At 32.9% G+C, this 72,089-nt stretch overlaps 4 protein-coding genes across 15 annotated transcripts in view; 1 reads left to right on the forward strand and 3 right to left on the reverse strand.

Moving 5' to 3' along the window:
* Positions 1-3,970, reverse strand: part of LOC115988651 (NADP-dependent malic enzyme) — a 7,568-nt gene extending 3,598 nt beyond the window's left edge. Inside the window, exons 1-7 of one of the 2 annotated variants that reach the window (XM_031112238.1) lie at positions 3,596-3,970; positions 2,915-3,222; positions 1,492-1,612; positions 1,327-1,401; positions 879-1,030; positions 672-777; positions 461-526 (exon numbers count right to left, since the gene is read on the reverse strand). In XM_031112238.1, the coding sequence (XP_030968098.1) occupies positions 461-526; positions 672-777; positions 879-1,030; positions 1,327-1,401; positions 1,492-1,612; positions 2,915-3,222; positions 3,596-3,625 (858 nt within the window). In that variant the 5' untranslated portion in view covers positions 3,626-3,970. Of the gene's footprint in view, positions 1-460; positions 527-671; positions 778-878; positions 1,031-1,326; positions 1,402-1,491; positions 1,613-2,914; positions 3,223-3,403; positions 3,545-3,595 lie in introns of those variants that run through there. The other variant, XM_031112237.1, reaches the window with a different exon arrangement.
* Positions 3,971-28,326: 24,356 nt separating this feature from the next.
* On the forward strand, positions 28,327-35,995 carry LOC115988652 (pentatricopeptide repeat-containing protein At1g28690, mitochondrial). 3 transcript variants are annotated; one of them, XM_031112241.1, is made up of 4 exons: positions 28,327-28,676; positions 32,222-33,901; positions 34,845-35,007; positions 35,109-35,995. In XM_031112241.1, the coding sequence occupies exons 2-3, from the start codon at positions 32,310-32,312 to the stop codon at positions 34,984-34,986; spliced, it is 1,734 nt and encodes a 577-aa protein (XP_030968101.1). In that variant the 5' UTR covers positions 28,327-28,676; positions 32,222-32,309; the 3' UTR covers positions 34,987-35,007; positions 35,109-35,995. The 3 variants fall into 3 exon arrangements, with proteins under 3 accessions (XP_030968101.1, XP_030968099.1, XP_030968102.1); XM_031112239.1 differs by having other exon boundaries at positions 34,845-35,995; XM_031112242.1 differs by lacking the exons at positions 34,845-35,007; positions 35,109-35,995 and having other exon boundaries at positions 28,329-28,676; positions 32,222-34,051.
* Positions 35,996-36,562: 567 nt separating this feature from the next.
* Positions 36,563-44,485, reverse strand: LOC115988650 (ABC transporter G family member 29-like). Its single transcript, XM_031112236.1, has 21 exons — positions 44,087-44,485; positions 43,751-43,960; positions 43,464-43,548; positions 43,133-43,292; positions 42,974-43,050; positions 42,829-42,882; positions 42,501-42,591; positions 41,870-42,171; positions 40,879-41,474; positions 40,607-40,767; positions 40,269-40,378; positions 39,892-40,045; positions 39,649-39,768; positions 39,420-39,577; positions 38,910-39,242; positions 38,443-38,817; positions 38,230-38,363; positions 37,911-38,138; positions 37,636-37,807; positions 37,276-37,530; positions 36,563-37,196 (listed from the first exon to the last, which is right to left on the reverse strand). Exons 1-21 carry the CDS (start codon positions 44,401-44,403, stop codon positions 36,924-36,926), a joined length of 4,365 nt encoding a protein of 1,454 aa, XP_030968096.1. The 5' UTR covers positions 44,404-44,485; the 3' UTR covers positions 36,563-36,923.
* Positions 44,486-62,843: 18,358 nt separating this feature from the next.
* The window catches only part of LOC115991927 (ABC transporter G family member 29-like), a 15,536-nt gene continuing 6,290 nt past the window's right edge, over positions 62,844-72,089 (reverse strand). For 2 of the 9 annotated variants that reach the window (XM_031115912.1, XM_031115911.1), the window contains exons 9-21: positions 68,122-68,720; positions 66,712-66,872; positions 66,482-66,591; positions 66,208-66,361; positions 66,040-66,111; positions 65,686-65,780; positions 65,206-65,538; positions 64,738-65,109; positions 64,521-64,654; positions 64,213-64,440; positions 63,917-64,088; positions 63,216-63,470; positions 62,844-63,116 (exon numbers count right to left, since the gene is read on the reverse strand). In XM_031115912.1, the coding sequence (XP_030971772.1) occupies positions 62,844-63,116; positions 63,216-63,470; positions 63,917-64,088; positions 64,213-64,440; positions 64,521-64,654; positions 64,738-65,109; positions 65,206-65,538; positions 65,686-65,780; positions 66,040-66,111; positions 66,208-66,361; positions 66,482-66,591; positions 66,712-66,872; positions 68,122-68,720 (2,958 nt within the window). Of the gene's footprint in view, positions 63,117-63,215; positions 63,471-63,916; positions 64,089-64,212; positions 64,441-64,520; positions 64,655-64,737; positions 65,110-65,205; positions 65,539-65,685; positions 65,868-65,946; positions 66,112-66,207; positions 66,362-66,481; positions 66,592-66,711; positions 66,873-68,121; positions 68,721-72,089 lie in introns of all 9 variants that reach the window. The other 7 variants (XM_031115913.1, XM_031115907.1, XM_031115916.1 and 4 more) reach the window with 7 other exon arrangements.

The raw sequence follows: 72,089 nt of genomic DNA on the forward strand, positions 1-72,089 counted from the left end.
AATAAGTTGGAAAATATTTCTATTAATTATATGACAAGAAACAGAAAAGGTGAAATTGTGGCAGACTGCTGAATCAACTTGTTGTCAAGTTTGCAGAGTTCAGATGCTCCATAATAACTTTTCCCACAACTTTCCATCAAATTTATAGCCCCCATGTTGCAAAGATAGAGTAGTATTATCATCAGTTCACTTACAAAGTGAACTAAGTGAACTGTGTGAATTACAGAAACATCACTAGCTACTTCGCTTTCTCTATATGACTGATGGCACAATAACTGAATATCCAAAACTACGAGTTCTACGGCAGAAGCTAATATAGAAAAATGGAATTCAAATATAAAAACTATGCCTTTCCCCCTCCTTTGGAAAAGAATTGCTACCCAGTGGTAACTTGGTCATACACATGCATTTTGAATCAGCAATGACAAGAATGAATAGCATTGGTTATGTGGATACTTACAGCTGAAGGACGAATTCCCCCAAGTGCGGTATATAAGGAAAGTTTTCCCACTGGTATTCCCATCCCCTGTCAACATTTCATAAATTGACATTTGTCATATGAGAGAGAGATGAAGAGGTAAAAGACCAATGACCTAACCAATTTCACACTTCAATAAAACATATTTCAGATGATAAGACATATCCTTAATAACAAAATCTTGAAAGAGTACCTGACAGCCAAGATCTCCTAGCCCCAAAATCCTCTCCCCATCAGTGACAACAATGACTTGAATATTCTTCTCGGGCCAATTCCTCAAAACCTCAAGAATTTTCCCCCTGCCAATAAACAGTTTCAGTTTGAACACAATTTTAAAGAAAAAATTGCATCAGAATTGACCACTAAAGCAGGGATTTAGAAAGTGTGCAACTAAACATACTTTTCTTTCAAACTAATAAAGAGACCCTGAGGACGCATAAAGATGCTCCCATATTTCTGGCAAGCTTCACCAACAGTGGGAGTGTAGACAATTGGGAGTAACTCCTCAACATTGTCGATGAGAAGTTTGTAGAACAGCCTTTGATTTCTTTCCTGAAAAATCAGCATAGCAAAACTTTCATTTTATTAAATTTCAGCAGAAATACAATCACCCATAATTGCATGAGGGAATAGGAAGATCAGCAATGCATATTTTAAGCAAAAACATGTATTCTCATTTTATAAGATTTTGAAACAAAATTGGAGTTATCACTAGTGTATTTACTTAAAACTTATTGTGTGCAAAACAGAAATTCAGTACAATCCAATATTGAACAAAATTTAAGAACTGTGCCGTGACGTCTCCAACTTAAAAACTCAAGCACAGAATTAAAATGAATTGTGTGAACCTGAAGATCCATCATGGCCATGTACTTCTGTAGTGGAACTTGATACTGGCGGATATTGTGCATCATTTTCTTTACCTGGTGAGTAGTTTAGTGATAATGTTAAGTTGATAAAATAAAAAAATTAGAAAACCAAACAGCTATGGATGTATAAAGCTAAGTGATAACCTGAAGATCTTGAGAAGCAACTGTTGGGGGCAGAAGGCCACGTAAAAAGTGGGCATCTCTCTCTCTGATAGTGAAGGCAAGCCCTTTATTGTGGTGTGGATCTCTCAATAAAGAATAACCACTGCAGAGAAAGAGAAAAGCCAATAAATGAGAAAAGTAATATATACACATCATGAAAAATCCTACTCAAGTTTATGGGCACTTCAGGTACTTCGTCCAAGAATTATTAGAAACTTTTTGGAAGATTGACTGCAAATGGTGGTCATTTATTTGCATAAAAATGGCACTGAACAACATTGTTCAAGGAAACTCTGTTTTGAAGTTAACTTGAAAAATCTTCTTGCACATCCTAAGCTATAAAGTCAAAATTTTAGATTTCCATCCAAATGATCGGGATAATGCTAAAAGAAGCAGATTTTTCTTTTTCTTTTTTTTTTTTTTTTTTTTTTTTTGGTAATAAAGAAGCATATTTTTGCAGAAGGGTTCTTGTCGTCCTCATATCCACTACATTCTACAAAGAAAATTTTGAAACTCCTCACATAGATTAACTAGTTCTTAGTTTAATGCTATGAAAATTGGTTCTAGTATAACATAAAAAGCACTGGTTTTTCATTTTTCATTCAAATGCACAAATTTATTTTTTAATTTTTAGTAAGGGTTTGAACCCACTTGGAAGTGCATTTGTTATTTAAGAAACAGTCCTAATATATATATTTTAATCAGTAGAAAGTCCTAATATTATATAACTTCTTTTTTCCAGAAGGGAAATTTGAGAAAGTCTAGTTGCCACCAGATCAAACAAAACAGAGACAAGGAAATGAGCAGAATATTTGTGCATACTTAGCTAGTATGCAATTTATTTATGTCACAACAAAAATCACCACCAGAATGATCAGATTCAGATCAGAATATTATATTAAGATCTTCTTGTCTTAATATTAAGATCTACATAATCATTATTAGACCAAGACCCTCAATCATAAATAAAAACAAATCCACAATGGAGATTAAAATTTTAGTTGAAAAAACAAAAAAAAAAAACATGTTTTGGTCATGAAGCGCGCGCGCGCACACACACAGAATATAAAAACACCAAATTATTGCACTTTCACATAAAATATTTCTACTTATAAAAATGAAATGATTATAAAAGAGAAGTGAAATCAAAACAAAATTATGTCCCACAAGCATGTGTATATAAATACAGAGAACATCAGAAAATAGAAAGAAATCCAACATAATTTTTAGTAAACATTATTTATGTAAATGACAACATATCTAGCCAAAACAAGAACACGGATATCATCGAAAAAAAAAACATTAATTTTATTTTTTAAACAAAAAAAAAATGGAAATTCATAAAAGCAAAAAAAGCAAATTAGCATAAAAATAGATCAATAATCACACAAAGTCTCATTCTCACCTAGCAACAGAAACACTCCAAGGTGTGACAAACTGGTCCTCGGTGGCTGAATCCTCACCGTACACATCTCGGACCCCACCAGCAACGGTGGGTTTGGAGTCCACGTCATCAATCAGGGTTGATGAGGACGAGGGTGACTCTGACTCTTCTCTCATTTCCTTTAACTTGTTCTTCTCTGCCAAAACGGCTGCGTTTCCTTCACCAGCACGACCATTTGAGCCCAAAGCCACCACTCTCACCGAAACTGGACCTTTTCTCTGAACCCGAGAGATAGAGTAGCTACCGGACCCTGATATCCTAGTATTGTTCTGTGCCACCAAAAAACATATATATATCAAATAAATTAAAATAAAAATAAAAAAAGAATTGACCCACCAAGAAAAATTTACAAAATTTGATAACTTTGTGGTTTTTTTCAACGTGAATTAGCTAAATAGAGAAGACCAAGATAAGTAAATCTGGTTCTTTGGCTTTGAATTGTGTTATTACCAAATTATTAACAATTGGAAAGTTGGGAAAGTTTGGGAATTTCGTGGGTTCCAATGTGAAAGAGGATAACATGGAAAACCCAGAAGAAGAAGAAGAAGAAGAAGAGGAAAAACAAAATGATGTAATTGTGTTTTTTGGTGAAATGGGTGTGCATAAAAGTGTGATCTGAGAAATGGGTTTGATTTAGGTTACCAGGAAAGAGCTTCTATTCAGCGAAATCATCTTGGCGAGAAAGTGAGAGAAAAAAAATGTGAAAAGACCGAGTATCTTGCGAGAGAGAGAGAGAATAGGTACAGAAAGAGAGACTTGTTTAGCAAATATTATAGCTCTCTCTCTTTCTTTGGTGCCTTACTGTTTCTTCTCTCCAACTCTCTCTCCCTCTCTTTCTGTTTCTTTCTCTCTCTTTCAGCTTCTGTCTGGTTTCGTTGAGAGAGAGAGAAAGAGAAAGAGAGAAAGGAAAAATGGCAAAGGAGGCTGTTTATATAGAAATGAGAAAACAATGGGTGCAAATTGAATTTGTCTCGATATTACCAAGGAGCCCCTTTACACAATTTTGGTGTTGTTGTTGTGTTTGTGTTTGTGTCACTTTTTCTCTTTTTTTTAAGGGAATGTTATAGGCACGAGGGGATTCATGATTCATGAATCACATTCGTTGGGTGGGACCCACATTAGTGTGGGGTCTGTGTTTTTTGAGTTCTTGTGGTTGTGATCTTTGGTGAATGGGAAGGAAGGTGATGCTGACTCACAAGAATGTGTTGCTATATCCAAGGATCGGATTTAAAGAGTACTATCCCACACAACACATGTATGTGATTTCTGCATCCAGAGGATAGTCTTTCATATCAATGAGTTCATATTTGTGGGTGTGGACTGTGGGTGTTATGTTAGAGCACATTCAAAATTTTTTTTATCTATTTTAATATGAGAATTTGTTTTTTTCTATTTTATATGCTCATTTTTTTAAACAACACACTTGATTATTTATTTTATAATACATTTTATTAAAGTATTGTTTTTTATTTTTTTAAATTATTTCTCTTTCTTTACACATAACAACCATCATTCACTTTCTTCCCCTATTTTAAGGGGATATGTAAAGAAAGAATAAAAAACTAAGCATGCATTTGAATGAGGCGTTTTGCTCAATCCATGTGTCTTGCGTTTTTTTAGTGGGTCTTATGGGTATTGTTCATGGGCCAACAAACTCAGCAAAACACATATTTCTAGGTAAATTTGAGTCTCACAGTACTATTTACACCTCTAAAAATTATTTTATTACAGTGTTTTCTGTTTTCAGCAAATAAGTAGTATCTAAACATACCCTAAATGCAAAATGAATAGTGGTCATGTAAATTTACATAGTTTCTATAGTAAACTTGTAAAATTTATACAATTATACACAGACTAATGTGGGTTATTTTTAGGTAAAATTGTGTAAATTTTACAACTTTTTCTATTATATACGAACTAAAATGAGTGCTGTTATTCTCAACTCTCAAGCAATTGTAAAATTGCATGTTAATATAAATTTTTTATTCATATATCTCATAGAATGAGTGTACTTAATATAAAAATGTTAATATAAATTAATATAATTACAAGAAAAATATAGGGTTTAAAATAAGTAATTATTTAAATATAAGAGTGACATATTTTGATAAAAAGCTGAAAAAAGACCTTTTAGATTTTTTTGGTCATATACATATGAAAACGATTAGTACACTAATGAGAAAAAGTGAGTTCATTCAAGTCAAACAAAAATAGATTTAGAAAAAACCTAAAATAAAATTAATAGAAATGTATAACTTCGAATAAAAAAATATATATGTATATATATATATAAATATAATATGTATATGTATATGTGGTCAATAAGATTCGCTTACCTTCAGTATTTAAAAAAAAATAAAAAATCTTTTTTATTTTAATGAGAGATTTCTTTATCACTCACTAACTAAATAAAATGTGGAAATTAAAACTCACTACCACTTATTATTGTATATTTAAAACAAAAAGACATATATCGAGTTAAAAAAGTACTAGAGATAAGTCAAATACATTGTGAATCTAATATATTAAATATCTATATCCAACAAATTTTGGGGAATAAAGTTGGTTGTTATTATAAATAAGTTTTGTGTTAAAGATTGTTTGCGATAATATAAACAGCTACTCTTTCGACATAAGGGAAAGAGGTTGAGATTGTGATTTGTAGTATGAACTAAACTCATTGCAAGAGACGGGAGCTCTTTATCTTGACCTTAGGATTGGTGTCCATTGAGATTTGCATTGGGTTTTGTCCTCTTCCTAGCTTTTCCTATATATAAGATTCTCAACCAGATTATTATTGACTAGTTCATACTTCATACCCACGATTATTGGAATTCACTCTAATAGATGTTTTTCTTTTTCCCTCCATAAGGACATATTTGGAATTGGGGACTCACTAGTCACTCTCCACTAGAGAGGCAATTGAAAATTTATTGTTACTAGAAAAAGAAGTTAATAAATTGTGGTTTTATTGAAACAATCTATACATATATGGATCCGGATTCCCCAAATTTTTAATTTTTTATCTTTAATTTGTAATTTTTTTGGTGTAAAAGTGGGTTTGGATCTTGAAAATTCATATTTCATTTTTTTCCCTCTCCAAAAAAAGTGAATTCAGATGTTAAATTATTATTATTAATGACATTAAGAGTTAGTGATGATAATTAAATAATAGGGATCATGACGATAACAACAACAACAACATAAGATACAAAATTCATTGGGAACACTTGCATGATTTGATGATTTGCTCACGCAATTTCATACATATTTTTGTATGAAATTTTAAATGTCAAGTACATCTTTTGTTATTTTACAATTTCTTAAATATTTTGTTGTGAAATCATCTATTAACGAAAAGATTTATACATGATTCGCTAGTGCCTATGTCTTAGAGAGCAAGCAACTAATAATCCACTAGAAATAAGGTTATAACATTATTTTTATATAATAATTCTAGCCTTTACATTCTATCAAAAAAGAAATTCTACCCTATACAAATTTCCTAAAATATCCTAACTTAGGGAACTAGAAACAAATATGAGTCAACTCCAACATATTTGTATAATTTTTTAAAGGTTACATAATCTTTGTTTTCAAAATAATGTTAAGAATCAAAATGAAACTAATGTCCTTACTTTAAATATGATTATTGTTTTTTTCTTAAAAGATATGTATAATGTATATACATTTCATATAACCTTTTTCACATTTAAAAATGTCACTTGGTTAGCATATTTTGATATTTCCAAAGCATCTATAGTTCAAATCTCATCTCCCTGTTGTAATTATCAAATTATTCACACAAAAAACAATGTCACTTGCCCCAAGTTATAAAACTTTAGCAACAAAATTTTTTTTTGAGAAAATTTCAACAAAATTTTTATTGTAATTATCAAATTATTCACACAAAAAACAATGTCACTTGCCCCAAGTTATAAAACTTTAGCAACAAATTTTTTTTTTGAGAAAATTTCAACTTATAGTGTCTGCTTCTAATGATAACTCTTTATTATCAAACCAATACATTAATCGGTTTTTGGTGTCAATCATCAAAGATTTTACCAATTGAGTTAACTAGAACCCACGCTTTAGCAACAAACTTGAATCCATGTTGATCCTACTCAACTTTTCTAAAAATTAATATATATATTATATATATATATATATATAAATCAATGCTGATTTACTGTCTTCTTTTTTTGACATGTGAATCCATGCTGAGTCATTAACATCTATTAATCATTTATTAATTTCCATTCTTAGACCTTAACAGGTGATAAACCAATACATGAAGTTAGATTAAGACTAGAACGTAGTTAAAATTGCACACTATTTATTTTTCATATGAGACGATGGCTTTTATTAATATAATAACTGTACATTGGAAGGTTGTGATGGGCAATACAAGGAGGAGGTTTCTCCAACAAGGCAATAGATGTCCCTTGGTTGTTTGCTTCTGTTGCCAAAGTATAGCCGCTTTGTAAGTCCGTTTAGTAACCTTAACAATTCTGCCTATTGTAATGTATAGTTTTTGTCAATAAATTATACTAATACTTTTTTTTTTTTTTATAAATATGGTAGATTTTTTTTTTTTGAAAGGATAAATATGGTAAATTTTCAAATTCCTTGTATCTATTATGATTATTATATGATAATCCATCTTTATTATCAAGTTAAAATATAGAGTGTGGGTTTCAATTAACTCAATTGGTAAAGTCTTTAACTTTTGAATAAGAAATCTGAGATTCAATTTCTGTTTATATCAAAAATTGGTTGATATATTTCTCTGATAATAAAAACGCAATCATTAATAAGTGTATAGATTGAAAATTTATAATTAAAAAAAGAAAGTTAAAATATAGAGTTTTTTATTACAAATTTTATTTATTAATTGAGCTGACTATAACACTCTTAATAAATCTGATCTGGGATGCAAAGGAAAAATGGAAATTATGGCAGACAATCAATCTTTTCCATTGTGATATAATAATTGTGGCAATTGGACATTTGGACTAATAATAAGAGAGGCGATGGAAATGGGGCCTCAAATTCAATGAAATGAACCTTGTAAACTCCACCCAGCGATTTACACACATAACCAGCCAACTGTTTGAAACAGTAACATGACAACCCACAAAGGAACCATGTAAACGTGGTTGTCGTTTTAGGCAGGGCTACTTTGAAATAGTTATTTTATTTAATGATGTGAGAATACCCTAGTTGGTACAATGACTTGACATCTTTTCCTTGGTGTTAACGAGTGGCACTACCCTTGTCTAGTTGTAGAAAAGGATACCATGATAGGGTCATGTGGTCAGGACGCTACTTTATTTTTTTCTTTTTCTTTTTTTTGGTGTGATTTGGAAGCTTCCCCCGACGAGTTTGAGATTAATAATTTCACATTGTATGTATGATATACATTCGTACAATTAAAATTGTGTTTCAAAAATATTATTTTAGATATAGTTGTGAAATCGTAATATCATATTTTGAAAGCTTGATTTTCAAATTAGTGTGTATGGAGTATGCGCAATAATGAGTTTGTGATAATAATTACTCTTTCATAAGTGTAGAAATAAATGCTATGATAAGACCATGTGACGTGCACTCTACTTTTTTTGTATTTTGGAAGCTTTCTGAAAGAGTTTGAGGTTAATAGTTACAAATTTAATATATGAGATGCACATTCATACAATTAATATCGTGTTTTGAAAACATTATTTTATTATAATAGTAAAATCGTAAAATTATGTTTTGAAAACATGATTTTCAAATGAGTGTATATAAAGTGTGTGCAATAATAAGTGTGTGATAATCATTATTCTTTCATAAATTCACCACAATTTTTATTTGAGTAAAAGTCAAGAGTACAAAGTTTTTACCCTTTTTTTATAGGCTCATTATTAACCTAACTTTTATTAATAGTAATTACAATATACCCTCTCATTCATCAGGAAAAAGTTATGACATTTTTTGCATACTTAGATGTGTTGTTTTTGCATTAATGCCTAAAAATAAATTGTGGAATTTTTAAGTAGAAACATCATTCAGAGCTTTTGATTGAATGAGATATGGTACCAAACATTGGACCTTCATTCTTATATAGTTATATGGTGTTTGATGATCAATCTATCATTTTTATGATTTTTTTTTTTTTTTTGTAATCCAATATTTTATAACTTTTATAGCAGCAAATGACGTATTTTCAAAAAAAAAAAAAAAAAAATTGGTTAATGCAACTTTTTTTTTGAGACAATGGTTAATGCAACTTATGAGATTCTATCAATATACTTTAGAGCATTCCTATCAAGAATTCTAAAATTTTTAGCATTTAACACTTCAAAAATCTACTTTATTTATTATACCATCTTATTTTAAGATATATCAAACATCAAAACTTCAATATTTTTTACCATTTTATTTAAATAATATAAACTACTCATTAAAATAATAATAAAACAATTACACACAAACCACCAGCCAACCCCCTCAGCCAACGTGAGAAAAAAAAACTTTTTTTTTTTTACAATTCCGGCTACAGTGAGCTTGTATTAATACAAGCTCACTGTAGCAGTATGCCAAAACTTTTACAATTTGAAAGCTTTGATGGAGTTGCTTTTTTGGTGTTTTGATGCTAAAATTTAGCAAATATCTATTTTAGCATTTTTAATAGGAATGCTCTTACCTATTAAGACAAACAAAAATGCTAAGCATAAATTCAAACCAAAAAGTGTGGGACACAACAAAAATTCATAAAATATTTCACAACATTCCCAAACAATCACATTATGAAGTTACAGAGAATTAATTTAGAAATTTTAAAATTATGGGAATTTTGGAATAAATATCCACACTCCATCAATGAATCTCTAAATTTAAATTTTCAAATAATTTGCTTTGAGGTGAAGATTGCTCATTAATCATTATTTGAATTTGATTCCTTCTAAGGACACAACAAAAATTCATAACAATTTCACAATATTATCATATTAGCCTACTACTTCACAATCACATATGAATAAATTTCACAATATTTTAATATTAGCCTACCACTTCACATGAGTCGTTACAAAAATCAAATTATAAATTGTAGTGGGTTCATATGTGAGGTGATAGACTAATTTGAAAATATTGTGAATTCTTTTTTTCTTTTTCTTTTTTTATCACTAACTTTACTGTACCAAAAAAAAAAAAACCCAAGATCCTTTTTTCTAAATATGAAAGATGCACCTTTTTTATTTTTTCATAAGAAAAAAACAAGTGTCCTTGGATTTTCATGGTCAGAAGCCTCCAATAAAAACGAAAGCGCTTGAGAACATTGTCAAAGGTATCTCACAATATCCATTTCCCATGGGGTTTTTTTTTTTTTTTTTTTTTTTTTTGGTGCAGGCGCAAGTCGTTTTCCATGAGGATTATTTAAGACCATGAAATATAGACATGTTTGATAATATAACAAAGAACTTGCCCGATTGGATTGGGTAGGTGGGAAGCCATATAGATAGTTGGCTTGTGGCTAATAACCCTGGTAGTTGAGAGTTGGTCACGTTGTTGAAGCTTACACATAGGCTCCATTTTTCAAGCTATCTACCATAAATAATTAAATTCTTATATAGTATATGGAAAATTCTTAGATATCCCTAGAGTATGGTGAAATGATGTTTCTTTCTCTCATTTTATGGTATAGCACATCATAAATTTAATAAATGCACCTCACCATAAATGTGAAAAGAGAAAACATCGTTCATCGTTCTTCAAGAGTACCTAAGAATTACTTATAATCATAGAATATACTTTATCTTTTGTCCATGAAAGGTAAGAAATTCATGTTCAATAAAGCCAATTTTTGAACCCAAAAATAACCCGGCCCATGGAACTTGGTTCTCAATGATCTTTTACCTCCCTTTTCTCCTTTCTTTTTTTTTTTTTTTTTTTTTTTTTTTGAGCATAATGATCTTTCACTTAAAGCTTGTAAAACATTGGTGCAAATACAATAATAATGAAAATAATACAAAAGGTAATTAAATAAAGAGATTAAATTCAATAAGGACGGGGTGTAAACCCCTTTGTTTACACCAGCCAATAAAGACATGCCACATCAGACTTTTACTTAAACTTATTGTAAAATCAATACATCCTAATACACCTAGTAACATCTCAACAAACAAATAAACAAAACCTATTTCACGTTTCCCTAAAATCTCAATCCCTCTTCACCTCCTACATCTCCAACCAATCCTCACCGGACCAACGTTTGCCGCCACACTACCTCACCGGACTTCCGTCTGCCACCGCACTACCTCGCCGGACCTAGGTGATTTGTTCTTGTTCTCAAAATTTTTTGGGTTTTGCTAAAAAAATCTCAATCCCTTTTTAAGGACGATTTTTTTTTTTTTTTTTTTGGGTTTTACAGAAGCCCATAACCACTAATATGAACAATTACGAGCTCTAAACATAAGTTGGAGTGGCCGCATATAATAGCAACTAACTCAAAAAGTGCAACAAGTTGAGAACTAAATATCACTTGTTATTAAAAGGGAAAAAAAAATGCTCTCTATAATGCTGGAAAGTGCAACAAAGTTGCCTCGGCAATTTCAATCACTATATATATGGTATCCCATTAGCATATCTAGAACTCCATGTAACTAGCATCATCATACAATTTCTTTTTTAAAAATAAATCTAGAGAAACCACCAGAAGCAGAAGCATTGGCTCAGATTCTTCCTTTGAAACAATTGGGATTGATTTTGGGTTCTAAATTTAAATATAAAAATATTTGGAATCTCATACTTGAGAAGATGGTCTTTTTAGTTTAGAGACGTAACAAGTGTAAAAGCCAAAAAAAAAAAAAAAAAAAAAAAATCGTCCCTAAAGAGGGATTGAGATTTTAGCAAAACCCAAAAAATTTTGAGACCAAGAACAAATCACCTAGGTCCGGCGAGGTAGTGCAGCGGCAGAGAGAGGTCCGGTGAGGTAGCTAGTGTGGCGGCAAACGTTGGTCCGGTGAGGATTGGCTGAAGATGCAGGAGGTGAAGAGGGATTGAGATTTTAGGGAAACGTGAAATATGTTTTGTTTATTTGTTTGTTGAGATGTTATTAGGTGTATTAGGATGTATTGATTTTACAATGAGTTTAAGTAAAAGTCTGATGTGGCATGTCTTTATTGGCTGGTGTAAACTAGAGGGTTTACACCTCGCCCTTATTGAATTTAATCTCTTAAATAAAATGTTGAATAATATTATTTCTTGAGAAGAAATATATAACACTATTTGAATTGAAATGCAACACTCGCTCTCTTCAAGGAGATAGATCTTAATTCACGTATCATTTGCTCTATGATTTATAAGCCACGTGAACTTTATACGAAACATTTTAAATTAAAAAATAAAACAAATTTTGACAATATAGTGGGACAAAATTGTGATTAAATCAATTATAAATCACAGACGTGTGATCAAAAAAATTGAAAACTAAAAGATATAATAAGAAAGTAATCATGGTTGGAGAGAATATTTTTCTTAACGGTCAATTGTAAATATAATTATTCTATATGGGTAAATAAAATATTTTCAAAATGTCTAGCGAGCCTTAGTGGCTTGGCTCCCTTGGTCTACACGTGGCTTCTCCATTATCACTCTCTCTAGTCTCTAGTTTTTTCTCTCTACATCATATTATTTTTATGGTGTCTATTTTAACAAAAAACAAAAAAAAAACAAAAACAACACCTACATAAATAAAGCCTCTCAATGAAAGTATGGAATGCCAATGTGTCTTACATATAAATTAAGGAAAATGTTAACTAATACCCTAAAGGCATTGGTTTAGAAACTATTTTTAAAAATATTTTATTGAGAGAATTATAAAACAATAAATATTGTTAATAACTTTTTATATTTCTCATCAAAGTAGTGTCAAAACTTTCCTATTATGGTATATTAATAATTACCCGAAGGGCATCAATTAACATGACCCATAAAAAAATTTATAGAATATAGGCTGTAACAACTGCTCTCATATAAAGGCACTTCAGCAATTACAAGAAACGTGGGCGAAGTTAAACCAACAATATTGGCAGAAGGTTGAGTGCAATCTTTATTTCTTATTTTTGTATTATCCAATTTTTTTATATGGAAGACTTGGATTCAAATTTTCCCTAACTCATTTATTATAAGAAAAAAAGAAACCATGCACACAATATGTTGGGGTGAGAATTTTATTTTATTTTTTTAAATTTTGGAGATGGCAAGTAATATCCATGCTTTTAAAAATAAATATTTTTATTTTAAATTTTGATTTTGATGAATAACTGAAATCTTTCTTCATTTCCTAAATTAATTTAAAGATCAATAGTTTTACATATTTTATTAGTCTTAAAAACTACTTGAAGCACACAAAATGCTAATTGAGTTCATAAACGGCCATTTTCGGTGGTGTTTTCAAGAGAGTTGATGTTCTCTCAATTGATGTTACCTGACGGCTGACGGAGGTCACGTTGGCAAGAATCATATTCAGACATTTCACAAAAACCCTTTTTTGTCCTATTTTAGGCATACTATTCTTCATTTATCTCTTTTTTATTTGGTTTCCTTTTGAAAATACAATAAATCTAGATATATAATCAATTTTATTCTTTTAAAAAAATTTATTGAAATAATATATTATGATTAATGTTAATAAAAATTATATTACTGTAAGATTAATGTAAAAATGGTATTGTTTCAATCATAATTTTTTTTTAATCAGCAATTATAAAAAACTAGGGCTGTACAAACCAATTGGCAACGTGACGAAACTGTCCAACCCAATGCCATTCAAATCAAAATCGACTTAATCCTAGTAGATAGGTAGTCTGCAACAGATCTCTGGCATCAACAACCGAGGAGTGCGAGTTGCGTGGCAATTTTGGGCTTTGAAACTTGACGAAAACAAATCGATCGAATCCAAGCTCACTGGAAATTTCCATCCCCCTCAACCCTCATCCTCCCTCATTCTCTCAGTCTCAAATCCGTTGAGATCCGACGAGATCTCAACCAAATCTAGCGACATTCTCATGACACCTCATTTTGTACTCATTAATAACCCTTGGTCTCGGTCTTAATGATAAGCTTGACATATGTCAAATTAAAAAGTTCACAATGGTTTGGAAATAAACACAATTCAAAAGTGCTCAAATCGCTTTGAAAACGATGCTGAAAAATGAAATTGGCTCACTCTTTTGACCATAACTTTTGATTCACAATTGAATACGGTGAGATGCCAAATAATTTTTTATTTTTTAATTTAAAAAGAAGTTATTAATCTTTATGCAAAACAGTGAATAGCCGCATCCCACATGCCAAAAATGTACGTTGTCACAACCATGTAAATTGTAAAATCTCAAGGCTTTTGTAATGAATTACCGCAAACCTTTGCTTAACCTACAGCTACAAGATAAGTAAAATGCCTTAACAAGGCTCCAATGTTCCACCTAATCCAGCTCAAGCCAAAAAATTGAAAAAGACGCATCTTTCAAACTACACACCTCTTGTGAGTTTAATTCAAAGTAAGGGTAAATTTTCAATGGTACTAGGGAATTAAGTAGCATTGCTTAGATAGAAGAATTATAAGGATTAATGCTCATTTTGAATAATTTATTTTCATCGGTTTATTAGGTTTAAAAAATAAGTTGGGTAGAGTACAACTGTACTTATGAAAAAGTGAATTTTTAATTGAGGTTTAAAAAATAAGTTGGATAAAGTACAACTGTATTTAAGAAAATGTGAATATTTAAAAAGTTGTACATAAACCAAATATAAGTTTGATAAAATAAAAATAAGCTCTCCCATGAATAATTTACAAACGTTTTGCATACTCGAGCCTTCTATTCTGCTGGTCAGGAAAAATCAAACAGGCAAACACTGCTAGCATTTTTTAAGTTAACCCCTTAACTCACAGGTTAATTAATTTGCATGTTGTCTATCCTTTGGTTTTGCTACTAAAACATAAAAGATATACTGAACATCAAGTTAGAGGACTCAAAACTCAAAGGCTATCACTAGAAGGCAAAAAGGATATAAGGGAAGCAAGATATAAAGATTAAAGAAAGTCATACAAACTTATATAGGGTAAATCACCATATTCTTTATTTGAAGGTACCACATCATTTATTGGTCTATCCAACCAATTAATTGTAATTAATATCAAAGGTTTTCTTACAATTTTTTTTTGTTATTTATTTATTTATTTTTTGCTCAAAGCTTGTTAGATTTCATTTTGGATATAAGATCAGCTTATTTAATAACCCACAATCCGACTTGTAGGGCTATGTTTTGTAATAGAGATGGTCTATTGCCCATCTCTTCTTTTCCTTATTTTGGATTCTCTGCACCCAAAGGAAGTGGCTGGAATTAAAGTAGTACACCCTTCTCTTTTCAATAAAATTATATTCTTATCATTGTAACTTAATTGACATCTATTCTTATCTTTTAGTCTGTTCGATGTATTTCTCATTTTCTCCTCTCCCATCTCAAAAATAAAAAGAAGAAATTACATATACCATAGGTAGTCTTTAAAACATGGAGAAATTACTGAAAGGGTTTAACATAGTAAGACGTTAACAGTATAAACTAAAACAATGCTATATGTTTAGTGAAACACAAATTATATAAAGTTAGAAAAAGGTTGAAAAACCTCACAGGCCATTCTCCTTTCTCTGATAAATTGTAAAAAGGAGAGATAATGACAACAACATAAGTGTGCTACTCTCTTTTCTTAAAGTTTAAATTGATTGACTAACATGACTATTCAATAAGAGTGATTTTTTTTTAATTTATGAATTTTTTGAGGCGAAAGAATTACGTAGGCTTCAAAGTAAAGTAGAGGTAGAATGTTTTTTTCCCCTCAATTTTTTTCCTAGTAGTTGAAGTTGGCATTTTTACCACATTATGAAATTCGAAAATTCTATTAAAATTAACAGAAACATCTAACGGAATAAACATAGACGGAGCTATATATTGACTAGGGGGCAATTGGCTCTCTAAACGTTTTTTTAAAAAATAAGTATATTAATAGATACTAATTTCAGCAATTTTGTTCAATAAAATTTTACATTGTCCCCCCATAAAAATGCCATCAATTTTTTTTAAGTGTAATGTTATAATCACAAACTTTTTTACAAACTATTGAGATAGTAAATTCTTATTGGTTTGCATACCTGCATCATTTTTTACTTATTAATAACCACTTGCCACATTAATTAGCAATTTGTAAAAATTTTGTAGTTTTAGCATTTTCCACCTTTTAAAGGCTATAAAATTAATAGATTAAATCTAAAACAAAATATACTAGCCCAAAAAATTAGCCCAACAACAAAAATTACCAATAATAAAACTAAAAAAAATTAAGCTTAGGGTCTGTTTGGATAGAACTTATTTTACTGAAACTGAAAATTGAAAATTGAAAACACTATAGCAAAATAATTTTTAAATGTGTAAATAGTATTGTGGGACTGATTTTTAATGAAACAGTGACTAAAAAGTGGAATTTGTGGGTCCATAAACAGTGCATCCGTGCACTGTTCACAGTTGACTTAGTCAAATAGTGCAGTTGGAACCAAAAAAAAGAAAAAAAAAGTCAGAAAACGCAAACGCAGCCACTTATAATTCAATTTCAAACTCCCTCTTAATCAACTTTTTTTACCAAAAACAAATAACTTGGTCCTTTAAAAAGTTTTAAACAAAAATTCTCAAGGGGAAAATCACAAGGGGGTGTCACCGTCACACCTTACCACATGGCTTTTCCTTATTCTGTCCATGTGTCCTATGATCAAATTAATTATTTGGCCCCCAACGTACAGAGATGAGTGCGTCACAAAACTAATACCAGGGAGCTTCATGATTTAGTAAGGGACAAGAGTGCATAGTAACAGTAATTTGCCCCCCAAATTTTTTTTTTTTTTTTTTAATTTCTTTTCATAGTGTTTCAACTTGGAATCCGCTCTTAATAATTAGGGATGACAATTTTACTCAGTCCAGCTTGACTTGTTCCTTCTCGCTTCACTCTGCGCGGATTTTCCCCGCCCCAGTGGGGTGGGGTGGGAATAGGACAAGATTTTATCCAGTACCACGGGACAGGGCGGGGATGGGTTTAGACATTTTAGACCCATCCCACCCCCCTGCGTTGATAAGAGTTAAATTATAAAATTTTCACACCTTAAAACCCTACTATTTAAACAAACTTATTATCAATATATTATATTCTATCTAACGTAGTTTTCTGCCTCTTTTTTCTCTCTAGTAAGGTTGGAAATAAAATACCAATTTTAACGTTTTCTTTTATCTTTATTAGAAACAAATTTATATACTATTAAATCATTGATTTTGTACTAAGATATATATATATTTTTTTTATTGTGATATTGTCTTGTAAAACACTTGGATAATATTATCTAGTTTTTGCTAAAAATTAGTTTGATTTAATAGGATAATTTATTTGTAATTTCAAGTATATTTTTATTAATGAAACATGTTTTATTAAAAAAAATTGTAATAGTTGTGGGCAAATCAACCAGAAGTAGGTTTTTATGGGGTGGGCCGGAGTTTTGTAGGGCCCCAAAGGGCGGTGATGGAGTAAGAAAATTTTTCCAGTCATGCGAGGCGGGGTGGAGATGGGGCAAAAAAAAAAAAATCATGCGGGGCGGGAGTGAAGACTCTATCCTTCGGGCCTGCCTCACCTCATTGCCATTTTTACTAATAATAACTTTTTATTATCAGACTAAAACGTCAATCAATTTTATAATTATTTAACAAAAAAAGAAAAGAAAAAAAAGAAGAAGATAACGCAAGCAACATTGGAAATATCACAATGTACCGCTGTTGTGCTGAAACCTTAAACAATGTAATGCAAATTTATATTTGGTGGAGGCTTATCTGCTTTTGCTTAACGTTTGAGAAATTCCAACCTCACTAAAATTAAATAATCATATTCTTCTTTGAAACTTCAACCCAAGTCCAAGTCCAAAGACAATTCCAATTTGGGTTATCAATTTCGGCTACCTGCACATGACTATGTATCTACTTTACGATTTGGGAAAACAAATCAATGAAGATATTGCCGTTAGGTATGATTACTTGTTTATAGCAAAAAAAGAATCACATTTTAATCCATGCACTCAACTAAATATTTAGCATTCTACGTGAATCTCAAAGTTAAAAAAATAATAATAAAAAAAAGAAAAAGAAAAAATAAAATTCGACCTTTAACCACCGACTCTTTTTTCCATCAAATTTGCAAGTTCTTTGACTTTTTGTATGATATAATCATTTTTTTTTTAATTATTACGTCCCTATTTTGATATGCCTCTTTTATTTTTAAACTCTGTGGTTAAGTGTAATTTGAAAAAAAGCTATTAATACTTAATAGAATTGAATCATTTCTTGCACCCTAACTTTTCTTGTTCCAAAAGTTAAAAATAAATAAATAAAAGGAAATAGAAAATTTTGGTTGACTTGGTTTGTAACGAAAATGTCTCAACAAATACAACGAATTGAAGAAAAGAAAAATAGAAATTTACAACAAAAAAAAAGGAGAGAATTCTTATGTTTGAGAAAGTCAATAGAGTATAGATTATAGAAAGAAATAATTTGACCAAGAATTTCACATATACTGATGTAACGTATTATTAGTTATAATTAAAAATTTTAATATTATTGGTTAACCGTTTGCATATTACTTTTTTCTTTTTTAATAAATTTTAGCATAAGCTTTCTTATGTTGCCTTTGGGCATGAGTTGGTTGGACTGAAATTTGGTTCGTTATGATGTTATATTACATTATAATATTACATTATTGTAATTTTACGTAAATATAATCTCAATATAAGAATACAATATTACATTGTTTAAGAAGGTAATGAAATTAAAATAATATGATATATTCTGTAATTTTAGATTATGATAATATTAAAAAAAATAAAATAAATCAAAAATTTTAATGTCACAATATCACATCATCCTAATATATATTACATTAAAGATATATTACAGCAAACCAAACACCCCCTTTAAAAGTTTTGAATTAAATTACACCTGTGTATTTAGAAGTCGTTTGGTTCAAATCGTAACGCTTCAAAAATAATACTGTGTCACAACGTGAATAACCCGGACGTAACTAGTCTCCGTCGGTTGGATCAATAATCACACGCAAAGACCATTTTTTTCATTAAAAATAAAGTCATTATTTTATTATTATTTTTTTATGTTTGTTTTGGAGTTTAATGAGATTAGACACTTCAACGGTGGGAGAAAAGCCGCGTCAACTCGGTGCCTCCAAATTCCAATGTAAAAAAAAAAAAAGGTATTAATTAGGACCAGTGGACGCCACACGCTTTTTTGTTTTTCAACGCAACACTTTCTCATTACTGTGCCATAGCCATGCCCATAGCACTATAAAAAAAACAGGTCACAATTAGGTTGTTTGGCGTTAAGGGTTATAGACGTTTCTTTCATCTGACAATTCGGTCTTTATAGCTCCTCTCTATTTCTCTGCTTGGGCGGTGGTCACAGCATGAGAATTTGGAGTCCTACAACTACCACCAGTCCCCACCAGCTTCTCCTGGATCCTTTCTCTCTTAAAACAATTTTGGAGGAAAAGGGATAAATGCCATTTATTTTTAAAGTAAGTAGGAAAACTCTCATCTTTCTGAAGTATTTAGCAACTTGATTTTAACAAAATTGAGTTCAGTATAAATCTTAATATTATCGAGATCAAGTTCTATGGGTATTTATAAGTAGGATTCGACATTAGCGAGTTTCACTTAAATTTTTTTAAAAATTTAAGTGACAAAATATGCATAAAACTTAACATCATTAATGTCGAGTTCCACCTTGAACTTGATTTTGTTAAAATCGAGTTCCAAAAACAGTGGTACTTTACTAGATATTTCGAGAATAGGGATTTTTTGCTACATACTTTAAAAATAAATGATATTTAGCCATTTTGCCCACAATTTTGTTACCGATAAAATTTACTACTTTTTTTTCCCATAATTTTTTGGTTTTATTTCACATTTAATTTAATATTAAAACTTAAACTTGGGTCCATTTGGTTAGATGTTTTGGGAGATTAAAAGAGTATTTTTAAAACTTAAAACTCTGTTTTACAAATACAACTCCTTGTAATTTTTTTTTACATTCATTTTAAACTCAAAACACAGTTTTCCAATAGTTTATACAAACGCACCCCTTATTTTTTTAAAAGATCCATATTCTTTCATTTTAATCCCTTATTATTAGTATTTTTTTTTTTTGTTAATAGATTTGTAGTTTAATTGATGTCTCTTGGTGTTTCTAACGATGATCTCTTCTACTCTAGAACTATCAAATTATTAGAAGAAAAAAAAATATTATTATTATTATTATTATTATTATTATTATTAATATTCTTGTTAAATAAGTGAAAATTTTATTGAAGAAAGGAGAATCTAGCGCCTGGCCATTCCCATCTCCGTCACTAAAAGGTTGACAGGGAGATTAAGGATGACAAAGGCCCAAGACTGTTATAGAAAGAAACTTAGGCAGAAAGACCATGGAAAGTACAAAAGAGAGTTCATATTGAAGCCCACAAGGGGGTTCTCTTGCCCTCCTTCCTCCATATTGAAAAGCAATTTGGGCCTTTTTTATCGATTGATCACAATTTATGACCCATATTTATATAGTCGGCCTTCTTAAAACAATTACACAAAATTCGGTCATCAAGAACATTTATAGCGGTCTCTCCATATTTTTATACTGTTTAGAGAATAAAATATACTGTAACATTTACTTCTTAACTACTTATTTTTTCAAATACACTTTTCAATAGACTCTCTATATTTTCTCTATTCTATTTAAATATTATTTCTTCATTCTTTCTTTAATATTTAAATTTTTTGGTGATATTTTTTTAATAAACCTTGTGGAGCACTTGTGACAACAATATAGTGAGTAGTAGGATCATCTAATTTTAATGAGAATTATTATATATATAATATTTTCACAATAACTTTACAACAAATTCTATGTGGTAAATTGTTATTGATTCTAATTTGAAAATAATGTGAAAATATTGTGGTAGCATTACTCAAGTTTATTTTTATTTTTATTTTTTCCTTCTCTCTTCAATTTTTACCATTCATACATTTCCTCTTTTTCTTTCTTTTTTCTCTTGTTTTTTCTCCTCCACACACGTATCCTAACTTCTCTTTATCTTCATTTTTGCTTTTCATTTTCTACCTATTGGTCTACCTTTATCTTTAGATATCTCTCTCTTTCACTTGGACTAAAAACACTAAAACATGCCATTCATCTTCTCATCGCATAGAGGGGAAATCACCACTGTGCTCCACCAAGGGAGAGAGAAATAGCCTTCGTCCTCTGTCCTTTATCTCCAGATATTGTGGGTCAATTTTTTTTCTTTATATATATATATATATATATATTGATTTCATTAGTTTTATGAGAAAGCCTATGTTTTGTGTTTAGATTGTGTTTTGTATTTTGTTCTGGTTTGTAGCCGTTGAGGTTAAGATAAATGCTGAAATTTTAATTTACTGTGCTAAAAATTTTATTCAGATTTATTCAAGTGTGGATTATTTTAAGTGAGAAAAATGGTTTGGAGTTGCTATAGTGCTCTCTTCGAGAGAGAGCTAATATAGCAACTCTAAATTTTTTTTGGAAAAGTTTACCTAGAGAGGCTGTTGGAGCTAATTATTTGGGCTTGCTCTCCAAAAAATGACTTTGACTAATCTATTGGATGCTCTTAGATTCCCTATTTTAAGAGTGCATTAATACTTAACCACATAAAGTCATTGAAGAATACAAAGACAATAATAGACGTCATTGACCATACAAACTGTATGGAACTTTACAAAGACAATAATAGGTCCCTTGTATGGAACTTTACACCATTGGCTATACAAACTGTGTACTCCTTCACATGCAGCTTAGAACCATTTGCTAATAACCATAACTGTTTAGTTGCTTCTGGTCACTCGTTAACTTTCAATCTATTTATCTATAATGACATACAACAAGTGATATTAATTAGTAATAAGCAATGACGAAATTATTTAAATATTTAATTTTTAGGCGAAAAACACATTTTGGTCCCTATATTTTCGCACGATTCCTACTTTGGTCCCTAAATTTTATTTTTACCGTTTTTAGTCTCTGTTTAGAAAAACGCCTTCTGTTTTAGTCCTTTCCATCAGTGCCGTTAGGGCACTGACCTACGTGGCAAACGGAATTATTAAAATAATAATAAAAAATTTTATTTTGTCATTAAAAAATGCCAAGTCAGCATTTAAATTTAAAAAAATAATTTATTAAATTTAACTAAATAAAAAACAGAAATAAAAATAAAAAATCACATTTATCAAGATTGAAGTGTGTCTTTGAGCAAGAACAACAAGAACACTAACCCAGATTTAAGTACACAAACCCAAAAATTAAAATTCAAAAATTAAAATTTTCAAAATTATCATTTTCTCAACCCAGCAAAATCATCAAATCCTAAAACTCCAAACTACCAAATCAATCCAAAAATACCTCACAACCAATCCAAACAAAAAAATCTCAAACTCAGAAAAACCCATCAACCACCACGTCTGAAGCAAGCCACGAACCCAGGGACAATCACAGTGACCAAACCCAGATCGGAACCACCAACCACCACCACGCTGACCCAAATTGGAACCACAACCCAACAAAAATTAACCCATGAAACCCTTGAATTTAGAACATACACCGTGGCCCACTCACAACAAACACAATCAACAAACACCCCCCCCCCCAAAATCCAAGACCAGCGACAAAAGCCAAATGCGAAAGAGGGAGAGAAAGAGAACTACCGCCGCCTTGGACCTGATCTGGTCGGACTGATGCGTTCACGATGGGCCGATGGTTTTCAGGTGGATGGGGACCATTGAGGTCCGATCGGGCGCTGGTTCCAAGAGTGTGAGATTTAGAGTGAGAAATAGATCGACGAGGCGCGCCACCGTGCTACGAAGAGCGTCTCGACGAGGCGCGCCACCACGGCGTCGCGCGTGCGCTGCGTCGGCGGCCATATGCTGAACACGAAGGTGTTGGTATTTGAGAGAGAAAGAGAGAGTCATGGATCTGAAAAGAAAGATCTGGAAATGTTGTGTTGTGTTGGAAGAAAAACAAAGACAAATAATGGATCTGGACACCGTGGAAGTGTTGTGTTGTGCTGGTTTTATTTTAATTTTTTGGGTATGTGTTTTGTGTTTGTTTTTATGTTTAATTTCTTGTTCAAGTTTAATTTGATGTTCTTATTTTTTGGGTTTGTGATTTTTGAATTTTAATTTTGTGTTCTTGTGTTCTGGGTTTGTGTACTTAAATCTGGGTTAGTGTTCTTGTTGTTCTTGCTCAAGATACACTTCAATCTTGATAAATGTGATTTTTTATTTTTATTTCTGTTTTTTATTTTTTTTATTTAGTTAAATTTAATAAATTATTTTTTAAAATTTAAATACTGACTTGGCATTTTTTAATGACAAAATAAAATATTTTATTATTATTTTAATAATTCCGTTTGCCACGTAGGTCAGTGCCCTAACGGCACTGACGGAAAGGGCTAAAACAGAAGACGTTTTTCTAAACAGGGACTAAAAGCGGTAAAAATAAAATTTAGGGACCAAAGTAGGAATCGTGCGAAAATATAGGGACCAAAATGTGTTTTTCGCCTGATTTTTATTAGTGTGTGATTAAATTTCAAATGTCTTACACGTTCTCTAAACCACTTAGTAAACTCTTGTCGTTGGATTTGAGTTATGGTTTCTCCAGTAGAATTATGCAATATGCTTTTGTGTTCACTGTTAAAAATAAGGTGATTTATTTTCAGCTAAGCATTGCAGATAATATTCAAAACTTGATCAAACAATACACGTATATGAAATCACATACTTTAAATAAGGCTCTAGTTCAGGACTATTATACAACAAGTACCAATGAGTAGTATCAAGCAATACACGAGACAAGTTGCCATCATTCTGCCTACCACCTGTAAGTCGGGCAGTCTGTGAAAAAACTATCAATCCTTCGTTAGATTCACCAAAATCTTTATTTCTTTCTCTTCAATTATGCACAGTTTCGATCCCATCAATATAAAAAGACCAGTTGTTAATACATTCTTTAAGAATGTAAGCCTCTGCAATTAAACCTTTTGGTCGAGCTTAGTTGGAAAGGTATCTTTTCAATTTTCCAAGGTACCTACGAGGGAAAAAAATTTTGAGTATGTGATTTTATACCACATGGGAAAGATGCAATTGATAGATGCATCAAATGATTTAATTACCTTTCAATTGGGTACATCCACTGATATTGTACTGGGCGTCCTAGAATTGCTTCTCAAGGCAAGTGAACAGTAAGGTGGACCATAACATCAAAGAATGCTAGAGGAAAGAGCCTCTCAAGCTTGCATAGTACAAGAACTATACTTTCTTCTAATTTCTTCAATTCACTCTGCTTTAGGGAACTTGAGCATAAGTCTTGGAAGAAACTGCCCAACTCAAACAATACAACACTAATGTCTCTATGTGTAAACCCACGCAACCCAATTGGAAGAATTTGTTGTAGTAGCACATGACAGTCGTGACTTTTCAAATAAGATAATCTACCATTTTTTGCATTCACTGACCTTGATATGTTGGTTGCATAACCATCTGGATACTTGACTTATTTCAAAAAGTTATAGAAACCATTCCTTTCATTTGGGCTTAATGAAAAAAAATCCCGAGGCATGTCATATGATCCATCAGGACATTATTTCAAATGCAACGTGTGCCTAAAGTTCATATTTTGCAAGTCTATTTGTGCCTTATCAGTGTCCTTGTTTTTCCCTTCAATGCCCAACATAGTACAGTAAGTACTCTCACTAATGCTCTTCTTCACATGCATGACATCAATATTGTGCTTAAATTTCTTATTTTTCTAGTATGGAAGTTTGTACAAAATACTTATGTTTGACCAATTTGGCTCCCCAATGAGTTGTCTCTTCTTGTTACTTAAATGCTTTCTTAAAATTATATTTGGCATTCTATGTAGTTGCTCTTGTATCGTTCCCACCGGTAACTCTAAAGATCTTTTTCGTTTCTCTGATAAACTATTATGCAACTGACTATGTCTCCAACGATGTTCCATAAGCAAATAAGTTTGATGGTTAATGAATTCAATTTTACTTTCCAAAGCTTCTGAATATGGTTCATTGTTGCAAGTGTAACAACAACGATAACCCTTTGTCTTCCACCCAAACACGTTACCAAATCCAGGATAATCATGTATTGTCCACAACAAAATTGCACGCATCTGAAAATGTTTTTTACTATAAGCATCATAAGTTTTTACACCTTCTTCCTACAACTTTTTCAACTCGTCAACCAATGGTTTCAAATAAATATCAATCTCATTTCCCGGTTGATGGGAACCAGGAATAAGCAAGGACAACATAAAATATGACTCCTTCATAACCAACCAAGGTGATAGGTTATAAGGGATAAGTATGACAGGCCACATACTATAGTTATTGTTCATATTCCTAAAAGGGTTAAATCCATTTGTAGCCAACCCCAACCTTATATTGTGAAGTTCGAGGGCAAAATCAGGATATTGCAAATCAAACTCCTTCCACTCCTCACTATCAGTCGGATGCCTCATCATCCCATTGTCCACATGTTTGTTTATATACCATCTCATGTCCTTAGCCCTTTGGCCTGACATGTACAATCTCCTCAGTCTCGGTGTCAACGAGAAGTAACGCAATACCTTATGAGGAATCTTCTTACCTTGGGAACGTGTATCCTTGTACCTAGGTGCCTCACACCCTGGACATTTATCAAGGTTTTCATTTTCCTTTTAAAATAGTGCACAATCATTTTTGTATGCATCTATATGCTCTTATGACATGCCCAAGTCACGTAATATCTTATTTGCTTCATAAGTTGACCTTGGAACTAAGTTACCATTCGGTAAAACCTCTGTCAGCAATTCTAGCATCATATCAAATCCTTTATTACTCAAGTTAGTCATTACTTTTACATTCAACATCTCAATAACAAACTTCAAGATACTATAATCAGTGCAACCCAGATACAACTCACGCTTTGCATCTTCCTCAAGTTTGTCAAAATTACGCACTTCCTTATCTTCAGTTGTATTTCTTGGTTCCTCTCTAATTCGGTCACCTACCAAGGCATCGATACCATCCATATGATCACCATCCGACATTTCATTATCATGAATGTTCTCGTTCAATACATGAGATTCTCCATGATTATATCAATTGATGTAAGATTGCATAATCCCACGATGAAGCAAATTGATACTCATAGTATGAAGTGATTGTCGATAGTAATTCATACAGTGAATACACGGGCATAGAATATTACCACTCAAGTCCATAACCGCTCTTGCAAAATTAATAAATGTATTGACCCCTTCAATATATGGATGACTTAATCTGCCATCAATTGTCTTACCTACTATCATCCAACTTTTATCTATATTTAACTACAATTGCAAGGTGAATGCTACTTTAGTAAAATAAGGACAATTCATGCATAATGTATTTTAACATCTAAATCTATAAGCTACTTAGATAAAGTTTTATCACATTCATGAATGTACAAATCTATATTAATACTTAAACAAATATATATTGCACACTCAAACACTCCCAATATGAATTTAAACCACCTTATAACACCATGCAAGCCACCTGCTTGCTCCAACATAACAACCCACCACAAAATCAATTATAAACATCATAAGTATAGAGTGTTTACAAGTATTGAAATCAATTAAAATATTATTCATCACATTTAATTAACCAGATCTATTAACATTTGTAAGAAATTAAAAATACTCCCAATATGAATTTAAACTACTTTATAACATCATGTAAGCCACCCACTTGCTCCAACATTACAACTCACCACAAAACAAATCACAAACATCACAAGTAGAATGCTTACAAATATTGAAATCAAATAAGGTAATATTTATCACATCTAATCAACAAGATCCATTCATATTTGTAAGAAATTAAAAACACTTCCAATATGAATTTAAACCACCTTATAACACCATGCAAGCCACCTGCTTGTTCCAACATAATAACCCACCACAAAATCAATCACAAACATCACAAGTATAGAGTGTTTACAAGTATTGAAATTAATTAAAATACTGTTTATCACATCTAATCAACAAGATCCATTCACATTTGCAAGAAATTAAAAACACTCCCAATATGAATTTAAACCACCTTGTAACATCTTGTAAGCCACTTGCTTGCTCCAACGCAACAACCCATTACAAAACCAGTCACAAACATCACAAGTACATTGCTTAGAAGTATTGAAATCGAATAAAGTAATATCCATCACATTTAATTAACAAGTTTCATTCACATTTGCAAGAAACTAAAGACTCTCCCAATATAAATTTAAACCACTTTATAACACCATGCAAGCCACCTGCTTGCTCCAACACAACAACCCACCACAAAACAAATCATAAACATCTCAAGTTCAATGCTTACAAGTATTGAAATCGAATAAAGTAATATTTATCACATCTAATCAACAAGATCCATTCACACTTGTAATAAATTAAACACACTCCCAATATGAATTTAAATCACCTTATAACACCATGCAAGCTACCCACTTGCTTCAACACAACAACCCACCACAAAACTAATCATAAATATCACAAGTACAATGCTTAGAAGTATTGAAATTGAATAAAGTAGTATTCATCATATCTAATCAATAAGGTCCATTCACATTTGTAAGAAATTAAACAGACTCTCAATCACAAGTACAATGCTTAGAAGTATTGAAATTGAATAAAGTAGTATTCATCACATCTAATTAACAAGGTTCATTCACATTTGCAAGAAATTAAACAGACTCCCAATATGAATTTAAACCACCTTATAACACCATGTAAGCCATCTGCTTGTTCCAACACAACAACTCACTACAAAACCAATTACAAACATCACAAAAGTACAATGCTTACAAGTATTGAAATCGAATAAAGTAATATTCATTACATCTAATCAATAAGATCTATTCACATTTGCAAGAAATTAAACACACTCCTAATATGAATTTAAATTACTTTATAACACCATGCAAGCCATTAGATTTCAATCGTTGGAGCTGCCATTGCTAGCCTCAAAGAATGGTAGGGTGGGACTAGAGAGAAAGAATGACAAAAACATTGATATGTGGTGGGCGCTTTTTTTTTTTTTTTTTTTTTAACCCTTTTAGATTTTTCATTTGCCTAGTATTTTCACATCTAATAAAAATGAGAGAGTAAGAGTATTTTAAATGGGAGTGGAGGGAGGCCATTTCACTCTCAAGTTTCATACAAGGGATTTGGGTTATTCAATCAATAATTAGGCCCAATTTCGAAAAGATCCAAATTCCTCTTAAACTGGGACCCAAGCCTCTCCACTCCTCTTTGAAACCCAGCCTAAATTCAATTCAATTTTGAATTCTTTAGCCCAAGCCTCTTCAGAATTTCTGGTCTTGGACAAACATAAATAAAATTGTTTGTAATAGAAAAAGCTAGCACACTACAAGTACCAGCAGCAGAGGAGAATCACTGAGCCCGTAAATACATACCGACTAGGATAAAATGGCATGTGATTCTGCGTTTTGGTTTCGATTTATTTGAGGTATGTGACTGAGCGTTTGTTTTTTGAGTTTAGATTCGAATTGGGTTTTTGTTTTCTTGGTTGAAAATTTAATCATTTGGCTGAAGTTGTTAAAGTTTCGGTTGTTAATGTTCTGTTTGTTACAATTATTAAAACTGAATGTAACATAATTGATATTATACAGCTTTGGAAAAAGGATAAAAAAAAGTATCAATTGTTTGTGCCTTTCAATAACGATGATAAATGTATAGGAGAGGAGTTCTGCTAACAATGATTTCTGTATCTTGATCGAGCTTTGGCACATAGCAAAACTTAAGTTAAAAAAAAAAAAGGCATGAGTGAAAGTCATGAACTCATGATTCAAAGTTTTATTGGTGGAATTGGATTTTCAACCAGCTAGGTTACTTACCTTATGTCATATTAAGCAAAAGTCCAGAAAAAAAGAGGAAAATGGGATTTGTTAAAAGCCCATTCTGCCGAAGACAGCAAGACAATGTATATTGTGTTGAGAGATTCCAGTTCCACGTGGAGATGTGAGACGGCCATTTTGGGGGATATGACAAGAGGACTATAGTATGGTAGGCAGGCAAGTAGAAAGAGAGCTAAAATGCCGATTGTCCCAACAACTTTTTTTTTGACTGAATTGTCCCAATAACTTAAACTGTTAAGAAATGATGAATTTAATCGTATAACAATAATTCTAACACTCCTCGTGAACTTAGGACCTCCCGCTCTAATACTATTTAGGAATTTATGGATTTAATCATTTAACTATAGTTCTAATAGGAATGTATATAATTGCAGCATTTACATACTTAATTCAGACATTTTTTTTATAGTGAAGTTTTTGGAATTATTGTGCCTTCTAATACGAAGTCTCAACCACTGTTTGTAATGAAGGGATTAAAGAATTAAAGAATTCTAAACGCTTTTGAAATTCAGAGTTTCTGTGGTGGACAGGAAGTTGATAGGGGTATTCATTTCTAAGATTGTTCGGCAATGGTTGTGTTATTTGGTTGTAACTTGTAAGTAGAAAATTCCTGAGAGTCTAATACCATTGTAAAATACAAGCATAAAAGCACAATTGGTGGCTCTAGCAAAGAATGAGTCTTTATAACTAGAACGCATCTGTTTAACTCTAGAAGTATGATGGCACTTTATTATAAGCATTTTGTGGTATGTATTGTAATACCACTGTGTTGTAAACGTTTGATTCTTCTAGGTAAGGTTGGAAAAGTGGTTCTCCCGATGATCGTAGTATTAGGATAGCTAATATCATTTGTTACCAGCTAAGTAATGTGTACATTGTCTTCCACATTTATAATTTTCTCCAATGTCTTAAATGGGCTTATCTTCACAAATACTAATTTAGCAACTGCTCCTTATTTTTGTTTTATCGATTCCCCTGTACTGCAGGCAGTATATTTTGAACATATAAGAAAAAGTATCTGATGTATTATTAATTCTAATAATTTTATGAAAAGGGAAGTAGATTTTGAACTTTTTGGACCACCAATTATATTTGAAAAGGGAAAATGAATTCTACTTTCCTAGAAAGGTTAACATAGAGACCTTCTGTAAGAGTTAACTGTGTCAGTTGGCCGCTTGGGCTTGATATACAGCATCCTTAATGTTTATACATAACTTAATGGAATGCTTAAAATATCTCTCTCATTCCTCTTGCCCCGATAAAAGTATCTTGTTAGAATTAGTAGGCCATGAATCTAGAGCTGCTTGGCGTTCAGTGGCGATGGGAACCCATCAAAATAGATCCTTTCTGGTTTATTATTCTTCCAATGGATGAACTGCTGTAGTCCCATCCCATGTTGAGTTCATGTCTGAAAGCAGAATAGGTGTGTAATATGATGTAGAATTAATAAAGAAAGGACTGCTCTCTTGATTCTCTTGGAGGATAGTGTAATTTTTGTGTCTAGATTTCTAATGTCTGATCAACCAAGTAATAAATGTTTCTCAATGGAATAATAGTCTTTGCTTTTGTTTTTTATTATTAAGATTATCTTTCATGTTTTCTTTTTTATTTTTTTATTTTGCTCATGGGCAAAACTAAAGATTGGTAGTAGATTTGTTTTTGTTCTGAGCTGAGAATTTAAGTTGAGGTAAGTATTGTGTTTTTATGTTATTTTGCTGTTTACTGTTCAAGAGTTCAGAGTACTAGGGGATCAGGAAAGAGACCCAAGCACGTATTAAAAGGAAAGGAGGTAATAGCAGTTGGGAGTAGCTGACAACTTACCTCTGATGTTGGGATTATCCCATTTCCTGCTAAAATTTTGGCATAAAATGGTAACTAGCAGGAGTAATAGTGTAATACACATTCTATTATATCAGCAAAAATAAGTACATTCCTCCTTCACTGTCCTCTTATCACAGTCTTAGCTCAACAATGAATTGTTTAATATCACTGTGCCAACCTTTAGCTGAAGGATCCTGGTGAAAATAAAACTGCCTGTATATATCTCCTTTCTAAATAAGCCCATTAAATTGTGAGTTTTTTAATTACTTGTATATTTTTGAAGGATATTAGAATGACACTATGATGGTTAGGGAAAATCATATGAAATTAATTGCTGTGTATAATACTACCAATAAGCATAGTATAAGAGAAAAAAGAGATTGTTATAAATTGTTCTTCTTGTTTGTGGTTCAGGAAATATGATAATTGGTCATATAGTGACCCTATTTATTTCCATCTCTTTATAGTTAAATAAGAATTTTTCTTTCAATGTTCTTTAAGATAAGTAGCTATATTATGTTTGCAATTGTTTGTGCTCTCATCCTTTGGACTTTAAATCAAGGGCTCATGTTTAATTCATGGGTTTTGTTCCTAATTGTGTCCAAGTTGTTTCTAGATGATGTAATTTGGGCTGCATTTCATGCATATTGACATTCTTTAATACCCATTTTTATGATGTAATATGGGGTGCTGTTCAGTGTTCACTGCCATCCTTTGGTTTTGTTTCAACTCTATGTTTGTATGTTTTACACTAAACGTGACTGAATTAAAGTGATATATAAGATTTAGTTTTAAAATAATGCAAAAATGAAAGTTGTGGCTTAGTGGAGAAAGCTTTTTATTTTTAAGTTGCTGTTGTAGGTTCGAATTTTGAAATCCATCTAAAGTCTAAACTCCTTCATTTTTTAACTTTTCTTTGCCAAGAACCATAGTCAACTTGCACTTCCTGGTGTTTCTGATGGATTTGTCTAGGATTTGACTTCCCTCCCCCAACTATGGAATTATTGTTTATTTCTATTTTTACTATGCTGTTTTGTTTCTCTAGATTTATATTTTTATTTAAATAAATTTTCTTACTTGGGTCCTTATTATGTCTCTAAAAACACCAATTGCCTCTTCTTCAGCTGCTGCCCAACGCCCCTACATAGTTCTTCTTTTGTCTTTCTCATTTTTGTTTTCGTATTTTTCGCTATTGTTTTCTTCAAAATATGTTGATCTGTATTAGGTTCTTTATTATTAATATTATTATTGTTTTTCCTTTCAACAACTGTGATTTTGATTTGAACCTAGCTAAATTTGTTTTTTAATTTTTCAGTTTGTTAGAAATGCCCCATGGTGTGAGGTTTGGGGACTATGCTTTCTCAAGTGATTCATAAGCAGTTCGTATCAGATCAAATGGGAAGATGAAAAATGCTAGAATACCCATAATTAGACCCTCCTGTTTCTCATCATCACAGAAACACAACCTCCCGGTCCCACCAAACCAAACTTTCCTGCCAACACAAGACTCTTTCTCTCATCCAACTGTTACCTCTTTATCCTCTGCTCTACAGCAATACATCAACTCAGATAACCCTTCCTATGGCCAAAAGATACATTCCCATATTCTCAAAACTGGGTTCAGACCCAACACCAATATCTCCATCAAACTCCTCATATTGCATTTGAAATGTGGCTATATTAAATATGCACGCAAAGTGTTTGATGAATTACCTCAGACAACTCTTTCTGCTTATAATTATATGATTGGTGGGTATCTTAAACATGGGTTAGTCGAAGAATCACTTAGTTTCGTTCGTAGGTTGGTTTATTCTGGTGAAAAGCCTGATGGGTTTACATTTTCTATGATTTTAAAGGCATCTACTTGTGCTTGTGAAGTGCCTTTGCTGTGTAGTTTGGGAAGGCTGGTGCATGCACAGATACTGAAATTTGAGGTTGAACCTGATGATGTTCTTTATACAGCACTTGTTGACTCGTATGTTAAGCATGGGAAGGTTGGTTATGCGAGGACTGTGTTTGATATGATGTTGGAAAAGAATGTGATATGTTCAACATCTATGATTTCTGGTTACATGAATCAAGGCTCTGTGAAAGACGCTGAAGATATATTCAGGAAGACAATGGAAAAAGATCTAGTTGTATATAATGCAATGATTGAAGGTTACAGTAAATCAATTGAATATGCTAGGAGATCAGTTGAGGTTTATGTTGACATGCAACGGTTGAACTTTCGGCCTAATATATCTACATTTGCTAGTGTTATTGGGGCCTGCTCTGTGTTGGCAGCATTTGAAATTGGTCAACAAGTCCAAAGTCAACTTATGAAGACTGAACTTTTTACTGACATTAAATTGGGAAGTGCTCTAGTAGACATGTACTCTAAATGTGGACGAATTGATGATGCACGGAGAGTTTTTGACCACATGCCTGATAAGAATGTGTTTTCATGGACTTCCATGATTGATGGATATGGGAAGAATGGATTTCCAGATGAAGCACTTGAGCTTTTTAGCAAGATGCAAAACAACAGCCACCTTGAACCCAATAATGTTACATTCCTAAGTGCTCTATCAGCATGTGGACATGCTGGGCTAGTTGATAAAGGGAAGAAAATTTTTGAGAGCATGGAGAGAGATTACTTGATGAAACCAAAGATGGAGCATTATGCTTGCATGGTTGATCTCTTAGGACGAGCAGGAAGTTTAAAGCAAGCGTGGGATTTTGTAAGAGGGATGCATGAAAAGCCTAATTCTGATGTTTGGGCGGCTCTGCTTAGTTCATCTAGGCTGCATGGTGATGTTGAGATGGCAAGCATAGCTGCAAATGAACTTTTTAAGTTGAATGCTGATGGTCGGCCTGGGGCATATGTTGCACTATCCAATACTTTGGCAGCTGCTGGGAAATGGGACAATGTAAGTGAGCTTAGGGATGTAATGAAGGTAAAAGGAATATCCAAAGATACTGGATACAGTTGGGTTGGAACCGACATTGCTTTGTAAGTTTTTATATTTGAGTAAAAGGTATAAACTGAAACTGACATTTTTAATTAGGGAGACAGTCTCTTTTAATTAGTTTGTGCAATATTTCAAACGTGGATGCTAAGTATCCAAGGATTCTAATGGTAAAAAGTATTTTGACAGAGCCTTGCTTGGTGTCTTTCTGTGTTAAATTTCTTAGCATCCTTTTCATTCAGATCAACTTAATTGGAAAATCTTTCAATGTAATCTTTTAAGAAGCGATCTCTCTCTCTCTCTCTCTCTCCCCCCCTCCCCGCCCCCCCCCTCTTTTTCTTCCCCCATATTTAGCTGTGTTGTCTTTGCCTTAGCTTTTGTGCATGCTTGGAAATTTGCCGTAAACTTGTATAATTTGGATAGGGTAGTAAAAAAGCAATTTTTTTGTAGTGGCTTTTTGCTTTGATTATTGTCATTTCTTTGTAAATTAATTATTTGTAGTGACTTTTGTTTGTTAATGCTATGTTTTGTTTTTAGAGCTATTAATTTTTGTTCTCTTAATTTTCTTTATGCACCTTTTCCTGGTAGTTCTTAAACCATTTGTCTTGGTAAAATGAGGTTTCTCACCTCAGTTTATTGTAATAACCTTTATTAAAAAAAAAAAAAAAAAAAAAACAGCTTCATGAGTCTTTTCCTTTACAGTTATGCAAGATGTTTCCCATAATAGAGGGAAAAGTTTGCTAATTAATATATATTTTTGATAAGTGCTAAGTAATATATTTTAAAAATTAACGAGTTAAATGGACACAATTTTGAAAATATTTGGAGGGTATAGCCTTTTTATTGTTAAAATTTTGTTATTAAAACACGAATTAACTTAAGATTTAGAAATAAAAATCCATAAGATTGCTCACTTTACCAATTATCCACCCCCCTCCCTCACCCTCTCAAGTCTCACCCTCAGTTGCAACCCATTCCTACTTTCAGCACTGGTTGCACCCTCTGCCTGCCACCCATTGTGTCCCTTTACTCCACTTTCAACTTCTTGATCTGCTTCTTCGCGTACAGCAATGCCACTGCACTGAACTGCTTCCTTCAATCCTCTCTCTCTCTCTCTCTCTCTCTCTAACTTTGTGAAGACAGTTTGAAGGTGAGATTTGCTAACTTTGCCAAAGGTTTTTATTTTTAAAATTTTTTATGGATTTAATCTTCTAATCCATTATGGTTTGGTTATTTTGATGATGATCTCAGCCACTTCTTGTCCAAACGTTCTTGTAAGTGTGTTAGTCTACAACTCTCGAATCCAGGTAAGGTAATAGATTTTCATAGTACTCTTTGTGTGCTCCGATATTTTGATTGTTTCTTCTTTTTTTTTTTTTTTAAATTGTTTTTTATTTATGTATTTTTAAATTTGGAGGTTTTGATTCTTGCGAATATTTATGGATGGACTAGTTTGGATTATATTAATCTTTATGTTGTGAATTTGACTGTAATTGTTGGCATTTATGTCTGGGTAACACCAACCTACTGTGAATTTGTTTTGACATATTGTACACAAGGTGTTTGATGAAGTGATTTAGAGGGTCTAGGTTGTGAATTTGACTGTAATTGTAGGCTTTTATGTCTGGGTAACACCAACCTACTGTGAATTTGTTTTGACGTATTGTACACAAGGTGTTTGATGAAGTGATTTAGAGGGTCTAGGTTGTGACTTGCATGGCCTTGCCCTTTATATTTTTGTGAGACGTGAAGCATTTGAAGAGCTTTTGTCATATCCTTTGAAGATGAATATCTGCTTTGGGTTCTTGGGTTAGACTGCAAGCACAAATTCCAATCTTGTTGTAAAGCCTTTAACTGCTGATGCAGTTTGTTTTGTTTTTCTTTCTCTTCCACATGACAGCCCCTATGTTATGGTCCGTTATATGACAGCCCATTTCTTGAACCTCATATGTCAAGTATGTTCTTAATTACAAAGGCTGGACCTAGCTAAGATAATAGTTAATTATTACTGCCTTTTCTTAATTCACATTTATAGTGTGAATTAAGATTGGCTTCGTTTAGTAATGATGTGCGAGAATTAATTTAAGTGGTCTAAGTTTTGATGAGAAGCAGAAATGACATTCTCCCCTCCTCTTTCCAAGTTGACATTCTGATGTAGGACAACCTAGGCTTCCCACCTAGATTAGTCCCACCGTAGACCTTAGGCTTCCCACCTAAGGTGCTTGGATTCACCATCAAACAAACACAATGCAATCTCTGCAAATAATCTCAATAATAATAATCATAGTTTGTCAATAGAAAGGAAATCATCCGGAGCTTTATATGCAGCTTTCAGGAATCACAAAGATAAGGATAAACTCTCCTAAACAAATCCTAAAAAATTTCAAATACTAATTTGATAATCCTAAATAATTTCAAATACTAATCCGATAATCCTAAACAAAGGGTAATGATGAACAACTAATCCTAACCAACTCAGATACCAATCCAAACTAAACAAATAACTACGTTACAATCTGAAATTATCCACTGAAAATCTAAAGTGAAATATTGAAATAAGATTTGGTTAAGCTCCTGCATTACATTCTTTGCCACAATGGCTACTTGTTGCTGTTGAGATGGTGAAATTGTTTCTAATTTTTTTCAATTCTTTCTCTTTTCTCTAAGTACCTACAGTCACTAAGTCAATCTATTATTATAAGGACTAAAAAAGTTATAAAACTGATATATATTTTTGTAGTTTTCAAAAAAAGAAAAGAAATCATCTCTTAAAACTATGAAGTGGGTGGCTGTGTTGCAGTGATATATAGGCGGTGTGGACCTGCACAGCATAAATGTAGTATAGAGTAAGCCTGTATGGAACAAGGGATTCAAGCATTACTTTGTTTATCTTAAAAGAAAAACAAAGCTAAGATGCAATCAGTTTGTTAGAATTTTTAAATGATTCGTTATTGGCTTGTTCTTTCCCCTGCATCTGGTCTCATAGATTCTTTACAAATTTGCAAGAAATATAGTGGCAAAAAATAGCTACTAATTGGTCACATTCTAATTCATACACTTCTTCTGCTATCTGTTTTGGAAGTTCAATGTCTTGATGCAGACTGCAAACATGAGGGCAAAAAAGGCAGCAAATGTGACTAAAATTGCAGCAGTTGGCCCCATGAAGTTCAGGTTGTACCCAAAATGATTTTCCACATACCATTTGATGGTTGGATCTGGCACAATTCCTGGCACTTTGATCGTTGCATTAATGTCACCATACTGTGTCACAATTAGTCCATAAACTGTCCATGCCACTGGGCAGATATAGTAATACCATGTCCACCACTTGGGGATTCTCTGAAAGTTCAAATTGTAATTGTATGTGAGGAGAAGTGCTGATTTTAAAGGTTATACAAAGCAGTGGAAATGAAATTACCGGTTTGGGGATGAAAAAGCCAGAGAAGAGAGTGAAGAGTGCGTAGAATGCTGATGCAAAGATAGCAGCTGTTTGATGATTTGGTGTGATTGAAACCGTCATCATTCCATAGTATGTAAAGTAGAGGAAGGAGAAGAAGGTGATGAAGAAGAACCAGAAGAACTTTGCTACTGTCCATTGAAAACTCACCATCGCATATACTATAAGAGAATAATATGTAGTCTGAACAAATATGTATGGTATTTCAACAATCACCTGCATAACAATCTTAGAGTTTAATAGACTTGGACAAGTTCATAATATTTAATTTGTAACACTTCAATTGATCTTTATTTCTTAGTGAAGTCACTTTTTTCTCACCTGTGCTATGGCATATGGTAAAGCCGAGTACATTCCGGCAGCTCTTTCTCGATAAAACACTGTTCTTTCAACAGCTACAACTGGCTGCACGGTTGAACAGTTGTTAATTCCAACAAATAGGACAGCAACATACATGGCTCCAATGATCATGGTGAGATCAGTTGTGTTCTCCCTAAACAAAAAACACAAGAAATAAGATAGTGAGCTAGAATATGATACTACTGGGCTTTATTCCGCAGAATCTCCACTGAATCCGAGTGGGCGTATAAGCTAACCTTTTGGTGCCAGCCTGCCAGAAAATTGTCCCAAGAAAAAGGGCAGCTACTAATGTGAAGAAGTATCGAACAAGGTTATAATGAGGACTTCTCCAATAAGTCCACCAGTGCTTCCAAAGGCAGGATTTGAATTGGCCCCATGTGGACTGAGAGTACTGCGTAGGAAAATGGAGATCTGATGACCCCTCCAATGGAGTACTTAATTCTTTTACTATAGCCTTTGTTTGTCTGTTCATGCCATATAATGTTAGATCCAAAACCCACAAAACTTACCAAATCCAGAAATTGTTACTGTTTTTGTGACATGTAAAATACTTACTGAGACAAGGATGATGATTTGTGATGCTCAGCAAAATCAATTCCAAGTCGGACTTCGGATGCAACTGAGCTCACTTCTAGCATCCATGTTGCTGGGTTTTGTTTATCTCTAATTTTAGTGACTCCAGGAATTGCCTGCAATTACAAATCAATGGTGAAATTAGAATGTATTTTAATTTGTGTTTCTATTAAGAAGAAGAAGTTTATAAAATACCTCAAAGTATTCAACAACTTTGCAAGAATTCTGACCCAACTGTCCAAAGTAGATGACTTGTCCTCCTCTCTTCATCAATAGCAGCTCATCAAAGGATTCAAAGATATCAATGCTAGGCTGATGAATTGTGCAGACTACTGTTCTTCCGGTGTCCACTGTATTCCTTACTGTCCTCATAACAATGGCTGCTGCCCTTGCATCAAGCCCTGAAGTTGGTTCATCCATAAATATGATTGAAGGATTAGCAACAAGCTCCACTGCTATTGTCAACCTCTTCCTTTGTTCTGTGGATAAACCAGTGATTTCCGGAAGCCCTACAATAGTATTTTTAAGACCATCGAGTTCTACTAGTTCTATCACTTCATCCACAAAAGCCTGGAAAGAACCCGCAAATGAAAATTTTTAGCTACAGTAGTTAAATTCAAACTATACATTTGACATGCTATTGACATAATCTTGATTCTTACCATTTTTTCTTTATCGTTGACTTCTTTAGGGAGTCGGAGGAAAGCTGAGTAGATCAAGGACTCTTTCACTGTGACTTGAGGGGAGTGAATGTCTGTCTGCTCACAGTAACCAGAAATTCTTGCAAATGTTTCCTGCTTCTTGGGAAACCCAGAAATTCTTATATCGCCTTCAATGTAGCCCCCTGTTTTTCGCCCTGCAAGAACATCCATCAATGTTGTCTTTCCAGCCCCACTGACTCCCATCAAAGCAGTCAGGACTCCAGGTCTAAATGCTCCAGTCACTTCCTGAAGCAACTGTAGCCTGTCCCCTTTCACACCTTGATCCTTCATTTCCTGTACATTAAGAGTCATTCAGGTAGTTGAATTAGATACTGGAAGTGATGTAGTTGAATTAGATACTGGAAGCGATGTCCTAATACATACTAGAATTAAAATAATACCTTATAGAGAATTTACAAGTTAAACTTGAGAATACTAATGAGATATAGAACAAGAAGAATATATTCTTACTGAGGGCATGTCCACATAGTAGTTTACACTGTCAAAGGACATGGTTAGAGGTGTAAAAGGAAGAATCATTCCTCTCTTTGAAGCAACCTCATCTGCAGCCATACTGCTAGGTTCCTTGGTATTGGACTCACCACTTGTTCCAAGGCATTGCAATTCTCCTGAAGATTTTAATTATATGTCAGAAACTCATGGCGTTGATTGAAATTGGGGGCAAGGTTAAAGTTCTTACTCATCTGGTTTTCATTGATGGACCTATTAGATTGCAGTTTTGGTTTTCCCTTAGTTTCTCCCATGCTGGATTGCTCACTTCCTAGTTCTTCAGAAATAATTGGTTGTGGCTTTCCGAGAGCTATCACAAAGAAACATGAAATTTGAACATGTTAAGTTAAACTATGAGCAAAGAGGCATACATATTCTACCTTGAATGAAATTAAGAGGGTAAAGCTAGTCTTAAAAAGGTTCTTAAACTTACGATTCAGGTACATGAGTGAGAAGGTAAATAAGACGTTGAAAAGGATGGTGAAAGCCAAGAGAGCTGTTACCCCAATCCAATACCAGTAATTGTGGTGGGGAACATCAAAGTTGTTCAACACTGCCACACCCAACTTTGTAATATTGTTTGAATCCTGCAATGAAATGGCAACAATTTAATCAGCAAGTTTTCTTTCAGTTTTGTTATTTAAAAGCGATGTGCTGAAGTTGTATTTTGTCTTCTGAATCTTGAAATAAAATCCATATGGTCATATACTATTTTTCCTTTGTTATTTTCACAATTGCACTTTTAGTGCCCTTTTACCATGCAACATATTTAACAAGGAATATTTTGTGATAATTGTTTGAATGACATACCAGTTTGTCCATCCACCTAGGAGAAAGCATCTCATTGACAGTTAAGGCATTGAAACCATATGATAGAGGTGAAACCCAGTGGCCCCATGACCACCATACAGGAATACGCCCTGTTGCAATCATTGCAGCATTATGTTAGTTCATTAAACCAGCATGTACACTTGTTTCAACTAAGCTAGTAGATTTGCTTTTCCACTCAACAATTTGTATTTTAAACCAGACTGTAAAAATGCAACCTTTAGTAAAGCATAATTACATTAAAAAAATGAATGCTCCAATCTATGTCAAAAGGCTCAACCTACAGTTTATCATCATGAAATAGCTGAGAAAATACAAACCTTTTGGAAGGATGAAACCTCCAAGCAGGAACAAGAGTAGCAGAGAAAGTGCTCCCCCTGTATGAGCAATGATCATAGTCCTACACAACCCAGCCATGAGCCTAAATAGCCCAGCAGCCATTTGTTGGATCAGAAAAACTACCAGTAGTTGCTTGAAGAACCTGGAGAAAAAGAAAAGGTACATATCAAACAATTTTCCCACTGACATATTTGTCCTTTATGCTAAAGTATTATAAGCACATATCATGATATTCTGGTGTAGTTCAGCTTACCTGCTAGCTTCTGGTGCGTATCCAATTGTATAATATGTCACGACTGTCCAAGCTATAGACTCTAAAACTGACATGGGAACATGAATCAAGAAATTTGGGATGGTGAAAGCCCATGCAGGGTAAAATAAGAGATCCCTTTGCTTGTAAAACACTGGAAGCCTCATAATAGCTAAAGAGAGCTCAGCAAAACCATTGAACATGTTGACAATCATGGCAAATATAATTGCAGCAACATATAGGGACCCATCATCATATGTGTTATCCAGTGTAGTCCTCAAGAACACAGTTGATGCAATGACTGCGACAACTATAATTTGAACAGTCTTGAAGACATAAACAGGTGCAGTCCTCTTGATCAAGAGCCACTCCCTATCAATAGAGGCTTTAAGGAGCTGCATTTTTGGGATCGAGTATTTTGAGAAAGCAAGAGCTGCTCCATGGCTTTCTAACTTGTCATACGAGATCAAGAGCGTATTCTGAAGCTGAGCACCAACATGGAAAGCCTTAAACTGGCTAGCAAATTCAGTAACAGATATGTAATGGTATGGCCTGTTCCTATCTGCCCAGTATTGCTCTTGATCCTTCTTTGATGTAACCTGCAACAAAAATGCACAGCATATTAAAGCATTAGATTGAAAGGATTTTAGCTTTTTGACACAAATATGTGGCATATTCATTATATATTAGCAATTATCGTAGGGACACTGATTTCAAGTCGATGCCAAGAGAACCATTTAGCTTAGACAATTATATACTTTACCTTCCTAATTACTCTATAGCTACTGACATGGTGCAGCAATGTAGCCAAGTTGCAAACAGTAAATGATTATGGTAGGTTTTGGTTGAAATGATTCAAAATAAGCCTATTGACCAACCAGTGACTCCACTTCATAGTAGAGAGATATTTGGTTATAATTATCACTTCTAGTTAAATGTTTAAGGCAGCCAAGTGAATTTTTCATGTTGCCATATATTGCATCTTTGTAGTTACCTCTTGCAAAAAATCAGCAGTGCCCTTTCTTTCAGGGCACTCGAACCCACAGCTCTCAAAGAATTCCAGTACATGCTCTCTCGGTCCCTGATAGATGATCTGACCCTCTGATAGGAGAATAACGTCGTCAAAAAGATCGAATGTCTCAGGATCAGGTTGCAGGAGGGACATCAAGATGGTGGTCTCAGTAAGGTGTGCAATCTGCTGCATGCATTTCACAATTTGAAATGTAGTGGAGCTGTCTAGGCCAGTTGATATCTCATCCATGAAAAGTGTTCTTGTTGGTCCAACAACTATCTCCCCTGGGCATTAACCAACATCAAGGCAATTAAGAACTCCAATTTCAATTTTTGGACTCATTAACCTTTTAATCATGAAAGTAACAGGTTTCACAACAGCATATATATTATTTTGAAGATCTTGCTTTTGTTTAACAACAATATATGCTGTTCAGTGCTAAATAAATAAAATATCATATAGAATTTGTTATGGGTTTTGTAAATCACATGATTTAGAATCAACTTTGATTATGCATGGTTCAATTTTGTTCAGATCAACATTTTCTTGAAATATTAAAAAAAATGAAAGTGGAAAATAACTTCATGTATAATGTTAGATTAAGAAAATTAACCTGTTGTTACTCGCTTCCTTTGTCCACCAGAAATTCCCCTTTTCATCTCATCTCCAACTAGTGTGTCCTTACATATTTCAAGCCCCAAGAGCTGTTCCATACAACAATTTACATTGCTTTAGTTAAGATATGCAACAACTCAAAAGATGATCAACTATAAATACCCATAGACGTGCTCATTTAAGAAGGTAGTTGACAGTGTCAAAGTGAATACAAATGCATATATAATTATTTAGAATTTTCAAAGTTCACTGTTTTGGTGAAACCAAAACTTGACAATTATAATAGAAGGAAGTCTACAATCTCAAATCTTAACCCTCATACTTACCTTGAGAGTGTAATCAGTAATTAGACTGCTTTCAGCTCCCCCCATTGCAACTGCCTGGACACCAACAAAAAAAATAAACCCAGAAAATAAAGAAAATTATACATTTAACATTTTGGTTAATTGGTTTTGAACAATTTTCTACTACCTTCACGAAAAGATCAACTTCGGCTTCAGGGAAAATTCCCTTATGCTTCTGCCTCCATGAAAGCTCAGTTAGTAGATCTAAATTAGTATAACAAGGATTAGTTTTGAAATATAATTTTTTTTTATAAAAGGTAATTAAAATATAAGTCAATTTGATTACTGTATCTGTTCCCAACTCCTTGGAACCTTGCTGAATAATCTAAGGTTTCTTTAACTGTAAGATCACCCAAGTGAACATCATTTTGGCTAATGTAGGCAGATGTCTTCCCTGGCACAAACTCATCAAGCCTATGACCATTGTAAGTGACTTGTCCTTGCACCTAATCCACAAAAATACGATCAAATTGATTGATCACTTTTTTACATTCATCACTATTGTTACTAGCTAGGTTTAATTGATTGATCAAAACAGTAGCATAAATTTAAGGGCTTGACCAACTGGATAATAAAATTGAAGTGATCTAAAACAAATTAAGGTTCTGATAACTTACTTTCAAGTTTGAGTCTAACTTTCCTGCTAGTGCCAACAAAAGGGTAGTCTTTCCAGATGAAGGAGGGCCTAACAAGAGGGTCATCCTGCAACAAAAAAATAAATCAAGAAATTTTAGAAAAAAATTTAATGCTTTAAAACAGCCTGAAAATGTTCATTGGAATTGTGTCAGAAGCTTGATACATCATACATATATATATTTTTTCACAACTATATACACCATGCCACTATAAAGAATCAATCTTGAAACCATTCTTGATGTAGCTTTTGTTAGATGATATTACGTACCTTGATGGTTTTATGATCCCATACACATCTTTAAGTATTGTGAGCTTTCTTTTCTCAGCCAATCTGATTCCACACAAACCAAGAGCCGATTCTGCAATGTTTCTTGCCGTGTTCAAGAGAGTTGGAAGAGCCCTGGTGCCGATATAGCAATCGGCTTCTATATGTAGATGGTCGAATCTAACTTCTACTGTTGGTAGTCGGATCCCAACTCTGCATCAGAAGATTTGATAATGAATTCATGGACAACAAATTTCACAATCAGCAAGAACAAAACAGCAACAAGAACATGCAGATACAAGGAAAAAAAAAGCAAAAATATTGTTGACTCAAACTTACTCATCAATACGAGCTCTTAGTTTCTTTAAGAATTTCTCATTATCTTCCTCGGGAACCTTGAAGTTCCTATGAATGAACTCTTCTCTGTCATTGGCATCAAGATTTCGAACATCCACCACTTTGTTCACTATCTTGGCCTCATCGTTCTGATCACCCTCCACAGCATATTGCAATATACTAGTTCTCAAGCGATCGTAGGTGGGAAGGTTTTGTATGATGGTAGCCCATGCTAAAGCCGCCTCCTCATCTTCTCTTCTTGATGATCTTGAAGGACTTGCAAAAGGGTTCTGCACATCCGCGTTCACTATCTCGCTCATTTTGTTCTATATCTCTTCAATGCCCTCACTAGTGAGAGAGAGAGAGAGAGAGAGGAAATTCTACTTTTGATGTGAATATTGTGCCATGCAAACGAATATATATATATATATATATATATGTGTGTGTGTGTGTGTGTGTGTATTGAAGTGGAAGTGAGACTCATTTGAAGTAGGAGTTCCGAGAGCATTATGAGCGTGTAAGAGTGAGGCCGCGGGACATGCAAAGATAGTGATATGCACAAAAACATATATTATTACGTATATTATAAATTTATTATTATATACTATATAATAAAAGTTAGGTTTAAAAGTCATGGTTACGCCAAGTGACTTCACCAAATTATAGAAATCATATACTATATAATAAAAGTTGGGCTTAGACGTTGTGGTTGCGCCAAATGCCTTCACCAAATTGCAGAAATTTTATTAAAATTTTAAATTTTTAAAGAACTAAAAAAGAATAGTATACTACCAGGACTCTAATTCATTCTTATCATTAAATAAAATTAGATTAACATTATTTTTTTATTTGTTAGGATATATTTCTTAAATTAAGGGATAATATTTAACATACAAAAATTAAATTTAGATATTATTTTTTTATTTGTTAGGATATATTTCTTAAATTAGGGGATAATATTTAACATACAAAAATTTAATTTAGATAATATTTATCATCCAAATTTTCAAAATTTTAATATTATTAAATTAATATTATTTTATCATAATATCAAGATACAAAACTTGATTATTAAGGGATAAGCATAATCCAAATTCTTTAAGAGATGATTAATATAAATCTACTCCAAGAAACAGTATATATCTCTAATAATTTGATAATCTCTATCTATTCCAAAAAGCAATATATATCTCCATTAATTTGATAATTTCTACATTGATGACATAAAAAATATATATATATATATATATATCAAAATTCCTTAGAATGAATAGATTAATTTTAAAAATTTTCTTATTTGATTTTTATGTTACATCAAATTATTAATATGTTCTACACGTGTATTCTTGAATTATCAACTTTAATTTTAATTTATAATATTATCAAGATTATATTAATTTTATATTTACCAATTGTTTAGTACGTTTTTTTAAAATAATTATCAATTTAAAATTCAATTTGGAATTATCAATTTAATTTAGTTTTATGAAGAAATCTTACCCTTTATTTTAGTGAGATAATTATTTAAACTTGATAATTTTTTCTTTTATCTTTACTGAATCTATTAAATATATAATTATTTATACATTATTTTATAAGCTTTTTCATAAAACTGTGCAACGCATGAGACATAATATATATACATATTTTTTGGATAAATATGACAAATTAAGTAATGAAAGAAAGTAGTATTTGATTTACAATTATAATAGTTGTGATTATCTAAAATGTTATCAATAAAGCCTAAAATCAATAAAATAGAATTATCTAATGATAGAATTTAAATAAAAAAGAGAGATAAAAAAACATAAAAGAAAAAAAAGATCGAATTTGCATTTTTTTTCCTATGTTTCTTTAAAAAATATAAAAGGAAAAAAAGACAGAACTTGCATTTTTTTTCCTACATTTTGATTTTTTTATTTATTTATTTTTTATTTTTATGGATAAATTTGCATCTTATGTCATCTTTTTCCTAATAATAAAGTAAAAAAAAAAAAAGTATTTGAGTTCCACCTAAAATACTTCTTTTTGTTCATATTATCTTCTTCACAACCTAAAATTCCTACTATTTATACACACAGTTTTTTGGTGTTTCATTATTTCTACTATATACTTACAATTATTTGCTATATTCTTCCTTTCCATTCTATGTAAGTCTATCTTTACTTAACTCCGTTTTTTTTTTTTTTTTTTTTTTTTTTTTTTTTTTAAGTTCAAAAATTTGGATATTTTTTCATTAATGAATTGAGGTTTTGGCTTAATTTTGTTTTCAACTGTTTCAATTATTGAATTCATTATTTTTTCATATGTAATATTAATATTTTTGTTTTTTTATTATTATAAAAAAATAATATATGTGTTCTTAAAGGTTAAAACAAAATACGATTACAAACATTACTTTAAGTTAGGGTGCTATATTTATTTATTAGTAAGTTAGAATGTTACATTAAGTTAGAGTATTATATTTTTATTTATTAATTTAGAATGTTACATATTGATACATATGCTGATTTAGGGTTGATATAACTTATAACCATTTGAATGAAATCAACACTAAAACAAATGATTTAAATATCAAAATAAGAAATACAAATCAAATTTCTTTTAAGTGTATAAGTACAATTTATTTTTTAATCTTAAATTTTGAATTAATTCTTTTTTCATTTTATTTGTTATTAAATTTAATATTATTATCAAAATATTTTTTATTAAACCGTGTATTGCATGGGTATAATACTAGTTTTATTAAATTTTTAGATTTTAAAAAAACTAAAAAGGAATAGTATAATATTAGAGTTGGGCTTAGAAGCCATGGTTGCGCCAAGTGACTTCACCAAATTATAGAAATTTTATTAAATTTTTAGATTTAAAAAAAAAGCTAAAAAAGAATAGTATATTATTAGGACTCTAATTCGTGTCTAAAAAAAATTGTAGAAAATGAGGACTCTAATTTATTTTTATCTCACGGAAGAATTTTTTTTTTGATATTAATTATAACGTAAACAAAAAAAAAAAATATCAATCTAGCTAATAAATATAATTTTTTGTTGTTGTTATCTTCTTCTCCTATAATTTCTAAGTTGATTAAAAACTTTAATTTGATTACAATCCAAACTCTTCATCCAATCTCTTCCTTCACTTTTTTATTCTTTGGATAAACACTAAAATTTAATATAAAATTATGATTAACATTTGTGTAGAGTTCTAACTAGACACTTTTTTATCTAAAAAATTTCAGATTAGGTGCCTGAAATATTTTTTTTAAAAATTGTAAATAAATCATCTTTAGATAACTTTAAAAAATAAGTTACATTGAGTTTTACTTCTTCTTCTTCTTTAGATAAATTTAAAATTCTAAACTGATTATAACTTTTTTTTTATAAAAAATCTATCCTATTTCCTTATTAGCATCATTCACGTTTACTTACTTCTTCTTTCTTCTTCTTTTTTTTTTTATTTTTTATTTTAAAATAATTATTACTAATATATATATATATGTGTGTGTGTGTGTGTGTATTGAAGCGGAAGTGAGACTCATTTGAAGCAGGAGTTCCGAGAGCATTATGAGCGTGTAAAAGTGACTAAGTGAGGCAGCGGGACTGGACATGCAAAGATAGTGATACGCACAAAAACATATATTATGTATATTATAAAATTATAATGCAATTTTGCTTCTAGAATAATACTTCATTAAGATGTATTCGGATCTACTAATCAAATAATTCCTTTTAAAAAAAAAAAATTTCTACTAATTAATCTAATCACATTCATTTGTCACGGTAATTTATAAAGATTATGTAGTAAAATTATAATATCTCTAGCATTATCATTAAAATTCTACCCATTAGATAATTTTATTACTGGTGAATTTTTTTTAGAAGTATTACGTGTGGTGAAATTTGATTGGCCTTTTTATTATTATTTTGGGTGGTTATGGGCACATTTTAGGCTGTCCATAGGGTTTTTATTTCTTCATGACTGGTCTAATGTCGAATAATCTATTTTATGCACAATCTTTGCAATTCTATTTTTTTCTAGCTTTCAAAATTTTAATTGAATGGGCTACGGGCTAGTATGATATGAATTCGTTGGTTTTAAAAAAAAAAAAAAAAAAAAATGCTTTCATGACTGTGCCATGCCATCCCTCATCTATTTGATGCATAATCTCTATAATTCTATCTTTTTTTTCCCTTTCAATTTTTTAATTGGATGGGTTACAGGTTAGTATGATGTAGGACTTTGATGCATATATAAGATGTATGATGATGAGATTAACAAAAAAAGAAAAAAAAAAAGAAAAAGATGTATGATGATGACATAACATGGTAATGTGGTACGAGGGGATGACATGGCCCAAGTGCCATGTGGCATGCATGGAGTACTTGTCCTAACTGGCTATATGTTACAAGAGGCCACCCAAATCTAATGATTGAATTTCACATCATATGATTATTATTGTAACTAAATCCACATGTATCAAGTTTGTTATAATATTTGACAATGAGAAGGAAAATTTGTTCACAACACATCCACCGATCACATGCTAAATTTTAGAAAGATTGGTGTTTATACATACACTCTTGTACACAATTGTATGCATAAGTAAAATGTGCATTAATGAAATTTTGATTTTAAGTCACCATTTCCAAGTTGAAAATTGTGACTTTAAGTCACAATTCTAAAGCATATTTTGTATGTGTATGGTTGTGTATAACAACTAACAACTATCTTTTATAAAGAAGTTAGTAGGAACCCATGCATGGCCTTCCATGTCAACTATCTCATAGTTAGTAGTAGAAGGTTAAGTGTAAAACTTAACATTCTTAGCAAAATGGTAAGCCCTTTATCAAATGACTATATTTCCTTAAGCTAGTGAAAATTGACTTTTTAGGATTAAATTATTTCAAAATTAAATAAAAATTGTTATGGGTATAGCATGGTTAATTGTTTATGCCTTGTTATTTCAGTTATTATATATATGCGTATAGAAGGGGGAATTTTGCAACCAATCACAAAGCGCCACATGCTGTTTAGTGGGTCCTATTGAAATTATTTAGAGACCAATAGAAATATTCAAAGTGTTTCTAAATAAAAATTGTAAAGAATACTTGAGGGTTAATCACACGTCGACACATGTTGATATTTAATTTAAAATGACATGAGCAGTCAAATTAAATACTGCCATGTGTTATTTTAAATTAGAATACTATGGCTAATCATATAATGCCTTGTGTCCTTTGGAGAACAAGATATAAAGTCCTTTCATTCAAATCATGACACCTGTCACTAGTGTGAGCCAATCATGTGCCTCCAAATCTCTTCAAGACTCTTATAAATACAGACCCTTCTCAGTCTTGTAGAGGGGGATTCAGAAACATTCAGAGGTCTTGAAATTCTGCCGGAATCAAGCTCCAAAACCTTCAAGAACTTCATGTTCGAAGACGAATAAAATTCAAAGAAAATTCATTCAAATTATCCTTCTAGATCTAAAAGTTCATTGAAATCAAGCTTAAAAACCTCCATAAAAGCCAAGAAACTACAAATTAGTGAAGCTCTACAGATCCAAGCCTCTAAACCCCAAGCAACTTCCACTACAAATCTTTGAAGACAAAGAACATTCGAAGAACATTCATACAAATCATTCTTCCAAGTTTCAAAGTTCTACTGGAATCAAGCTTCAATGCCTCCAGAAACTTCAAAGACTTTGATCCATCGAAACTTTAACGAATTCGAGCTTTGAAGCCCCGAAGAACTTCCACCACAAATCTTCGAAGATCAAGAACATTTGAAGAACACACAATGAATAAGAAATATCTAACAAACGTACAGCAAGAGATTCATTGCAATTTCTTTCCGAAGACCTTTCAATCCACTTCCCAATCTGAGTGGAGGACATATTGTGTTCAAGTCAAGACTACATCGACACAAAACTTGAATTGAAGACTAAGGAGATCGAACTAGAAGATTATTCCATTGTATTAGAATTTAAATATAGAGAATTGTACCTACAAATTCATCAATACAAATTTACACTTGTAAAACATATTCAATTGTTTGATTTTCAAACTTGAGAGTTTGTGTTTATTACCATATGTATCCATTACTAACAAAGAAATGGATGTGACAAATTATCTATAAAAAAAAAAAAAAAAAAACTCTAAATTTTAAATGGACAAAGTCCATTACAAATTTTATCTACAAATATTAATGGTGTGACAGTTGATGGTGAATGAAATATTACACCTTTCTTTTCATTTATTGTAAAGTATGCAACATAATCTCACCAAAATCCTTTCTCAGTAATCATGACAAATATGATGAATTTTTGATAGCAACAATTTGCTATTAAATGGTATAATTTAGATTACATGGTGTTGTAATTATTCATGGTCATAAGCTATCGCTTGTATGATATAGCTTTGGCATCACCCTCCAATCCATTGTATGATACCTTTGGCATTTTTTTTTTTTAGAAGCCAGCTTTGGCCTCTTTATACTATCACATTTTGAAATGTGTAATAATTATTATACACTCTTTATTACACACATTGTACACATATTATCACATGAACAGATGAACTGGAATCTTATTTTCAAAACATGATTTCAAAAAGGAATGCATACATAATTCCATTGTATAATAGCTTTAGCTTCTCTATACTACCACATTTTGAAATGTGTAATGATTATTACACACTCATTATATACATACTATATTGCATGAATTGAAATTGTATTTTCAAAACATGATTTCAAAAAGAAATGCATACAAAATATGCAATAATGAGTGTGTAATAACCTCTATTGACTTTGCACATGTAAAGACTAAAGACTACTCATACCACATTGATCTTATATGTGTCTTGAAGGGGTGGCTAGCTTCCATACGGCTTTGTTCTTTCGTGCTACCAGTACGGATGTCATTCGATAGAGGCTTAAAGGCATTAAGCATCTAACAAAATAGAGAGAAAATTGGGATTGAAGCTCTCTAATTTATTGAATTAATTAATATTAATATAATGAGAACATAGGCTTATGCAGTTCTACCGTTATACGATTTGGCGGGAAATCAAAACAGAAAAACTAACTAACGGTTCTAGAATTAGTTACAAATCACAGTAAGATAGGTGTATTAGTTAATCACGTTCACAACATGTGATATAGCTAATGTTAATGATAGAAATATAAGAATGACAGGTAGCTTAAGTCCTAGTGTGGGTAAACGACTGTAGCTTAGCTTCCGACTTTTTGCTTTATAAACTTGCATTATTCCATGCATGCACTACTCATGCATTTTATATCATGCACATAAATAATCATTTCTATTAGTTCGCATTGGTTTTGCTCTTGTATATATACTAGTACTCTATATATGCTTCATTTCAATTCTATTTCCCTTGCCAACCGTATATATGTTAGACTAATCATATATGGTTTAATTGTTATTTGCTTCGTACTTGTCGTGGCCTTCACATATGGACCCCTAAAGCTATAAAGCAAGTTTTTCATTGTTGGGATAGTATATATCTCTGCACACCTTTCATGTACAATAAAATTTGGAATTTCTTGGGATGTTCAAGTTGCCATAGCTAGCCTTCTCTATATTGGTGCGAGGTGACAATCGATCTCCATTGGTCTTTGCTTAGGAATTGTTGAGTTATATTATATAAGATAAGGGGCTATATATGTCCTAACTTCACTTACAATAGAGTTCACAATTTGGGAAATAATTAGCTTTATAAACTTTAGAGACAATGGACAAGGTATTATAATTAAGATAGGCACCACATACACTTAAACGTGTGGTGAATTATGTTCTCGGTCTAGGGTTAGGGTTCTCGCCGCTCCCCAAACTTAGGCTGTAGTATTGCCATTACCTTTCTCTTCGAGAAAGACATGGTTGTTCCCTATAGTAATCTGCTACTAGTAGGGCTAGGGTTTGCTTCTCTTCTACTTGGGGTGGGAATACTCTGTGGTGGCCGCGGATGGAAGACCTTACTCGCAAGTGTGATAACTTGTCTCTCATGGAGTGGGAGGCAAGAAAGTCTTGCTGTCAAAGAAAAACCAGACACCAAAGTGTGTGTTAGCAATAAAATTATTTACAAAGAGGGCACTGAACATTGAGGCAGTGGTGCGTAGGTTTCGCCTTCTTTGGCGCACAAAGACGAGCTTCCATATTACTAACGTGGGAGACAATATACTCCTGTTTACTTTTGACCAGGAGGTAGATGCTGTAAAAGTTTTACTTGGGGAACCTTGATCTTATGATCGACACTTAGTAGTGATACAACGGTTTGAAGGAAATAGACCTATAAAGGAGGTTGAGTTTAACAGAGTTAAATTTTGGATTTAGATACATGATCTGCCATACAAGTTTATGAGCCTGGAGACTGCCATTGAAATCAGTGAATCTATTGGTGATAGTTGTTATTCCTCAGGATGATTCAGAGATGAGGGGAGGTACTTTTATGTGGGTTGGAGTCTTGGTAGATATCTCTCACCTCTTGTGTTGAGGAAGAAAAGTAAACTTTGAGGATGACTTAGAGGGGTGGGTATCCTTTCAGTACGAGAGATTACCGAATATCTGTTTTTGGTGTGGGATGTTATCGCATGATGATAAGGATTGCGAAATCTAGCTGAAAGCAATGGAATTTTGCCGTTGGAACGTCAACAATATGGGCACTGGATTAAGGCTCCATTATTTAGTCTGGCCAAGAGGCAAGTTCTTGAGGTGAAGGGTTATGAATTAGTAACGGTTAGAGCCCCCATTGATCAGTCTGCTAGGGGTGGAGCACCCGTGTCAATTGGGCTTAATCAACATCCTTCAATCCCGCTGATTCAGGGAGTAGAGGGGGGTAGCTTAGGGCCGAGAAAGTCTACAACGGTGGTGGAGCTATTTGGGGGTGGCAGTGGCGGTGGTGGTGGGATGGGTGAGATGAGTTGTGCGCCTTTCACGATATCTGGTAATTCAAAAAATCCCTAGAATTTAGCAGATTTTGAAGCGATAATTGAGGACTTAGAGAAGGAGCTTGCTGATAATATTCCAACTTCAAACGCATTAGTTACTGAGGTTATCCATGAAATTAAGGGAAAGGAGGTGGATGAGGTGAGTCTGGAATTGGTGCATGGTTTTGTGGAGATGTTAGGGGAGTCAAAGGTAGTGTGGTTTGAAAATGTCTTTACTAGCATGCAAGCTGAGTTGGGAAGTGTGGGGTTTCTGGTGGGCTGGGCTGAAGTTTTAGAGAAGAGGAAAAATGTGAAAACAGGGCATATTAAATATGCATCTAAGGGGGCAAATGCAGCAGGTAAGAATGATGGAGCTGACCTCACTAAAGAGCATAAAAAAGGTACGTGGACTAGGCTTCCTTGTAGGCCCAATAATGAGCAGATGCTGATGGATAAAGTGGAGAACTTAGGCCCAAAAAGAAATGCTGAGGGTGGAGGTAGTGTAGAGGGGGGTGTTTCTAAAAATGAAAAGAAGTAGAAAGTTGATGATGAGACTAAAAGACTTAGTAATTTATTTGCCACACATTTGGGATTGGCAAAGGTTGCTGGGCAAACCTACCGGGTCTAAGAGTGGGAACCCTCAGACAATTAATACCTTGAAAAAGGTTATTAGGTTAGAAGAACCCAACTTGGTTTTCTTAATGGAAACAAAGTCAAATGAAGAGTGGGTAAAAATTGTACGTAATCAGTGTGGTTTTAAGGACAGTTTTGTTGTACCAAGTGATGGTTTCAAGGGAGGGTTGGCTTTATTTTGGAAGTTTGATATTAAAATGGATATTCTAAATTCTTCGCTCTCTTTTATTGATGCATTGATTGAGGGGGGGGGGGTGCTAGGATTGGGTGTTGGCATTTGACAGGCTTTTACGGTCATCCTAAGACTTCACAAAGGGTGGAATCATGGAGATTCCTTAATTCTTTAAGGGATGTTTCACAGTTGCCATGGTTAGTGATTGGGGACTTCAATGAAATTCGGTGTCAGGCTGAGAAGGAGGGAGGTGAATCTAGGCCTGTTCAGCAAATGACCTGATTTAATGCTTCTATTAATTATTGTGGGTTGAAGTTGGTTGGGTTTGAGGGTCCAAAATTCACATGGCTTTATCAGAAACAGGATGGCACTCAAATTAGGGAGCACCTGGATAGAGCTCTAGCTTCTACAGATTGGCATTCTTCATTTCCTTATGCAAAGCTTCATCATAAATCCTCTTCTGTTTCTGACCATAATCCTTTTTTGCTGCATTTGTTCTCAAAGAAAAAACATCAGAAATATAAGAAAATCTTCAGGTTTGAGTCTCTGTGGCTGAAGGATGAGGGATGTGAGAAAGTTGTGACAGAGGCATGGGGGGAAGGGTTGTGTATGGCTTCGGATTTTCCTATTTTATCTTGCATGGAGTCTTGCCAAAACAAATTGGAGGTATGGAATATGACTGAGTATGGGCATTTGGGGAAGAAGATTGCATTCTTACAAAAGCGTTTGGAAGGGTTGGAGATGCAAGCTTCATCATCAGCTGTTATCAAAGACTTAAGAGAAACTAGAGTGGAATTGAATTGTTGGTTTGATAAAGAAGATGCCATGTGGAAACAGAGGGCATGGCTGAATTGGTTTCAGGAAGTAGACCGAAACACCCATTTCTTTCATGTAAGGGCTTCATCAAGGTTTCAAAAGAACTTAATTAAGGGGATTTTTGATGCTGAAGATGTGTGGCAGGTTGATCATGGGGAGATTGAGAAGGTTTTTATTGAGTACTACTCTGATTTGTTTACTTCCTCAAAACCTTCGGACTTCACATAAATTATGGAGGTCGTGCAACCTAAGGTGACACAATCCATGAACTCTATGCTGGTGAGGGAATTCCAAGCAGGTGAAGTGCACAAAGCTTTGAAACAGATGTATTCTTTAAAGGCTCTAGGCCCGGATGGTATGCCCCCTTTTTTCTTCCAAAAATTTTGGTCTACGGTAGGTGGTGTAGTGACTAAGACAGTTTTGGATTTCCTAAATTTGGGCATTACCCCGCCAAAATTTAATGAAACCCATATTGTCTTGGTCCCTAAAACTAACTCACCTAAAAGAGTGATTGAATTTAGACCAATAAGCTTATGCAATGTTATTTATAAACTGGCATCTAAAACTTTAGCCAATAAACTTAAAAAAATCCTCCCATCTGTTATTAGTAATACTCAGAGTGCTTTTGTGAATGGTAGGTTAATTATTGATAATGTTTTAGTGGCTTTTGAGATGATGCACCAGATTAATTTGAAGAAAACAGGGGCTAAAGGAGAGATGACTCTTAAGCTTGATATGAGCAAGGTTTATGACAGGGTGGAGTGGACATGCTTAGATAAAATAATGGAGAAACTAGGGTTTCACTCAAGATGGAGAAACTTAATGATGCAATGCATTTCTTCAGTCACTTATGCTGTCCGTATTGATGGTAAACCTAGTGGCCATATTATTCTCACCAAAGGGCTACGTCAAGGTGATCCGCTTTCTTCATATTTATTTTTGCTTTGTGTTGAAGGTCTTTCTACGCTAATTAAAAAAGCCACAGTTGATGGTTTGTTGGAAGGTATATCTGTGTGTAGGGGAGGTCCTTGCTTATCTATTTTTTGCAGATGACAGTTTAATTTTCTACAAAGCCACTGTTGAGGAGTGTGAAGCCTTATAGAAGGTACTGTGCACGTATGAGCAAGCTTTTGGCCAACAGCTGAACCATGCAAAAACTTCCCTGTTTTTTAGCCATAACACAGCTAAGGAGATCTAGGATGAGATAAAAGTTAGGTTTGGTGCTCAAGTGATTTGACAGCATGAGAAGTACTTGGGTCTTCCATCGTTGGTGGGAAGAAATAAGAAGAATACTTTCAAGGAAGTCAAGGCAAAATTGACTAAGAAGTTGGCAGGTTGGAAGGAAAAACTTTTGTCCAAAGTTGGAAAGGAAGTCCTGATTAAAGCTGTGGCCTAAGCTATTCCAACATATACTATGAGTTGCTTTAAAATTCCTGATTCTCTTTGTGATGAAATGACAAGTATTATTAGGAATTTTTGGTGGGGGCAATGTAAGGAGGTACGGAAAATGGTATAGATCAGTTGGGAGAAACTTTGTGCTCCAAAGGCTTATGGGGGTATGGCTTTAAGCACCTAAAACAATTTAACTTGGCCATGTTGGCAAAACAAGGTTGAAGGCTCCAGACTGGGAATGGTTCTTTATTCTATAAGGTTTTTAAGGCCAAATATTTTCCAAGATGTGAGTTTGTTGATGCAAGTCTAGGACAAAATCCCTCCTTTGCTTGGAGGAGTATATTGGTGGCTTAGGCACTAGTTAAAAAAGGCAGAAGGTGGCAAGTAGGTAATGGCCATAGCATCATGATTTGGTAGGATAAATGGGTGCCCTCTTCCTCTACTTATGAAGTTGTATCTCCTGTTTCACGTTTGCCTTAAGACTCTCGGGTTGCAACACTTATAGATGAAGTGAATGGTGCCTGGAAAAATGATTTGGTGAGACAAGTTTTCTTACCTCATGAAGCTGATTTAATCTGTGGTATTGCCTTAAGTGCTAAACTATCAACGGACAAGCAAGTTTGGGATTTGACACCCAATGATCTTTTTAGTGTCCGAAGTGCATATAAGCTTGCCATGGAGATGAGATCAGTTGCACCGGTGGGAGATGTGTCTGATGGTAGTCACTTAAGGAAGTTCTGGAAGTACCTCTGGAGCTGTAATATTCCACATAAGATTCACCACTTTGCTTGGAGGGCCTGCAGAGATGTGTTGCCCACAAAGGAGAACCTAGTCAGGCACAAAGTGCTTTTGGATAGCTATTGTGATGAGTGTAATATGGAGGAAGAAACTTCGGCCCATTTGTTTTGGTGCTGTCAGCGAGTTTGTGATATCTGGCATATGTCTAATTTGTTTTGGGACTCATTGGTTCATCACTTTGGGTCATTCATGGATATGCTATGGTATGTGGTAATGGTAGCTCAGTGGGATCATAGCGGGGTGGAAAAGCTAATTGTGGTGGCTTGGGTGATTTGGTCGAACAGGAATGAGTGCAGAAATGGGGGTGCGAAGAAATCCTATTAGGCCTTACTACAAGGGGCGTTGGAGTATTTAGGTGAGTATCAAGCATGTTTGGAGGTTCCTAGGAGTCCGAAGCAGCTAGTTGAAGCAATGCATTGGACACCTCCCTCTCCGAATCGCTACAAAATCAACATGGATGGTGTTGTGTTCAAGGAGCAAAAAATGGCAGGTGTTGTGATTTTGATAAGGGATGAAGAGGGTCGATTGATTGGTGCCTGTAGTAAGAAGATAGAAGCTCCCTTGAGTGCCATTGAAGCTGAAGCAAAGGCTGTTGACCTGGGTCTTCAATTTGCTAAGGGTATGTCTATTTAGGATTTCACGCTTGAGAGTGATTCTTTGACGCTCGTTAATGCTTTAAGGGACTTGTCTCCTCTTCCTTTATTAGTTGCTGCTTTGGTCTATAGTTTAGTAGATGCTGCCCATTCTTTTCAGTGTGTAGACTTCTCCCATGTTGGTCAAAATGGTAATAGGCTAGCCCATTTACTTGCAAGACATGCTTTAGGCATTGCAAATTTGTCTGTTTGGGTGAAGAGACTTTTTGTTTCCTTGAACAAGCTCTCAACCAGGATGTATTTGTTAATTCTTCTAATTAATAAAGTTTAGTAGTATTCCACATCAAAAAAAAGAAAAGAAAAAAAGATAGGCACCGCATGCATCGACCTTGTTTTGCCCATCTATATATATATATATATATATATATTAATAGGTAAAACTTAGAAAAAGTTCAATTAGAATTAGAAATTAGAAATTAAAATTAGAATCCAATTTTGTACTATGTGTCTAAATTTATGTGAGGACCATACCATAATTATCCACTTAAATTTTTTAATCTTTGTGCAAAGTGAGTTAATGAGTGCATGCAAAATACTAAGAATCTAATATTAATGAACTATAAAATTAAAAAAATAAAACCAATCACATATACTCAATAAAAATCACCACACAACAAAGATCATCACACGTTTTATCTTATTAAAAATTAGAAAAAAATTATTATAAGTAGTATTAAATTTAGGTAAGAATTTTAATATGTGACTAATTACGTTTACTTTAAAAAAAATAATTTGACTAATTATTTATATTTTTATAATAAAAATTGTATTTAATTTTAAATGTATCTATATGTATGCATGTGTTACATGCTATTTTTTTTTAAATAATTTGACTAATTATTTATATTTTTATAATAAAAATTATGTTTAATTTTAAATGCATTCATGCATTTGCATGAGTTAAATGCTAGTATTTCCCATGGTTTTGAAACCCAGATTGTTCATTGAACCATAAAAAGGAGAGGTTCAAGATTTTTGAGGTCGAACCAGGGTCGAACCGTGATGACGTCATAATTAATTTAATAATTATTTTAAATATATATAAAAATATTAAATTAATAAAAATAGAAAAATTAATAAAAAATAGAACCTTTAGGTTATAAACTAACCTTCAGTATTTTTTATATCATAACTTTGATAAGGCTATATTTCTCACATTAACCAATAAAATCCACAAATCTATGCCATAAACCAAAAATGTAAAATCAAATAGCTCCTAAGAATCTCTTTTTTGCCATTACATTTTCATAGCAACCAAACAAAAAGGAACACAATAGAGCTTCAAACCCCTAAATTTACACACGAACTATGTTATGAATCATTCACAAAATTTGTCAGTGAACAAACAGCTCCCAGAATTGAAATCAGTTTATAAAACCTAAAATTCCTCACAAAATCAGTCTATAAAACCTTGCTCAATCCAACAATTCCTCACTAAAATTCAACAATTCTCCACCAAAAACCAAAACCAAATAAAACCCTTTTCTTTTATAAAGTTTAGGCATTGTTTCACGAACAAATTTTTTTTTTTTTTTTCAATGAAACGAGGTTTACATAATTAGCACACAACATTAATAGAAACACAGACAGAAAAATAAATTAAATTAAAAAAAAATTCTCATCCATTTTCTACTAAACCAAATAGAGCATTTGAGTGAATCTTCACTAACAAAAGACGATATGTATATATACAAAAGCTTACCGGAACCCTTTGTTGATGGAGGTGCTTAAAGATCTGAGGCTAAGGTTTGTGGTGGCCAATGACGATGAGGAAGAGAGGCGGAGATGTAATGAGAGTGAGAGAGAGGTAGAGAGTGATTGAGAGAGTGAGGCGAGGGCGATCTGGGCTAAGGATGTGGTGGCCAACGGCGACGGGGGAGAGAGTTAGAGATGAGAGATGTGATGAGAGTGAGAGAGAGGCAGAAAGCTCAGAGCGTGAGAGAGTGAGGTGAGGGTTTGTGTTTTGTTTGAGAGAGTGATCCTTGCCAAAATGACGCCATAGTCATATAGGGAAAAAGAAGAAGAAGAAGTCTAGAACGGTGCTGTTTAAGTCTCGAAAAACTGGACCGGTGTGAATTGCCTGAATCGGTCATGGTTCACAGAATCGGGCGGTCAGGCCGCGGTCTGTATGGGTCACTACTTTTTTTTGCATGGAACGGTTCTTCATGTTAAACAGACCGTAAAAATGGCCAGTTCGCAGTTTTCCCAGTCGGACCGTACGGTCTAGTCCAAGTTTCAAAACCATGGTATTTCCATAATGAAAGCTTGTAAATTCCTGATCTCTAACATTATTTCCTACACTAGCCTTACTGTTCCTTTCTTCTCGGTGACCCCACCATAACTTCATATAATTCCTTCCAGCTCTTCATATGGAGATTTTGACAACCGAAAACAGCTAATCACGTAGGTAGTTACTGCTTGTGTATGCCTCTAATTTGCTTATCACTTTGTTCCTTGATGCATACTTATCAATGCTAAAAAAAAGAGAATTCCTTGAAAATTTACATGGTAACCTTTCCCAAAGGAACAACATGCCCATATTAATATATATGCCCATGAACTATTAAAAAAAAAGACAAAAGTTTAACTATGAAATTAGTTGTAGTTTAAGTTTAAAACTTACTCAATATCTCTTTTTCAAAAAAAACTTTACATAATATTTTTAACATTACTACATATTTTAAAAATTTAACCATTGAATTGTATGTTCTTTACACTCTTAATAAATATGTCAAATTTTTTGATAATCGGATATTATTTACAACTTATTGATGACATAACTATTGATCTTTAATTTTTTAGAAATTTTGCAAGTAAGGAGGATATAAGAAGAAGATGTAATTTAGTGGTGGATTTATCAAAATTCACATCTAATAAAAAGATATTGAATAAGGTTGTAACCATTAATATATAAGCTATTAACTATTTCTCCAAAAGAAATAGTTAATAGCTTATATATTAATGGATTCCAAACACATTAATCAAAACAAATCTAAACTACAAATCAACCAAAACTAAGTCATATTGTGCGCAAGTTATGTATTTGCTAGTGATTTCAATCAACTTTCCTATTTAATTGTTTCTAACCCAGAACAAACAAAAGTAAATTATAAATTCATCAAACGATAAACATAATTAAACAATTAGTCAATAGTAGAGTCCTGGAGTTGTTCTCCCATTGAATCAAACGATAAATATTGGAGCGAAACAATCTATTTATTAAATTTGGGAGAGATTTCCTTTAGATTTCGGTTCTATACCATGAAAAACCAAGACTAAAATCAATCCTTTTGTTATTTCTATAATAGATAAAAATTTAACAAAAGCAAATGTATAAAATTGAGAAGGTTTGTTGTAGAAGGCAAACATTTTGTGAGAAGGTTTATTGTAGAAAGGACAGGAATGAAAGGAATTAAAAATACAGAAAATACCTTGATTTGAAGAAGAAAGAAAATCACAACCTTTGAAATTGATTGGGTATTTGTTGTTGCAGCAAAGGAATGTTACGGACTGAAGAAAATTTGGAAACTAAAAATTACAGTTCAGTGCATATATGAGAGAGTTTTTAAGGTTTTTGTTCTGTTTTGACTGTATGGTTACAATGAATGATTTTATAATTTTCTTTGGGGTGTGACGTTTTAGGTTGGTTTTTTAACATGTTTGATTTTAAAGAATTCTCAAATGGTGTAACAATCGAGCTTTTGTGACTTAAAATTGTCTTCGTGGCAAAAGTTTATGTGGGTACTTTTCCTACGTATCAAAATAGGCTTAACTATAGGACCTAATTTTCTCTGACCTTGTGCTAGTATTAGAAGTATTAGATTAGATATTGATTGTATAAATTTGTTACAGCACATGGAAGTTACCAAGCCAAAAATCTTGGCACAATGAAGGAGATTTTTTTTGAAGTCTCAACAGTGTGAAAATGGGTTTTTATTTATTTATTTATTTGGCATTTTCAGGGACTTTGAGGTGTGTAAGTAAATGTGGAAAAGTTAAAAACCTGTGTAGCTGGCACCAATGGATTGAGGATTATGGAACTGAATCATTGTTGCCTTTTTATATTAGTGATTTTGTGGTACTACTTTCAGTCTTAAATTCTTGAGATCTTTAGGTGTAAGTCTATTGGAAATATGTAGAGTTGTTATAGCATAATTATTGACTAATACAAGGTTGAAACAGAACAAAAGAAAAAACAATTATTACCATTTTAATAAAACAACGTTTTTTTTTTTTGGGTAAGAACTGATAAAAAAACACTAACTGAATAGTAATGAACTAACCAAAAAAGGCATCCTGCATTCAGATTTCTCTAACTAAACTGAACTTATTATTAAAAAAGACATCTCAAGTTTCCTACAAAAATAAATTGAAGCCTTGTACAACTATCAGAATTTTCAGTCAAGGATGGCTTCTGTTATATGTATATATTGTTGTAAAATAGCGGAAGCTCAAATTACCAAGATTGATTGTGAAAATATTTTAAACTTGTGAAAGATCTCCAAACTAACAATAGGAACAAAGAAAATTAATCCAAAAGAAAATAGACACAAAACACCAAGAATTTACGTGGTTCAGCAATAGTCTACATCTATGGGTGACAATGAATAAATTTCACTATATTAAATTTGGGATAATACAAATTGGTGTAGAGGCACTCTCACAAACCCAAATCACAAATACACCTAAATAGCTCTCTCTCACAAATACAAAACCAAAGAACTAAATACAAACCAAAGAACCATAGGCTCACAAATACCAAATACCGAATACCAATTGTGCACAAATCAAAGAGAGAACAAATCACCAAACCGCAAAACCAAAACCAAGCGATAACAAACCTCTCTCACTATTCCAAATTGCAACTCACAAATATCAAATAACCAAACAAAAAAGAGAGAGCATTTTTCTCACACACACACTCTTCTCTTTCTCTCTAATTTTTCGTAGCAGCACTATGCTTATATAGGAGATTTGAGTCGGCTAGTATATCCAAAACCAAGAAGGACTAGATTTTTTTTCCACACACAAAAGGAGAATCATTCTTATTCCAAAAAGAATTCCAAATCAAGTAGTAGACAAGACTTCTAATAGAGCTTGATAACTTCCAACAATAGTAACCCAAAATGAACAAATTCCTTCCTTATCCAAATCCAACAAGGGGTCGAACTCCTTATTCAAGCCATATTCTACAAATCTCCACCTTGGCTTGAATTCCATCAAGCCTCACAAACGACATTTGTAGACCACCAAATACAAATCCTTAACATATATATATATATATATATATATAGGAATCATTTTGATTAGTAGAAACTGCTATAACAAGAATTTCTTTCATAACTCTCTTCTATCTGATCTGGAAGTTTAGAGTCTTTATGCAGTAGGCAAACATGATTGCAAAGAAGGCTGCGAAGCCAACCAAAACTCCAGCAACAGGCCCCATGAAATTGGGATCATACCCAAAATGGTTTTCAATATACCAACTGATAGTGGGGTCAGTTACCATCCCAGGCACTTTAATGGTGGCCTCCATATCACCATATTGTGACACAATCAATCCATACAACGTCCATGCTACTGGGCAAATCCAATAATACCAAACCCACCACTTTGGAATTTTCTGAAAGTTAAAAAATCAATGAAATATATGTCAAAATGAATAATTTAGCTTATTCCTAAAAAGTTATTTTTGAAAGGAGAAATAGTACTGGGTGCTTACAGGTCCTGGGATAAAGAAGCCTGAGAAAAGATTGAAGACAGAATAGAATGCTGCTGCAAAAATGGATGCTACTTGGTGGTTTGGTGTCATGGAAACAGTCATCATTCCATAATATGTGAAGTATAGGAAGGAGAACAAGGAGACAAAGAAGAACCAGAAGAATTTTGTGGCTGTCCATTGAAATCCCACCATGGCATACACAATAAGTGTATAATATGAAGTTTGAACAAGCACATACGGTATTTCAGTAATCACCTGCATATCAAACATTAAAGTTATTTTCTTATTTAGAAACGATTGAACTGAGTGCTAACATTCTACTAAAAAGTTCTCTTTGTGAAAATCGGGCCTAGAAATTCAATATATGGTTGGAAAAATTTGAGTACTCTTGTAAAACAAATGAGGTCTCCTAGAAAATTTAGATCTTTAAAGATCAAAGACAATCCAGTGTAATTTGCAACGATACTACTGAAATTAACACTCTTTTGATAGTGGAGTACCATACAAAATGAGAGCCTACTATGTGAACAGCCAAGTGGACGTTTTACAGATGAGCATAATTCATGAACTCAAATAGTTAAGTTTCTTCAACAATCTGATAAAAGTTGTCTTAATATATAAAATATGTTAGAATGCCTAATATTCCCTATTTAAGACATGAAGTCATTGAGAGTAAAATGATAATAATAATGCATTCAAACCTGTGCAAGGGCATAAGGCAATGCAGAGTACATCCCTGCAGCTCTTTCTCGATAAAACACTGTTCTTTCAATGGCTACTATCGGTTGTACTGTTGAGCAATTATTAATTCCTAAAAACACTACAGCTGCATACATTGCTCCAAGTATCGCAGTAAGATCACTTGCAGCCTCCCTATACCATAAAATATTTTAGACATTGAAAAAAATTAGTCAACAGAATGATGAAGGTTTGAGTTATTTTGCCCATAAAATCAATGAGATAATTCAAATTATATTATTTGAAGGAAACAGAAGACCTTTTAGTTCCGACTTTCCAGAAAATTGTCCCAACCATTAGGGCGGCAGCCAAGGTGAAAAAGAATCTAACAAGGTTATAATCGGGACTTCTCCAATAAGTCCACCATGTCTTCCATAAACAAGATTTGAACTGCCCCCATGTGGATTGAGAGAACTGTGTGGCAAAATATAGGTCCACTGCTCCGGGTGGTGGAGTGCTTAACTCTTTTACCAAGGCCTTATTTCTCCTGCACATAAATGCATATGTTTGATCAAGACTGGTAATCACTCTTGCTCTTGTATTTCTATGATGAATATCTTGACTTACTGATGCAAGGACGATGACTTGAAGTGTTCAGCAAAGTCAATTTCAAGCCTAACTTCTGCGGCCATTGAGCTCACTTCAAGCATCCATGTTGCAGGGTTGCACTTCTCTTTGATTTTTGGGACTCCAGGAATTGCCTGCAAAATGAGTATTGAATCAGTTAGTGCATTATGCTTTTATAACTAATGGATGAAGAAAAATATCAAGTAGAAAAAAATACCTCAAAATATTCTATGATTTTGTGAGAATTTTGGCCCAAAGGTCCAGAGTAGATGACTTGTCCTCTCTTCATCAATAGTAGATCATCAAAGGCTTCAAAAATATCAATGCTAGGCTGGTGAATGGTGCACACGACTGTTCTTCCAGTATCTACAGTATTTCTCACAGTCCTCATGACAATGGCTGCTGCCCTTGCATCAAGACCTGAAGTTGGTTCATCCATGAAAATGATTGAAGGATTGGCAACAAGCTCAACTGCAATTGTCAGCCTCTTCCGCTGTTCTGTTGACAACCCTGTAATTCCTGGAAGCCCCACTATAGCATCCTTCAGATTGTCTAGCTCCACCAATTCCATTACTTCATGAACAAAAATCTGAAAAGAATAAACCCAAGAAGAATTGTTTTAGCCCCTATAGGTTGCTACATACGAGGTTTAGAACAGTTTATAAGAGTTATATTAAATTCACACCATCTTTTCTTCAATGTTGACTTCTTTAGGGAGACGAAGGAAAGCTGAATAAATCAAGGATTCTTGCACAGTGACTTGAGGCGAGTGAATGTCAGTTTGTTCACAGTAACCAGAAATTCTTGCAAACGTTTCTTGTATCTTAGGGAATCCAGAGATTCTAATATCACCTTCGATGTAACCACCTGTTTTTCTTCCTGCTAAAACATCCATCAATGTTGTCTTTCCGGCTCCACTGACTCCCATAAGTGCTGTTAAGACCCCCGGCCTAAATGCCCCCATTACTCCTCGAAGTAATTGGAGCCTGTCATCTGCTACTCCTTGTTCCTTCATTTCCTGGTCAAACCATAAAGTGATAGAGGTAGTTTAGCTAGACTTAAAAATTCTTAATTTAGAGACACCATTCTATGTTTAAATAATATATGATTACATATAATCTTTTTTTGGTAGAAAGAGAATGGAAGATGGGCAGTAGACAATTACAGCGGGCATGTCCACGTAGTAATTCACACTGTCGAAAGACATTGCCAAAGGAGTGAATGGGAGAACCATTCCTCTCTTGGGAGCAACATCATTGGCTATCTCAAGAGTCGAATCAGCATTTCTACTTATTCCATTACTATTAGATCGGCTGCTCATAGTCATGATTTCCATTTCTCCTGAGTGAATCCGAGTCCATGTAAGGCAACAAATAACATAATGAAATTCACATTGATGATTGACTGTGCAAAAGACTAAAATTGCCAATAATGTTTTGTTGCATACTTGTATTGTTTCCATCAGAAGGAGACAATAATTGAGAAGTAGAATCTCTCTTTGACACGGGTCTTCTCAGACTTGGTTCTTTATAGTCGGCTTCCATCTCTTCTGCAGCTTCTTCAGATATTATTGCTTGTGGCTTTCCCATTGCTAGTGTATTGAACAAGAGAAAAGATAAAAAATTGTCACTTTGAAGAAAACAGATTGAAATCGCAAATTCACATGCACACAGAATGTTGTCCTTACGGTTAAGGTACATAAGTGCTAAGGTGTATAGGACGTTAAATAGAACCGTGAACCCGAGCAGTCCTCCTGCGCCAATCCAGTACCAGTTTTTGTCAGAGAAAACACCGAAGCTCTCAAGGACTGCGACACCCAATCTGGTTGCATTATCTGAAGCCTGTAGTGGTATTTTTTTAGCGAACCAAAAGCATAATTCTCTTAATTTGTTCTTATCTTTTGAACTTTGTTTCAATATGTTTCTAAAAATATGCATGGGCTGTATAATGTAAAAATATACCAATTTGTTCATCCACCTCGGAGCAAACATTTCATTTACAGCAATGGCATTGAAACCGTATGACATAGGTGAGACCCAGTAGCCCCAAACCCACCATTTTAGAATTTCACCTGTTATAATCAAACCAAATTTTGAATTAGTTCAACAATCTGTAATGTAAATTTTTTTGTTTTTAAGAAAGGTTTTCGCTGCTTTGAAATCTATGTTAAAAATTTTGATTTTTCACTAACCTCTAGGAAGGATGAAACCTCCAAGTAGGAACACAAATAGGAGAGTGAGAGTTCCACAAGTGTTGGCAATGATCACAGTCCTGCAGACTGCAGAGATGAGCCTAAAGAGCCCAGCAGCCATTTGTTGGAACAGAAATACCAACAGTAGTTGCTTGAAGAACCTGTCCATGGGGTTGGGATAGAATGTTCAATTGTCTGGAATTTTTTAGTGCCTCAAAAGTGTTAGGACATATGCGGAACTTGTTAGAGAGATATGTTATGTAAATTGGTTAATTTTTTAACAAAACACACTTTACTTGTAATTGGGTAGATTTAGGATGAATTTAGTGCTTCAAGGAATACGAGTTCAAGTTTAGTATTGAAAGCATGCAAATCTGTCAAAGAAACAAGTGAAAAAGTGCTGTTCATTAAAACTCGACATATAGTTTAACAGATCATATCTATCGAGGTTTAATGCTGATACTCCACAGCAGCTCGACAGAAGTTGTATCTATCGAGAATTACGAAATTTAGATTTCCAGATCTGATTTCATGCATATTCATGTATATTTGTGTAGGGTTTCTTTTCTCACAATCCTAGACATATATAGAGATTATTTTAAGGGTTGTCAAAGGAATGCAAGGTGATGCAACTTGATGAAAAGTCATTGTGCATGCAAATTGAAACCGGAGACAGAATTTTCCCTAGTTCATCATATTCTCTCTAGAAGCTACTACGTCTTTGCGCCAAGAGTTTTGTGACCAAGGAGCTTCCTGATCTTCATTGTTAGATGAACTGAAAAACTTTGTAGCCAACATCTTCCTCAAGTTGGTGTGTTAATCACGTACTGAGATTCGTGCATCATTGGTTAGTCACGTACTGGGATTTATGCACTAAACATAGATATTGCTGTTACATCACAAGTCTAATTGGATATTGTGTTAAGAATTCAACTAGAGGTTAGTATTAGGTACTAGGATTTCTTTTACTTGTAATCGCTAGTTTTGATAATAGTTGATTCTTGGGAGTGGTGACTTTAAATTCATCCGGTAGGGTTTTTGCCTCAATGGTTTTTTCCATTTGTAAATAAATAACCTGTGTCAAATTTATTTTCCGCTGCATTTAACTTAGTTGGTGATTTGTTTGTGGTACCACACTTATTGTATGTAATTGAATCTAATTAATTTCACTTAGCTAATTAATTTGATTAAATTACCAAAGGGATTAATATATTTTTGGCCTATCAAGAAGGTATTATGTTAAAGTGGAACTAGTGACACATTTCTTAACATTTTTTCACAATGGTTAACATGGTCAGTTATAATTGAACCAATATCATTTCACATAGATCCACCATTAACATCACTTTTGTTATGCACCAAACCATATTAACCAATGGGAGATAGATATTGAAAGATTGGTTTAATTACCTGCTAGCTTCAGGGGCAAATCCTATGGAGTAGTATGTAATGACTGTCCAAACAACGGACTCGAGAACAGATATGGGGATCCGGAGAACCATGTTTGGTAGTGTGAAAGTCCAAACTGGGTGAAAGAGGATGTCTCTCTGCTTGAAAAATACTGGAAGCCTTGCAATGGTCAGTGATACCTCAGCAAAGCCATTGAACATGTTAATCATCATGGAAAATAGTAGTGCTCCAATATATACTGCCCCATCTTCTTCATTCCTTGTGTTCATTGTTGTCCTCAAAAAAAGTGTGGCCAGTATGATTGCCCCTATAATAATTTGTACCGTCTTGAACACATAGATAAAAGAGTTCCTCTTAATCAATAGCCATTCTTTGTCAAAGCATGCCTTTAAGAGTTCCATTTTTGGGACTGAATATTTCTTGAAAACTAGAGCTGCCCTATGGCCATTGGCCTTGTTATAAGGTATTGACAACTCATTTTCAAGCTGCATGCCCACATGGAATCGCTTGAACTGGCTAGCGAATTCAGACACTGATGTGTAGTGGTATGGTCTTGTTCTATCTGTCCAATATTGCGCTTGATCCTTCCTTGACGTAACCTATAAGAATTATATCGAATAACTTGTGATTAATTATTATGCACTGATAAATTGATTAATTAAGTAATGACTTTTTCCCTAAAAAAATTGGCCTTTTAAAAATCCCTCTCTCTCTCTCTCTCTCTGCCCCCTTGGTATAATTTCTTCAAACATTGTTTTTAGAAAAGATTTTTTAAAAAGCACCAAAATTATTATAGGCATTACAATTATTTACACAAATAATGCTATTTATAGTCAATTAGAGATGATTTTTTATTTTTATTCTTGATAATTTGATAGTTACAATAATATGAAAGAAAGTTAATTTGGAACCAAATTCTTCTTCTAAGTGAGAGCAAAAAATGTCAATAAGATAAAAGATTGTTATATATCACACATATTATCCAATCTTACCCACATCAAATCTATAACTAGTCATAGGCCCACATAATGCGTGGGGACTGTTACAATTTTTTGTGTCGATATTTTTTATTTTAATTTTTGTTCAATAAAAAGTTTAGTGCTTTTTCGAACAACACAATAAAGTCATCAACATAAGCAACTTGCTTTGTGCAACCTTGTTTTGTCATATTAATTATTTTGAGTACTTGTATGAAAATATATATCATCATTCTTGTTAGAGAATGAAGGGGACAATTAATTAATTTGTAAATGAATTTTTGTCATGGTGAATCATTTAAAAGCTTTAGAGAACCATAGTTATAACAATCTCCTATTTTCTATTTGATTTGGAAATTAGTCTTCAAATTAAAATTATATCATCTAAAAACACTAGAATTGAGTAATTCACTAAAAAAACTAAAATACAAATATCACCTAAGGGGAAAAAAGAATATAAAAAAGATAATAACCATGGATCATTAAATTAAATAATTAAAAATAATATTAATTTTTGTCATCTATATTTTTTAATAAAGTCGTGTAGGTACTTAAGAATTCTTGGCTTTGGCTTTGGCTTTTAACCAAACTAGTGGTACTCTTTCTCATTGGTTCATGCCTTATAAGGTAGAAGGAGGGAAGTCATCCTTCCAATGTGGGATAAAAAGAATTCAAGGCAAGGCAAGGCAATGCAATCAAGCCAAAAAGCCAAAGCCAAAGCCAAGAATTCTTAAGTACCTACAAGTCGGATTTAGAATAGGTAATCTCAACCCATATATGTCTTTTCCTATTTTTAAGTAAGTGCACTGAAATGGACTGAGATGACTTGAAGTAGATTGAAAGGATCAAATTGGACCAAAATAAACCAAAATTGACCGAATGGACTAAAGTGTATTGAAATAGATCTAGTGCACCAAAACTAGACTGAATGTACCAATGTAGACCAAAATGGACGTAAGTGAGCTAAAATGGGCAAAAATGGACCAAACTGGACCGAATCAACAACCATATCACCATTTTTTTTTATTGATTTATTCTTTTAAATTTTTTATAATATTGAATATATTAACTGATTAACTTTACACTTCATCCAAGACAATTTATTTATTTATTCTTATAATAATATCTTAGATGATTTAATATATTTAATTATTATAAAAAATTAGAGAAACAAATTAATAAAAATAGGTGGTGTGGCTAATGATGTGGCTTAATAGGAGCGTGATAACATTAAATGATACCGTTCAAATTTTAGATATTATTATGTAGATTAGCTAAATTTTGTATTACCCCCTAGGACTATTCATTATAGAGTCGACCTTAGCACAATTTATTACTAAAAGGAAAAAAATTTTCTCTCCAAATTAGTTTGGATTTTGGAGAGAAACCCTTCGAATTATTTTATATGAATTTTGAAATCTAACTATTGGATTGTATTTTCTTTATATTCTTAACACAAATGTCAAATTTTGTTCAAATTGGTTGTTATTTACTATTCTATTAATAAACTTATTTTTTATGCATAATTTTATACCGTAAGAACTTGCAATTTAAACATTTTGCAAGCATATATGATATAATAAAAACATGCAATCTAACGGTTAGATTTTCAAAATTTATATCCAACAAAAATATATAAGAGGAATTTGAAAAGTTTTTCTTTGAACTGGTTTGGAGAGAAACATTTTCCTTACTAAAAATGTTGAGTTGCCAAAAGCCAATTAGAACTCACGCAGATTTGTTCACAAATGGGAAAATGTTTATCTTCAAACTAGTTTAGACAGAAACCCATCAAACTCATCCTATATCTTTTTATTAGATGTGAAATTTGAAAATCTAATCGTTGGGTTGCATGTTCTTATTATATCCTCCATGCTTGCAAAATTTTAAAAAGATCAAAGATTAATAGATATGTTATCAATTAAATGTTTAAATTTCAAATTTTTATGGTCTAAAATTATGCATAAAAATAAGTTTATCGTTTGAATAATAAATAATATCCGATTTCAACGAAATTTGGCATGCACGTTAAGAATATAAAGAACATGTAATCTAACGATTAGATTATCAAAATTTACATCAAGTAAAAAGATATAGTAGGAATTTGAAGGGTTTTTCTCCAAACTAAATTGGAGAGAAACCTTGTCCTCACAAATGGGATCAAGCTAATAACTAAACTATTAGATTAATGGGCCTGAATTAGCCATAAGGCTCAAGGCTTATATTTGATCCTCCACAAGAAGGGGCAGAGTCAGCAATTTTTGTTTAAGGGGGCCAAGTTGCGGCACTAATATATTTATCAAGACAACCCCCCCCCCCCCCCCCCCCCCCCACACACACACACACACTTTTTTATTTGATAAGTTATATATACACACACACCCAACAAAAATAAAAAAGAGCTTAGTATTTTCAATTAAAATTATGTTTGATGGCAATCTTTTATAAAGTAAAATTCATTTTTTTCATTTTCATATTGAAATTCTTTAAAAGTTTCATTTTATATACAAATTATCAAATTTTATACTAAAGTAAGTAAAAAATCTTTCAATTGAACTAATGAAATTTTCAAAAATATGAATGATTAAAAACTTGGAGGAATAAGTTAGGCTCCAAACATATTTAAAACTATCTTACTCTAACTTATTATGTGGCAGCTAAAAACACATTTCATGTGTAGTTTTAGTGACAAGATTTTTTTAATGAGTTAATGACTTGTTAATCGTCACATAACGGGTTAAAAAAGATAGATTCAAATATGTTTGATGTCAAACTTTATCAAATATTTAACAGATATAAGAGTACATTTTACAATAAAAAATAGAATTGCAAAAAATAAAGTTATATTTCTATAACTATTAGACCAATTATTCTTTTTAAGAACATCATTAGACTAATTCAAATATCTTTTTTGGGGGTGGGGAACTCTTATTTTTATAGACTAAATTTTGAAAAAATTAAAATAATTATATATATATTAAAATTTTTTTT

The sequence above is a fragment of the Quercus lobata genome, chromosome 5 (genome assembly GCF_001633185.2).
Source record: "Quercus lobata isolate SW786 chromosome 5, ValleyOak3.0 Primary Assembly, whole genome shotgun sequence".
In the NCBI taxonomy this organism is placed as follows: domain Eukaryota; kingdom Viridiplantae; phylum Streptophyta; class Magnoliopsida; order Fagales; family Fagaceae; genus Quercus; species Quercus lobata.

Excerpts from the sequence above, each read along its gene's own strand:
- LOC115988650 (XM_031112236.1), bottom strand. The coding sequence starts at position 44,403 with ATGAGCGAGATAGTGAACGCGGATGTGCAGAACCCTTTTGCAAGTCCT. Across the intron at positions 40,379-40,606 it reads AGGTTTCATCCTTCCAAAAG|GGCGTATTCCTGTATGGTGG; the intron begins GTTTGTATTTTC and ends TGATTGCAACAG. Across the intron at positions 40,046-40,268 it reads CTAGGTGGATGGACAAACTG|GATTCAAACAATATTACAAA; the intron begins GTATGTCATTCA and ends ATTTCATTGCAG.
- LOC115988652 (XM_031112239.1), top strand. The coding sequence starts at position 32,310 with ATGAAAAATGCTAGAATACCCATAATTAGACCCTCCTGTTTCTCATCA. Across the intron at positions 33,902-34,844 it reads GTTGGAACCGACATTGCTTT|CACTGGTTGCACCCTCTGCC; the intron begins GTAAGTTTTTAT and ends TCCTACTTTCAG.